Here is a 70,744-nt window from a genome sequence, read left to right on the forward strand (position 1 = left end):
AATGGCAGTATTTTTTACTGATCTGTTGTGTCCCAATCACAAGGATTCCTGTTTGAGTTTGAGTTGAGCTGAAGGAAATTCGTTGACATCCAGTTTTTCACAGTTTATCTGATGCTGATGTGAGTGATATTTTTGAGTTAATCTAGTCGAGTCTCGTTTGGAGTGTTTGGTTGCTGAGCTACTGTGGAGGGAGGGATGGTAACACAAAGAGATAATTATTTACCAAAACACAGCACTTGTGATAGATAAACCCATGATTTGTCCAGCGCAGACTGCTGAAACCTCATTTAAGATAAAAAATGTACCTTCCTCCACACACTCTACTAACAACTGCACCAGCCCCTCACCCGTCAGCACATACTTCAAATACACTGATGACACTGCCATTCTGGGATTACTCAATAACTCTGTTACAGCCTATCACAGCTCTATTGCTCACTTCACACAGTGGTGCATAAACAACTTCTTACAGCTGAACATTGACAAGACTAAGGAACTAATCATTAGCACACCAAACACACCTCTGTCAGACACATCATCTGCCTTCCCACACCCAAAATCCCAGACCTGAACAACACAGCCATTACACGCCGAGCACTCACCATTGCAGACGACACAGACCACCGCCTTAATCACAACTTCAAGTTACTGCCATCCGGACAGAGGCACAGAACACTTAAATGGAGAAGGGCCTGATTCAGTAGGAGCTTCATACCCCCTGCCATTGTAGCACTAAATAAACTGCCACCGTGAATGGGACTTGTTTTTAAATGTTTTATGTTGCACGTGATGTTTGGCAGGTTACATCTGTTCGGCGGGTGGCCTCTCCTGAAATGTGTCCTTTTGTGTTGATTGTACTGAAATGATGGTGAAAACAAACAAATTTCCCCCAGGGAAAATAAAGTCTAAGTCTGTCTGATTTTTTGATTGGTGTGGAAACGAATGTCTTAATGGCCAGCATGAACTATTATACTTACTATTGTTTTTCTGACAGACTTGAAAATTTGTAAACTTAAGCTTATAGAGCAGTTTTAGTCAAAAGAAGTTTGATGAATAGTTGTTATTCATACGTTTGTAACTAGGATTTCCAGGTTTATAAATACAGGCTTTAATTCCCCAAGTTTCTAATGCAGTCTCTCAGTTGTAAATTTACAGTCCTCATGCCCAAAATAAGAAAATCCTGATGCATCATAAAGAATTGACAAAGTTAAAAAGTTTATCTCACGATCACAATCTAAGATCACCCAACATATACAGTATGTGCAGTCATTCTCCTGGTCTAGGGGCACAGATGGAAAGAAAGAAAGCTCTCGTGTTTTCTGCTGCAGAACAGGTTGCAGAGGGAGATGGAGAGTAATGCTGCCGTAAACTCTATGAAATACGCTTTGTTTTTATCTCCTTTTTTCATCTTTCTTAACATTGACCGGTTGTTTTTTAGCCTTCTGTGGATATGCTTATTTCAACCTTCGTATATTTGTCTCCTGGTTTTTGGGATTGTTTCATATGTGTGAAACATGTGTCGTCCTGGCTAGGTCTCCCTTGAAAAATAAAAATACAATAAATAAATAAACAAATAAATAAAATGAACTCAGCTGTTTTCAACAGGATTGCTGATGCTTAATATAAACTTGTCTAAAATGGTCAGAGACCCGATGCTGGGCAGTAGAGGGCAGTGCGAATCCGTGTTTGTGTTTCTGATGCATCTGGGTCACTTAAATGAACCTGTAACATTCTCAGCGTGTTACTACGTGTATGGATCACTAATCATCTCATTTGACTTGTAAATGTTTAGGATTCCATGCCACACACACACTCTTTTGACGGCTTAATTTGCGTGTTAACTCTATGAAGTCTGGCAACCCGGTGGCCACTGGAGGCTAAGCAGTGACTGCAGCTGTGAAGCCAGATGATCCGAGTAAACAGCTCCTGACAGGCTGCTGCTGAGGGTGTTTGTCACTGCCATGCTCAAGCCTGGATGACCTGAGGGACCCGCTGAAAGCAGGTAACACTTCTTTATTCTCATCGCTACACTGGGCTGATGTTCACGTAGCGTGTTGATCATCCTAACACGTTCATAAGCTAAGCTAATATCATAATACGGGGCGCTGTTGCCAGCAGAGCTAATGCTAACTGCTAGTCTACGGCTCTGTATTCCTGGTATGGTAAAACGATGTTGAGTGAAGCTAGCAGGCTAATCTTTATGAACCACCCAGCCCTCAGTCCTGAGGCCGAGTCGTGTTAAAGCCCACAAAGTGTCTTAAACCTCATAGGCGAACCGACGGCTAACGTAAATTAGCACTTTAGCAAAAACAGCCTCTGTCACCTGTAATGTTCTCCTCCAGTAACATCGTATTTTAAAGCCATCTCTGACATAATCGCTACAACTCATCCCAAAACCAACCGAGCTAATCTAACCTATTTTAAATGAATACGAACAAATCCCCAACGCTATAAGGTATTAGGTATAAAAGAAGCAAATAATATAGACCACTGTTTCGCCTCTACTTTGGTTTAATGACAGTATATTGAGGGATCAAGCAGTGTCTCAAAGAAAAAACAAGTGAGATTTTATTCAATTCAAATCCAGTCGTTATGTCAATGTACTTTCCAAATACAGGTTAAGACCGAGAAAGGCTTCTGCATGGATCGCTTTGTATTTGTGTTGCTTTGCACTTATGTCAGTGAGCAAACAAACGTTTAAGTGGCACATTTTTGGTTTGAAATTTCTACACACTAAAGAAACCAGCTACCTTGGAGCCAAATAAGTATAAAGCAGTAGATTCCACCTTGAATACCAATGTCTTTTTATTCTATTTGTATGCAGCACTGTGGATGGTCTGTATTATTGTACCGGAATTAATATATCTATATAATATTGGAAGGTTTTGCACTTGTCTTATAGGTTGTAGCACTAGAACATGTTTCAAATGGTTTATCAGGGTTTTATTTTGAAAATGCTCCCAGAAGCCTCCTCTTTATCTCGGGCTCACTGGACACATCATTGTTTTGTGTTAAAGGTCAGTTGATTTTTTGCTTTGTGTTTGAAGTGCTGCTGGTAATGCCTCACACCTGACTGTCAGATTCTGAGAGCACATCTGATAAGGTCAGGTTATTTATAGGTCATAGTGGCTGTTAGACCTTTTTCTTGTTTTCTCTCAGCACTGTCTTACTCAGAAGACATCTGGAAAGTTTTGCTATGAATGTTCAGGCTGCATCATGTGTGCAGCCCTGAGGAGAAGTGTGTGATGGTCACTTATGAGCTGCGAATCCTCTCTCTGGTGGTTTTAAGATTCAGCTCCTGACAGAGTTTTATTGATCCGGTGAAACCAGAAGGCAGGAGAGCAGTGGTGTCTTCTTTCATTTTGCCCAGTCCATCTCATCCCCTCTCCCATCTTCTCGCTCTACTTTTTCACTCACATTTTGCTTTAATGTGAAAGGCTGAACATTTGTTCCCGTGGCAGTTTATATTTCTGCAGACACTTAAAGACGATTGTAGAAATAAAATCAATCATACTTCGCCCACACTCTCATAGTGGTCATTGGTCTATGTCACAGAGGGAGCATAATGATACACACATCAGTGATTTTCAGCTGAGTTCAAGTGGTTATTAATGTAATTACATTTGTGGTTTGGAATCTGTGTGCAAGCATAACTCTTTTCATTGGCATTATGCCTTATCATATGTAGTGTTGTTTGTGAAAGTGGTGTTAGGAGAAAAGAGTAAAAATGATTTGTTATTGGGAATAAAAACCTACCACGTTAGGTATACTTACTTTTGAATTTGTAAAGATTCCCATAATTTTGTATTAGCAGAATCAACTTTATCGGCGAAGTATCAAATCAAATCCAAATTTTATTTGTATAGTCCATATTCACAAATCACAATTAGTCTCACAGGGCTTAACAAGGTATGACATCCTCTGTCCTTAACCCTCAACAAGAGTAAGGAAAAATTACCAAAGAAACAACATTAATTAGGAGAAACAGTTTGTAAAGTATTTATACATAGGAAAATGTTCGATAGAGATGAAGGGAGCAGCAGCGAACTGAGGAGTCACTGTCAGTGTGTGAGCAGGCGTATTGTATAGTGTATGCAAATTATTTGACTCTGGATTACACTGGCTCTCAATGTACTTACACCTAGTGCACACTGATAACAACAGCTGAACATCACACTTTTTACTGTGGCAGTGTAGCATCAATATGATTTCTTTTTTAAGTGCTTTTTTCATTCTCTTAGTCCTCTTAGATGGAATTGCTTGGCTTCAGTAAAATCTACTTTACTACACCAAACAAAGGGCAAGCTTCATTTTTTCCACATAAGGTTCACGTAGTTTTATACAGCAAAATAGTTTGTTACATGTCTTGTATTCTCTGACCAATAGTCAGATTTTCAATTTACAATAATATCAAATCCCAGATCAGCAGCAAACCCTCACATCTAAGACACTGGAATCAGAAAATGTTTGCAGTTTTGTATGATGTTGTGTACTGATGACTTGTTTTAGTACTAAAGAGAAGTGCAGACTCCAACGGGAAGTTTTGATAAGTTATTTAAAAATTGAACTACGAATGATTTCAGCTCAGGTGTGATCAGAAAAATATCATTAAGGTGGCTGAGCTTTAATCTTCTTACCGCAGGGTGTTTGTTCTGCTGCTGCTGAGTCATTCCCCTCCTTTTCACACACATTATTAGCCCAAGGCTAAGACATCAGCTGAATTACTTTAATCTTCAGTGTGTAATGTAACGAACTGTGTGTGTTGGCCCTGAGGGGATGGACATTCCTCTGCACCACTGATCTGTACTGGTAGCTTCAAGCCTGAGAGGTCACAAGGACGTTGAGGGTCACGTGACTCATTCCTTGCAGTTTCATCCCAGCTGGGCCATCTGCTGAGGCTGCACCCTCAGTTAGGAGGTCAGTCTTCACTCTGTTGAACTGCTTCCTCGTATTGTCTGTACTGGAGCTGAGGGCGGATTAATCTTTTGTCTTAGCAGAGGGGTGAGGTGAGCATTTAACCTGTGGAGTGTTATGGATGGCCAGTGTGCTGTATGATTTCTCCTCTGATGATGAGTGAATGGAGGAGTGAATAGACAGAGGAGCAGACCCCTGGATTGATCCATTCATTCATTGGGTGTTTAGGTTGTTACATCACTGGTAGAATGTTGAGAGATCACAAATCAGTGATCACAACAGCAGATGGATGCCTTGTTCCATTCAGTTGTGCTGCATCAGTGACAGGTTGTTTGAAGTGATGGATTGTGTTGCAGTTAAAAAGTGAGCATGGAGACTGCAGCACACAAACATGATTGTTCACACACAGATGAGTGCTGTACAGTTTACTTACAACTGCTGGTAAACTTATTTAAAATATCCTAATAACAGCATTTTCACTCTATATAAGGAAAAAAGCCTCTTTAGTCCTTCTCCCTCCTCCTGACAGCAGCTCTCATAGCGGCTGAGAAACCTTGTGAGTAACATTTATCTCTCCCAAGATCTAGACCTAACAATGAGGGGAAATTCTTTAAAAAGTTCTCAGAATTTCATTACCAGAGGCAATTTTTTGTAGCAGGATGCTTTTATGAATAAGACCCATGATGTGTTTTGGATAATCGAAGCCCCAAAACCAATTCAATCAACTGTTTTATTCCAAATGTTGTAAGGCTTTTCAATAGTTAATAGTAAGTGTTGTAGTGTTGTTTACAGATTGACTTACTTCTCACTAATGGCATTTTGTTATTAAGTTTAAGGTTTTTTGGCTGATGGGTAAGACAGGGGAGTATTAGATGTTATTTATTAGTTTGTTGGCACACTGGTGGCACAGCTTTGGTGAAGGGAATGCTGGTCTGTATGTTGGTTTACCACTCTGGTCCAGACTGAAATATCTCAAGAACTGTTGAATGGATTGCCTTGAAATCTTACACAGATAATCATGGTCCCCAGAAGATGAATCCTTGTGACTTTGGTTACCTGGTGGCTGGCTGTAGTATAGGTCATAAACACTGCCCCCTCCTTGTTAGTAGATGGGACCAAATTAATAAAATCATGTCCAGCAAATTTTTCCAAAGATGGTTTCTGTCATTTTAAGTAGTTTTTATCACACTGATTCAACTGTTCATGTGTCTGATAATTAAGGTTTTAATTAGTTATTTGGTGCTAAAAAAACATTCAGAAGCCATGATTGACAGCTGAGACTGTTTGAAGGTACAGCGTCTGGCCAGGACAAGACGGCCGTTCCCGTATCTAGGGTATTTGGGCTATGTTTTTGTCCAGTGTGAGGAAATGGAGATGTTGTCCATCTTTATATACAGTCATTAAGTGTAACCTTATAAAATGCAAACTGGGTTTCACCTGGAAATTTTGATAATGCACTTATCAAGAGACAGTCATTGTGAGTTTTAAAAAGAAATGTACAGGAAAAAACAATTATTATGTTTGTAATTGTTTCTTCAGCAGTCTACCTGAGTGAAGCAGGCAGGGATGCAAATCAAGATTTGACAACTTGTGTGTTAAGTGTTAAACATTATTAATTTCAAGAGTGTGATGTCTCCGAGCCAGTCTCTTAGGAAACCTTGTTAAAGAAAGAAAAGAAAAGAAATAACTGTTGACTGCATGTGTCCACCCTAGAAGGTCTCTATATTTTAGGAGGGGATCTTAATTGTACTTTAGATCTAGCAATGGACCGGCTTACTGGAGTTGACGCCGCACACATACAGACTAGGAAAATACTGACTTAATTCATAAGAGATCTAAGATTGGTCGATGTGTGGAGGAAACAAAACCCAAACAAAAAATAATTGTCCTGTCATTCTTCTAATTATAAAATCTATTCACGCCTTGATTATTTTTAAATATCGGTTGAATTGCTGAGTAATGTCAAAAACTGCTCGTATGACAGCATAGTGATTAGTGATCATGCAGCTGTGTCAATGGAAATATGTCTAGGTCAATTTCCAAGATGGAGGTTTCAAGTATACTGATTACAAGATCCATCCTTTCTTAAATTTATAGAAGCTTCATAGATAACTATTTCCAACTAAACACAGATGAAACAACCACCAGTGTAAGATGGGAAGCATTCAAAGCTTATATAAGGGAAGAAATGATAAATATACAAGTTCCAAGACCAAACAATACAATGGGGAAAATAAAAAAACAAACAATTTAAAACACTAGAATTAGAACTTTATGAGAACAATGACATGGACAAGCAGCAAAAATGAACAGTAATGAGAGCTGAATACAATAAACTGACAACTGACAAAGTTACTAAAATCCTTTTATGGAACAAACAAACATACTACGATCAGGGAGAAAAGCCAGGCAAATTACTGGCCTGGCAGGTTAAGAAAATGCAAGCCCAAAGAACAATCAACAGTATAACGACAAAGTCAAGTAATTTAACTGTAGACCCAGTGGAAATTAATGCTCCCTTCAGAGATTTTTAGGAATTATTATACAAGTCAGAATATGCAGAAGTCAAACAACATCAAGATACATTTCTGGACAAACTGCATAACCCCTGTTAAACGTCATTATATCTCCCCTAACATTCCTGATGTCTGTGTTAAATGCCTAAATGCCTAAATGAGAAAGGAACTCTGATTCACTGCTCAATGGAATAATATTCCATTGAGACTTCTCCATGCAAGGAGAGTGATTGCTTTATGTTGGAAAAATGTAGAACCACCATCACTTGAAATGTGGAAAAGGGAGCTGATGACTTGTCTTGGGCTGTATTACTGACTGAAAAGGAAATGTTATAAAGGTAACATGGAATGATTGATCCCGCCTTTTTTTGTGCGTGTGTGAACCTGTGACTGTTATTTGTTCATTGATGTATATGTTTTGATATACACTTGAAAATTCTATAAAAATATTGTAAAAAAAAAAGAAGAAAGAAATCTATTTATCTGATTACTTTTAATTCATTAAAATTAAAGAATTTATTTACAAGTTTACACTTAATAAACTGATAATTTTTACAGTGTGAGGGAGCACTGTTTGATTATGGTATAAATTGTAGAACATATTTTCATTGTACAATACAGTACTGATTACTCAATGTGAAGCTTTACAGCTCGGCCTCAGTCCAGCAACATCTTTTCCAACAACGTTTCCTGTCCCATGGAGAGAAATCACACTGTAATTTATATCCTTCGGTTATTAACGTGTGGGAATGGGGGAACAATGCACATCACAGTTTTGTCTGAGCTCAAAGTGATGTTTTTGAATGTCTTAACTTGTTCCGATCAACAGTCCAAAACTTTTTTATCTTTATGTAAGGTAGTGAAAAACAGGACAAGCTATTTTTATAAATTTCTCTTGGAAAGGATTCATTGATTGTCAAAATAGTTGAAATAGACACAGATAGAGTTTGTGGATGGGAAGTCAGTGAGGGGGTGCCTGCATGGAGGGGGCAGTGGGTCCTTTTCACTCATTAAGGTTGGTAATCCTCGACCCTCTCGTCAAAGCTATGCCCCTAAAACACATGAACATTCACTGATTATTGCTAATGTGCAGGGAGGGCACGGTCAGTGTGCACGCAGGTCGGTTAGTGGCAGACAGGTACTCCAACAAATCATCTAATTCTGTCCTAATCAAATGATTGGTCACGTCAGGTCCTACACTTTAAGTGCAGCACAACAAAAAGCTCTAGTTGTGAGGACCTGAGAGGCCAATGGATCTATACAGTACTAATATACTTTATGGTAGCACTAAGTTGTTTAAAACTCAGGTTGGTAATCTTGGAAAAAAAATATTAGAACGTGAAGAGGATTTCAACAAATATGATAAGTGTTTCAGATACAGTTTCCCAACCTGAAGTTGAAAGAAGGGTCTGTATGTCTGCAGTAGATTAAGGCATAACTGCAGTTTTGAAAAAACAGTCTGAAAGGGACTTTTTCCTCTGTTCTCTAGAATAGAATTTAGCTTTGAGACATGTAAGAATCACAAGATCTTTTTTTGGAGCTTTGTTTTCCGTTTCTAAGACATCAGTAATCTGCTATAACTCAATTTTTGGCAAATGTGCAGCATTTCCACATGTTTTGATTGGAAACACAGCAGTCACTGTCTTCATTTAGTCATTCATTATTATCTATCAAATAATCTAGTTAAAGTGAAAGCCAGGGCCAACCTTTTTTCTATCAAGGTCCATTTGAGTTTTTGCACCGTCATTCACAGGCTATATTAAATTATTTATCACATATTATATTATGCACATATTATATTTGTTTATTTTAATATTGTTTTTATTGACAGTGATTTGAGATTTTGAATCTGTGAAAGGTGTTATACAAAAAATTTACTATATCACTAACTTTCTAGAGTGATGGCTAGAACTGCTTCTCTCTGGCGGGTCTGATGTCAGATTGTAATCAATCAATCAGTCATTCTGTCAAATGTTATTTGTAGAGCCCATATTCACAAATCACAATTTTTCTCACTGGGCTTAACAAGATGTGACATCCTCTGTCCTTAACCCTCAACAAGAGTAAGGAAAAACTACCCCCCAAAAAACCTCAGATACACTCACATGTGAGGGATCCCTTGCCCAGGATGGACAGAAGTGCAATAGATGCTTTATGTAACAGAGCACATCAACAAAATAACAATAATTAAAATGCTTTTGAGAAAAGACAATATTGATACAACCTAACCTAAACTAAGAGGTGTATCAATATTTAAATTATTTGCAGGGAGCAGTAATGACAATCGTAATGATATGGGTATAATAATACTAGTATATGTGAGTATAGGCATATTGTATAAAGTTTATAAGCAATCTTAGTTGTTATCGTGATGATGATGATGATGATTACTATAGTCTCAGTTGGTTTAACCAAAACACAAATCTTCATCTGACCATACATGACTTGCAGAGATAGTAATTCCTGCCTTCTCTCCTGCCAGAGAAGAAACACTGTACTTTCCTGTGTTGTCCGTTAGTTATTTTCACTATCTCGTACCAGATCGGCAATCTGGTCTGTGACAGTTCTTCATGAAAAACTGACACTTTGGAACCAATTGACTTTGTCTGGTTCCAGCAGATTCTCCTTCTGAACTAGATTTCAGTTTCTTATTTCTCAGCTATTAGCTCACTCACCACAGAACTTGTGTAACATTGTCTGTCAGACTGTGGTCTTCTGAAAGCTGCTTGTTAAGAGACGTTCGTCTCCGTTATGACACTGTCAGCAATGTTCATTTGCCTGATTGGTTCTTATCAGCCATGATTCTTTTAACATCCCTCTCTCCTCTCCATGATCTAGATCTCCAGCTCCTTATGGCTGTATATGATGAGAACATCCTGAAGAATCCTTTCTACTTGGCTTTGGAGAAGCAGAGACCGGACCTCTGCAGCCGAGTGGCAGAGATCCACGGCATTGTGAGTCACAAGCTTTCGCCATGTAGTTAGTTTGATTTTACAACCTGTTAGCGACCAGCTTGAATCTACGTCAGGATAGGTGATGTGCAATGGTTGGTGCGTCACTGCATGTTTGTGTTTTCTCTGAGAAATGTATGTGTGTATATATATATATATATATATATATATATGTGTATATATATATGTGTATATAACATATACAAATATACAAAAATGTCCCCACAGTCTGTTGAACAAGAGGATAGAAACCCGCCTAACACAACTGTTAACTGCCTACCTACATATCAGCTGGTGTGTTGACTCAGTTGTTCAGGACTTGTTCCCTTCTGCCTAATAAATTAGTTAATGTTGGTGTTAATAGTTGTTATGTGTGGAGTGTCCATTCTGAGTTTTCTTTACTCATCCTTCACGGTGGATAATTTTGTAATAAAAAATATAAACTGGCTAACTGATGGGCAGGCTCTGGTTTTTTATGGCAATACATACTTTGTACTGGCAGTTTGAGTAGTCCTTGGTTTCTGTCTAATAGGTACTATCAAATGTAGAAAATATGTCCTGCTAAGATTGAATCCCAGCACCAGTGTGGGTAACCAAGTTATTTTGCTGCAAATTAAAATCAAGCATACAACTGCAGCTTGTGAGATCATTGTTGCAACATGGTGGTGCGGTCTCCTCCCAGTAAGAAGGTTCCTTGTGGGCATGCAGCAGTTTGCATGTTCTCCCTGTGTCTGTGTGTGTTTCTCTGGGTACTTCAGCTTCCTCCCACAGTCCAGAGACATGCAGATTGGATTTAGGTTCATTGAAGACTCTTATTGGACTGTAGTTTGAATGTGAGTGTGAATAGTTGTTTGTCTCTGTATGTTGGCCCTGTGATATGCTGGCGACCTGTCCAGGGTGTACCCCGCCCTCCCACCCAATGTCAGCGGGGATTGGCTCCAGCTCCCCCTGCGACCTTCAAAGGATAAGTGCTCTGGATAATGGATGGATGGATGAATGGTCAATGTCCAAAATTAAGGAGTAATTAGTAAAGGTGCATGATTCACCAAATCAGTGGTTTGATTTATACCTTCAGGCTCTGTTTCAGAATCGTTACAGCCTTTTAAAATGCATATTACTGTTGTCATGGTGTCATGTTCTACCTTGTCTCAGCCTCTGTTTGCTTCTGTCCTACTCTGGCAAGTGCTGGCATATACAGCATTTTATTACAGCATGTGTAAATCAGCAACACTGCCTGTAAATACCCTCTGATGACGCAGTAGAATACTTCAGGTCAATCAAAAAAATGAAACAGTGCAATCTGGGGTGTGAGCAGATTCTGCCACCCTCCCTCAACAGCAGAACAAGACAGCAGCGTTCATGGATCACTTCCTCCTCTGTGGTTGAATTTGCAGTAAAGAACCACCTACTTTGACACATATCCCTGAATTTCTCACAGTCTGTTGTCACTCCACCAACCCTGGATCAGACTCATTATAAATGTTAAAATGTTTTAGAGTAAGAGACAGAAGACCTTGGACCTATTTTTAAAGTCAAGCTAAATGTTAAACTGTCAGACCACCTCCTGTAATAACAGTCCATTGTCCAACATACATTACCTGAAACGACCGGAACAACTATACAGAAGAAATGTTTACGACATGCTGCATCCTGTCAAGATGCTTAAAACGTTAGCAGATAAGAATCAGATGTCTGAAAGCAGGCCGTGCAGCTGTGACTCATCAGGACTCCTCTGGAAACTCATATGACCTGATGGCCGCAAAATACATCTAACTTGATTACAGTTTGTATTGCATAACAGACTGCTGACCAATAGATTAATCATACAACAACACGCAACATACAAAACAATTTGTGAACACTCCACATTTGACCACACATCAGGGTTTAACCTCATATTATGGCTCGTGATCAGATTTTTCAATCCTTAAATTCTCATGACCAAGTAAATAAAGAATTGTTATCTTGTCATGTGAACGTGAGAATTATTGACCTTTTGTGCTTTTATTTGTCTGAGTATGAAGGAAAATCTGGATCGAGTGAACAGAAATTGTTAAATTTTAGACCATGAAGGTCCCATATTGTAGAGTGAGATTGTTGTGGTTTTTTGTTTTTTTATTCTAATGCAGGTCTTTCTGTGACATAAAAGTCTGAGACCACTTTGCCTTTCACTTGAATTCACTTTGTATGTGTTGATGATAAAATATCTGACTGTGCTCTTCTAACCCACAAGGGTCTATTCTGAGTCTAGTCTTATGCTCCCTTGACATGCTGCCTTTAGGAAACATCATATTTGACTTTGGATGCATTTCCTAACACTGTTATGCTGATGATGTCCAGCTTTATGAATTTGTGAAACCTGAGGAACTTTCAGATCTGGCGAGATTGATTATTTTCCGCTCCAACAGCTAGAACCCATCATTCACCTTCTTCAATCCAAGGTGCTGTTGTATGGTTCAAATAAGTCCAAAACGCAGCTTCTCCCCTCACCCTGGCGCTAGTCTCACTACACCCCTGCCTGTTAAATTTAGGCTTGGATTCAAAATCCTGCGAATTACTTTAAAGTCCTTTATTGTAGGGTTGGTAAATTGTTTCTGAAACACTTTTAATGTTTGTTTAAATCCTCCTCAGGTTTCGGTAGCCATCAATATATGAAGTAATCTGAAATAAAAAAATCCTGTTTCTGTTGCCTTCACATGAATGTAATAAAGTCAACCAATCATTTAATTTGGTCCATTTGCTGGTGTACCTGTCTGTCACTAACCGACCTGCCTGCGTGCACCCTGCCCTTGTTGCACATGACCCCCCCCCCCGCAGAGACGTACACAGCTAAAGACGCAGAGACAAGAGCCAGATGTTAGTGAGCTAGCCAGGGAAAAGTTGGGTTCTAGCAGTTGTCAGTCAGTGCATGGCACACGCTCATGTGTTTTGGGGAGTAGCTTTGATGAAAGGGCAGATGGGAGATGCTGGTTGTAATGTTTGCATTTTTTCAAAGTGTAGCCTGCTCTTGTAACCTTTACAGGATTACCAACCCCAGCTTTAATGTGTGAAAATATACTGTCCCCTCCCCGCGCACCAACCAACCCTGGACATGATCCCTCACCGGCTTCCCACCCACAAACTCTGTCTTTGTCTATTTCTTTTCCGAGATTACCAACCTGAGTTTTAAAAAACTCGGTGCCACCATACTGTATATACAAGTATAGATCTACATGGCCTCTTAGGTGCTCATAATAAGAGCTTTTTGTTGTGCTGCACTTAAAGTTTAGGACCTGATGTGACTGTCCAGTCCCCCAGATTATGGATCAGTGAATGTCAAGTTAATGTTTTAATAGAGAATTAAAAACAACTTGGTAAAGATATCGCTGTTAAAGTAAAAATATTTTCTGCTTTTCTCCCATGGTACTAAACACCTGCAGGTCCTTATTCCCTGCTGTGGAAGTTTGACTGTTGGCAGCTACTCAGACTATCAGTTTGACAACTATGTCCTGCAGCCTGTGGAGGACAGATACCAGACGTTGGATGGAAAGGTTTGTCTCCCTTCTGCTCCAAGCATCTCCCCCAAGAGTTCAAAACAAAATTCTGTTGATAAATATAGAATGATGAATTATGAAACAGCAGAATATCCAATCATCTCCTTCAAGGTCTTGTTACAAACATTTTGACTCGTCACAGCCGGAAATAACTAACTATTGACTAATGTCACTGAGTCGAGGACACAACAACATGAAGGATCACAACAGCACATTAAGTGAATGTGTCATCATACATTATCGGCTAATACTTTCATTTCCATTATGAAGAGCGGGTAATTGGCCTCAGTACATAAGACAATACATACAATACATATACAGACAGTACATAGCAAAATTAAAGAAAGATGAAGTAGAGGGGAAGTCAGTACACAAACACTAGTGAAACCGGAAGTGATACAATATGCTCACCACAGAACAACAGGTGATCAGCAGTCTGAAGGAACCTTTTGGATTCTCTTAAAAGTAGTTCCTGAGACTCAAAATGTTTGGTATTTCCCTTTGTTTGAATGCGTTTTTTATAAACCTGTTCTTCTTTCTCTTTAGGTGGTTCTAATCCAGTTTTCTGTATCTCAGAAACATTTCTAACATTAGACTTTTGGGATTAAACCAAAGACGTGTAACGTGGTTATTCAGGCCATCGTAATCTTTTCACTGGACTACTGTAACTTCCTGCTCTCTGCATGGCAACTCTCAATTTACCGCTAACGCAACATTTGGCAGGAACAAAGTTTATTATTGTATAGAAGATAAATCTTGGCTATTTAAAGCCCATATTAAAGACAAGGGGTTCTTATTAGCTGCACCAAATTCAAGATTAAAAGAGGGAGAATCCAATTGACTATTGCAAAATCAAATTTTAGATCAAGACATTTGGAAAATCTGAATCAAACATCTGAATGAAAGTCATCAGAATCCAATTATATTCCGTTAGGATTGTCAGGACTGTAAAATAAAATTAAAAAAAAGAATGGGATAGCCGAAGAAGGGTGATATGAAAGGCATGGAAGTAAACAAATGTTAATATTTAAAATGATACAAGTTAATGTATAAATTAATCATACAGAGTTAAAAAATCAATTTATACACTCAAGGTTCTGTGTGACAGGTCATCTTGATAGTGTGTAAACTGTCTGCAAGTTAATGTAAAGGTCAAGATTTTCCCAGACACATTTTTTTAAGACAAATACAATTTAACTTGAATCATAGATTCTGATTTGATAAAGTAATACTCATATTCTTATAATTTGATAATAGTGCCACTTTACTTTTTTGAAATTATTTTTGAATGTTATTAAAACTTAAATATTTGTCTTCTTGACTGCAAAATCCAGAAAACCTGTGAAAATGGTAATCTGTTTATTTCAAAGGTTTTTTACACTGGACTCAAATATGATGATTTGCCCACCGTATGTTAATTTTGCTGTTATTGTGTCAGAATAAAACTGCACTGACCTGTTGCTGTTGTTGTGTTTTTCAGGAGGTCAGAATCCTGGACAGACAGGTCCTGCTTGGATCCGGCTTCCCGGCTCCGGCATCGGTGTCCATCCTGTTTGAGGAAACCTTTTACAATGACCAAGAGCAGAGCTACAGCATCCTGTGCATCTCCCGGCCTGTGGAGGTGGACACAAGCCCCAACGAGCTCAGCCCGCCGCCCCCCTACTGCCTGAAGAGTGTGGAGGACGTCAGGGAGTTCCTGGGCCGCCATGCCCAGAAACTGGACAAGTTCATCCACGGCTTCTGTCAGGCCTTCAAGGAGCAGGAGAGGAAGGGACTCCGACACCACATTGTATGATGAACTCTTTCATTTCCTTTCATTCCCATTGTCTTTCATTCCCATTGTCTTTCATTCCCATCATGTCTTCCTTCGTTCTGCCAACATTTTGTTCTCCCCTCACCACTCTTTATTTTTTTTTTCTCATTCTTTCCTTCCATTCCTTCTGACACTTCCTTTCTTCTTCCTCACCCCTTTATCCTCTTTCTAGTATGTCCCTCTGTCTGCATTCCATCATCCACCCATCTTTTTTTCCTTAATGTTGTTTATGGTCTTTTTTTAATCGAGGCAATTCTCTACATAAAGATTACAAATACACAAAACGTTTATGTATAAGTTGGTGGTAGGTATAAAGAGGTATGAAATACAATTTTAGAACCAGTCTAACTCTAAAGTATTGTTTCTATGGAGTAAAGAAGTAAACACATAAAAAGGATTTGTGGAGAAATTGTATTTTTACTTTTATTTCTTTTAAAATGAACCAAACAATTAAAGTTTTTTTACGTTTGGCTTTTTAATAGTAGTGATAATAATTTAGTTTTTAGAAGATGGACGGTTGTGATGACCTATCGAAGAGCTTTTCTGCTCTACTGACAAATCTCCCACCTTCTCTTCACTCAGGACTCAGTGAACGGTCTCTACACTAAATGTCTTCAGTGTCTACTGAGAGACTCTCGCCTGGTGAGTAAAAAACTTGTTGAATCAGCTGTTAGTCTGATACAGTGGAGGCTGATAGAGATAACGGAAGAGTGTTCAGTGAGAACTTGTAGACTGTGCCCAAGTTCAGGTGAATTTTGACCCTGGAAATGACATTGATCCACAAGGCAAATGCAGACTCTGCAAGGCTCACTATCTCATACCTACTTGCACTGGCCAGTTGTTTAAAGAATGGTTATCATTCACTACAACTTGGAAGATTGACAGTTCATTTTTTGCACTCAGTCGCTGTTCTGTTCTTCTTGGAGGGCTTAGTCAGCTCAGAAGGAAGAATCCTAACTTTTAAGCTGTGGTGAACAAGACATCCATAGAAACACTTGATAAATACAATGTGGCCGTTTACAGACTTAAAGGATAGTTCTGGTATTTTTAAAACTGCATTTTCCCATCTTTTTGGGTCTAAATGAATAATACAGCAAATAAAGTTTGTAGTTAGTCCATTATTCAGTCAAACCAGCAACTCTTAAAATTACTGTTTTTGTCAGTGGCTTTTAACATAGCAATATAACTGTTTATGGTCAAATAAAATGTTCTAAATGTTTATCTCTGTAGGAACTCTTTCCATAATAGTGTCACTAACAATTTAACCCTAAACTGTAACTTTTAGTGGACAAATGCCCCTTTAGATTACTCTGCAGCTGTTTGATGGTTGACAGTTACAGCTTTTATGCTCAATGGCCCATTTAAAAATATTCATACCTTTCTTTAAGTCTGTAAATGTCGTATAAACAACCATGTTGTATAAACCAGGTCTTCATAGAGCACTGGTTGATGTATCACAAAAAGTTGACTGATGAAAAGGCCATTGCAGGATGTAAACAATGGAAGCAGGACGAAAACTTTTCTGTCTGAACATGTCATCACAGGGCATTACAAAAAAATGCATTTGACATTGACTTATTTATCATTAACTAGTCACACACTTGGCCATTGCTCTATGATCATCTGCACTTTAAAGTTTTGAGTTTCACAACCTTAAATGTAAGCTTGGATGTTTTGACACTTTACGATGACATGTTACCATCGAATTTACACCTTTAACCTTCAAACATTAGTAAATCTAGAAGGTTGCGCTCATCATGTGCATGAGAGTTTAAAAGTGTTGTTTGTGAAGAATGCTCCGGTCTGACCTCAGGAGTCTCCTAAAGGAGTGTTCAGTACGACCCGTGTCCTCTGAATAATCCGTCTACTCAACCTAGACTTCTCAGCATCAGAATGCATGTTAATCAGTAATGACTCCACAGGACATCAGAATGTTTTGTTAGAGCCTAAGAAGTCTAACAAGATCATCTGTGACATAACTGTTTTGACCCGGCCCCACATTCTTCTCTGGCCAATTTTCTGCCTCATCACGCTAATACAAGGAGCTGCATCACATGCTGTGCATTTCTCTGCATTGACTGCTCTGATGGATGGTGTTTCTCTACAGAAACTTCTGACGAAGCAGGAGCTTCAGATGACTCTTCTCAAACAGGCTGTGGAGGTAACTTCACTTGTTGTGTTTAAGTCAACTTCAATCACTAGTTTCAGCTAAGAAGTATGTGTTTAAGGATTCAAGTTTGTTTCTAAAATCGCATTTGATGAGCAGATATCTAAGCTCATCTGCAGACAGTACAAAAAGGTTACATGTAGTGAAAGTCTTTAGTATGAGTCTACAAGGTAGTAGGCAGCCTCCATTTCATTGGAGTGTAAAAAGAGTATGTTATATTTGTGAAAGTTTTGAATTTTTTGGGTTGGTACCAACAAAGGAAACCAAATCCTTTTGTTGCTTTGCCCAAATCTGCAATGCCTGCTGGAGTCGCTTGATTCTCGTCAACAGGACTATGAGGCCTTGCTTTCACTGGGGCAACTGTTGCTGCCCACTAATCATCCACCTCACTATAATAAATGCGAGGACAGTCCATGTGTGTTGTTTTTGCCAGATACTAACGTCAAATTTCCACTTACCCCATACGTGACCGGTAAGAAGCAGCCAGTCGGACAGGAATAGAGCCAAAAGATCCAACTCCCTTCAAAGTGCTGTAATCCCCATCACTATAAAGGAGCGTGCACTGCTGCTGTAAAATCAAGGGATCTACGCAGCAGAGTTATTACGTCACTTCCTGCCTCTGGAAAATGGGCCTAGCTGCTCCACCTCTCGCCTGATAAATGCAGAGGATTTGATTCTGTCGTTAACGCATCTGTGCAGAGAACCTCCTGCTGTGTTGTGTATATGTGAAAATCAAACTCTGTATCCAATTGTCCAGACTTTACTGTCTTATAAACCAAAATGTTGTTTTCCTCCTCCTTTTCCTCAGATGTATGTTCATCATGGTATCCATGATTTAATGTTTAACTTTGTGGGAACTCTTGAAGCCAGCCAGGTAGGTCTGATCTCTCACTGCTTCACCACACCTCCAACATATTGTGATACAGATATTTGCTTTACAAATTAAAGGTCCAGTGTGTAAGATTTAGGTGAAAGGGATCTATTGGCATAAATTGAAAATAAAAATAATCCTTCATTTGTGTGAAATCATCTAAATTGATGTTTTCTTTACCCTAGAATGAGCCGGTAGCAGGTCCTCTCTATGGAGGGCATTTTAAAAAATGTATCAATGTCCGTTAAACAGATGATGTCAGTCCCTCAAAATCAAATGGTGGGTGGTGTCAGTGTATAGTGTTGTGTTCTATGTCACATCTCTGCTTCTAGAACACCAGAATGTGTCCTAAAGTGGCAATGTGGAAGCTTTGTTTGGTTCAGTGTAAAACAGGAATGGGGGCATAATGAGGGGTCTCCCTGACAGCAATATAACTAGATCTCAGTTTGAAAAGGGCTAATCAGACCATTGGTTACAGTTTCATTAGGTTATGTATGCTTCCTCTTTGACTCTCTTTTAATTTAATCTGATAGAAATGTCCTGTTGAGATGAATCAAAGATGATTCATGTTTTTCATGTCAATGTAATGGCAGCGTCAGTAATGTTAGAATTGTACCAAACCATTGTGAAAAAGGGAACTCAAGGCAAAGATTTGGGTTTACCAGTCGATTTTTGTTCCAACCCTCACCTATGGTTACAAGCTCTGGGTAGTGACCTAAAGAGTGAGGTTGTAGATACAAGCGGCTGAAATAAGCTATCTATGTAGGTAGGGTGAGGAGCTCGGACATCCGGAGGGAGCTCAGAGTTGAGACACTGCTCTTTTGTTTCGAAAAGGGCCAGTTGAGGTGGTTCAGGGATCATATCAGGATACCTCTTGGGCACCTTCTATTGGAGGTTTTCCAAGGACATCCAACTGGGAGGACAACCTGGGGTAGATCCTGAAGCCGTTTGAGGGACTGAATATTCCATCTGCCGAGGGAACACCTCAGGATCTCCTAGGAGGAGCTTGAAAGTGTAGCTGAGGAGAGAAACAGTGGATGGATAGATGGCATTGGTAACAGAACTGTTCTCATGTTTGTTCTGCTGCTCATCAACAGGATGCTGCCTTCAACAAAACCACCAGGAGTCTGCAAGAGCTGCAGCAGAAAGAGCTGGGAGTCAAACCTGAGTTCAGGTCAGTTCAACATGTTGCAGCAGCCGGAGCACTGCTAAGTGTGCAGCAGGAGCACAATAGATGCATCTTTCATTCATCTCCCAGGCACAAAAGATAGCATGTAGTCTCCTTGTTTTTGTTCATGTTTGATTGTGTGTGTGTGTGTGGTGCATTCGGGAAGACCCAGATATTTGTGCATCAGCCAAACAACAGTGCAGCTAGCAGCTGGGTCCTTCTGTGCCAAATCGTCACACTTTTGAGAAACCTAACACTTCTAGCCCTGTTTTAGTTTGGAAATTCAAGGGCAGCATTTTAGACTGAAAGGCCAGAAACGGAAATGTTTGGAAACAATGACCTAGACTCAAACAACTGCTTGCTGAAAACAACTGGCATTAGCCTTGGCTACCAGTGTAGAACACAACATGGATAATTAACAACAAGCGTTACTGACCCTGTTGTATTTACTAACAGCTGTAGAGCAGTTAAATTCTGCATTTAACAACCATACAACTGTTTACATGTGAAGGAGACAAGCATTTATTCGAGTAATCAACAACAATTCTGCAACTTGCATCCAAATGCTTCCTGTGCACATTGGCACGCTCATGTCTAGTGTACTTGAGTGGTCACTTGATATACGTTTTCAGGTGTGTTTGTATGGACAGGGAATAAAACTGATACAGAGCCAAAACACGCGTGGGGACAGAGATCGTTTAAGTTTGAAAGTGATGTTTTCGAACATAAATGTAGTATTACGGATGTAGCCTTAATGTGGTTTTCTTGAATCCCACAGTTTCTCTAACTGGTTAATTTACATTTTTTTCCTCTCTGTTTCAAGTGTTTTAAGCTCCTGTCTACCACTGCTGTAACCTGTGCTCCTCTTGTGTTCCTGTAGTATAAACCTGTCCCGGGCAAAGAGAGAGCTGAGTCAGCTCAACCAGCATACCTCTCCACTCCTCAAACTGCTGTGCCTGCGCAGAGTCACTGTGACCGCTACCCAGACACCCAAACACACAGGTACACAGTGTGGGTGTGTTTGTTTATGTGTGTCAATCAATCAAATTTACTTATTCATCAAATTTTAGATAAACTTTATTGATAGATATTTGACTTCCACAAAGAATTAAACTTGATCAGATGCAAAACGGATGCTTTTTTTCAGACTAATGCTCAAATCAAGAGCTCCCATGGATCATAGATGTAAGAATATGTAATCGCAGTTAAAGTTTGAGACACTGTGCAGTGCTAGGTTTAATTGACAGTCATGAACACATACATTTCTCTTCACACTCTCCCCCATTTCTTCCTGTTTTCTTTCCTCTTCACTGTTGCCAAGTGTTTGCTAATCTTAAAACCTTTGTCTTTTATATTGTAAGGTCTCACCCTCACTCTGTAAAGTGCTTTGATATAATGTGTTTTGCACTATACAAATTAAACTGAATTGAATTTCCTAAAAACAACTTGAGATCTTAAAATGTAATATAACTTTGAATTTGTTCCTTCAAACTAAATTACATTTATTTCTATTAGCCTGAAAGAGATACTCATCTGCTTCACCTTATCTCCATCATATATCTACTGTTATTAATACAGATTTAATTAGTTACGACTATCAACGTTTCCCTGCTGATTTACCTAATCAAAGATTAATATTTGGTAACATCAATATGTAAGCTGGTCTTCTCTCTGGACAGGCCTACAGAACTCCTGCCTGGTCTGTGAGTGCCCGCTCACTGTCTGTAATCAGATCAGCACATGGGACAGTGCATGCTCTGTCAGACTCTAATGTGTTTGTCCAGTTTGCTTTGGAAATCCAAGCTTATTGGCCAACAACAACCCCACTGTCGTTCTGTAGCATGGTACGATCCACTCCTAATTAATGTTTGTCAAGTGGCCAATTTAGTCATTTGGCCTGGACAGAGGGAGAGGCTCTTGGGCAGCGTGAGGACGACACAGCAGGATGAATGGAGGGAAAATGAGGTGTAAAATGACTGTTGCTTTGTTTTTAGCATTTCACTTGACAGAATGTGTGGTTTCCCCCTGCAGTCAGCATTGAGGCCGTAAGTGCAGATGACCTGCTCTCTGTCATCCTCTACCTGCTGGTGAAGACGGAAATCCCCAACTGGTGAGCTGTGGGGAGGAGTCACTGGCCTTGTGGCTGGTTGGGAAAAAAATACAAAGACTGGTTTGTGTGGACTTTCAGGAGGTTCAACTGAAATATAATATAAAATACGAAGATGGAAATGATTTTTCACCAGTGGTTCCATAGGGGTCAGGACCCCCTGGAGGGCTGTGAGACACCAAAGAGGGGTTGCAAGATGATTTCCAGAAGTGGAAATAGCCAATTTTAGCCATTATTGTAACATTAAATGTATATAATAGTTGTTAAATTTGAAATGAAGCCATTTAAGCCATTTTCTGTCCCAAATTCCTAATAGTCCCCCAAATGACCTCTGAAGGGATTATGACAGAGTAGTGACAGCACAAGTTGTAGCAGATCAATTTACCGCAGCACAGGAAACATGTTGTTTCATCAATATCATTGATGTGCTTCAACCACCTCCAGGGATGACTACTTAGTGAATGCACTGTCCATCTGATTAACAGATACAGGTGGAGCGAGTGTTTCCCAGTAGCTGTGTATGTTAACGTGTTTTTTGTTTGCAGGATGGCCAACCTGAGCTACATCAGGAACTTCTGCTTCAGCCACTCCAGTAAAGATGAGCTCAGCTACTGTCTGAGCACCTTTGAGGCTGCAGTGGAGTACATCAACCTGGGGAAGCTGCAGGACACACACTCTGTAAGACACACACACACCTCTCTCTTACACACACACACACACACACAGAGTTGTAATCGATCATCAGTGATGTATCTCAGCAGTATTTGATGTTAAAGATGCTTTGTTGGTTCTGTTCCCCCAGGGTTCAGGTGAACTGAACGACAAGGCGTTGTTCAAAGAGAGGATGAGGTCCTTGTCTCAAAGCACCACCACACCCATCCACTGTCTGTTTGAGGTAAGCTGCACCACCACTCTGTACTCAGCAGCTACAATGTCCCACCAGACACTCATTGGTTTACCACACAATGTTTTCAGGTTGTCTCAAGGTGCTAGAATTGTAGGTCATTAACAGTAAATCACCAATTTACAGTAACAAGGAAATGAGTATTAACTTATTGTGTGTGTGTGTGTGTGTGTGTGTGTGTGTGTGTGTGTGTGTGTGTGTGTGTGTGTGTGTGTGTGTGTGTGTGTGTGTGTGTGTGTGTGTGTGTGTGTGTGTGTGTGTGTGATGTAGCACATAGCGAGTGGAAATGAGGCTGAGGTTGAACGTCTGCTGAGTGAAGGAGAGAGCGACGAGGACGTTAGGATGTGTCACCCCCTCTGTTCCTGTGACCTCTGCGACCTCCAGCTGTCCGGGTCAGCATCCAGACACACTACTCATCCATCATGACTAAACGCTCTTACACTAACTTAAACCAAATTCTATTGAACACCACCCAAAATGTCATCACATGGTTTAAAAGTGAATGTGGCTTGTCAGCAGTAAAAGAAAAAAAACAAAGCTGTGTCCTGATTTCACTTCCCTCTTCAACCCCCCCACACACACACACACAGTCAGGGTATCTGGTTCATTTAGCTTCCATTCACAGGGTATTCACACCAGCGCCAGCATATTTCCTGTGGCCGTAAACTGTTGGAAATCATTTACAGATTAAGAGATGTGAGGAACATTTGAAAGTTTCTGTCATCAGAACCTTTACAAAGATAGCTTATTTGTTAAAGATCCGATCTTTATATAACACCCATGTCTTTAACTGAGATCAGTCAGTTTCTTGCCTCTTGACTTTTAGTGTGCTCTGTATTTTATTACTGCTGTAACTGACTCTGGCTTTTGGCATCCGGTTGCAGGCGACTGAATGATCCGTCCATCATCACACCGTTTTCCAGAGATGATCGAGGTTACACTCCTCTGCACGCTGCGGCTATCTGTGGTGAGCAGCTGCTAACATATAGAGGGATAAAACACGAGCTTTGATACCTTTAACAGAGGGAGAGCCCTAATGTACATGAAAACTGATTAACTAACTTCACTCTATCTGTGTATGCATGTGTACAACAGGTCAGGCTCAGCTAATCGACCTGCTGGTGTTTAAAGGAGCGACAGTCAATGCCACAGACTACCACGCCCTCACACCGCTGCACCTGGCCTGCCAACGGGGATACCAGGGAGTCACGGTGAATACACTCACACGCAAACCTACAGTACACTGGGTGTATGGGTGTGCTTGTACCTATATATTTGAGGGACCATTTTGAGCGTAGACCTTACGGATTGAGTACGTTTTTGTAAAGTGAGGCAATTTTGGCTGGTCCTCACGTATTCACAGGCTTGTTTGAGGGTTAAGACTTTTTAGGTTTTAGGCTTAGAATTAGTTGTAGGTTAGGGTTAGGGTAAGAGTTAGGGTTAGGCATTTAGTTGTGAAGGTTAAGGTAAGGGGCTGGCAAATGCAATTTGCCTACGGGTGTCCTCATTAAGATCGAGGTACAAGAATATGAGAATGTGAGACATTCAGAACTTTATGTTCATAAGATCCATCTGCTGATGTGAACCAGGCCTTACAAAAATATTACCACTCACAAATATTACCCAATTGTTGACACACTGACCAATCTGTCTCAATCAGACTGATCAATGACAGCACCAGGAGAAGCCCCGCCCACTGTCAGGCAGAATAGTTGACACTCAGTAGATACCGCTTTTGCTCTGCATGTTCACGCGACAAGCAGGCAGCTTTAAGCAGGCAGACAGACCTCAGCTTAACACCAGCCCTGCTCTGTAAGAGTGTGTCCTTCCCCTGAGACTGATCAGCTCCTAAAGTTAATCATCTGGAGGTACCCTTCACACTCAACAATCAGCTTGACTCTCTACATCATTAGCAAAAATGTTTTGTAGACCGATGAAACTAATTGTTTGCGAAGAACTTGCAGCACTATGCTGTAAAAAGGGGAACAGCATACAAACATGACGTCATCCCAACAGGGAAGACTTAGTGTCTCTTACAGGATAATGTCACAGTGTTTGTCTGCATCTAATCATCCGTAAAAGCTGCTGATAAAGCAGCACAACGGCTCTAAACATGAAAGTAAATCTGCTTCAGAATGACTTCAGAGAAAGCCTGATGGAACAATGATCCAAGCAGCTCTAGAGATTTTTTTGCTTTATATTATATTCCTTCCTTTATTCAAGAGTGTGATCTTTCAGGTTATTAACAGAACTTATTTCACGTTCAGATTTTGTAATGCTCGCACTCAAATATACCCTGCTTGTGCTTAGATTGCCTGTGCTCCAGCTTCAGCTCTTCTCCTTGCACTCAAGCTGCTTCTGTGCATGCGTGAAACATCTGCTCTCAGATCTCTCCACTGCTCTCGCATTTTTGTGCAACAAGTCTGTCAACATTCCCTAACCAATAGAAAGCCAGGTGTATTGTTGACAAGAGTAATTGTCCCGTCCGAAAGGTAATAGAGTGGAGTGGGGAATAGAATAATAACTATAGTAGAGTATACAGTAACAAATATTTGTATAAAATTTAATATAAGCACATTATAACAAATATGTATTACTCAAACAACACTAATAGTTATAAGAGTTGAACAGAGCACAGTACTGTGGGATTGTATAACTAAATAATAAGATAATTGAATATACAGTAATGAACTAGAATGTTATGGTTCAACATTGTACAGTAAAAATGATTACAATAATAATCATTTGAATAGTCCAAACTTAATTTTAATCAAAGTATATTGCAACTGTACTGCTACATAAACCGTATGTATTGAGAGGGAGCTGTGATGAGTCAGCGTCAGTTTGGTCTGAAAAAATCTGGTGGTGAGGGTTTATAAAGAAGTGAGGCATCAGGAATGTGTTTAATGAAACAACAATCAATAAAAATTTTACCTTTTTGGAGCTGTCCATCAACCTGCAGTGCTAAATCAGTGTGTTAGGAAAGATGAATAAAGAGGCGCTGGGATTATTGATAGAAAACAAAATAATACTATAATATAGATATGATCCATGAATGATGTACTCTCTGTCCTGTAGCTGCTGCTGCTGCACTACAAGGCCAATCCAGACGCTCAGGACAACAACGGCAACACACCGCTGCACCTCGCCTGCATGTATGGACACGAGGACGTAAGTCGAACACTGAGGATCTGTTCATCACAGCCACTCGTTCTGCACACTACTATAATTTGAATTATCCATCAGTCCAGTGGTTCCCAACCTTTAATATGACCCCTAAATGCAAAGCAGTAAGTGCAAGCTATCTCTCAATATAAACTGTTAGCAGTTCATTATTTGATATGCCTAAAGAGGTAAAACTGTAAAGTATTTAACGAACAAAGATTTAAGATATTTTATTAGTATTCTATCTCGCTAATAGACAGATAATTCACAGAGACACAAAATTAGTCCGCAGAAATTTTTTTAAATCAACAATTTATTCAACACACTTATTTAAATAGCCTAATATTTGCTATTAGCTGCTTGTCTCCTACAAATTTTGACCAGTTGTCACAAATTTTGACCAGTTGTTAAAGAATAACTGATTAGATTTCAGTGGTCAAAGGTTTAAAGTCAGTTATCTCATGTTAATCTGGAAAAACAATTATGTAGACTGAAGCTGCACTGGTTGGCGAAGGTATAGAACCACAATGCTTTATTTTCAGCAATTCATCAAAATCACTGATCAACTTAATACCTGGTAGTGAAAATGATTGTGATGGTCGTTTGTGCTCTGTGTTGTGTGTGTAAAGTGTGTGAAGGCCTTGGTGTACTACGACCTCCAAACGTGCCGCCTGGACCTGCAGAACGAAAAAGGTGACACAGCGCTGCACATGGCGGCTCGATGGGGCTACGAGGGAATCATCCAGGTGCTGCTGGAGAACGGAGCGAGTACCAACGTCCCTAACAAGAGCAAGGATTCGCCACTGCAGTGTGCACTCAACACCAAGGTCAGCAACACACATGGAGAAGAGACGAACCAGATTAACACATTAAGAAATGTTCTGTACGTCTGTTGAATATACAAAACTTTCCAAAGTGTTCAGTGTTGAGCCAAGTGAAAACTTGCGTCTTGCATCTCCCTGAGGCTTCAGTTTAAGCCATTGTCCTCTTACATTTCAGAAGTATTGGTTCTCTGGGCTCAGGTTTGTCAAACTTTGACAAAAGTTTCTTTCATTATTTTAAGCTTTTCCATGTTCCCAATCCCATTTCACCCCTTGGCCCTACCCCTTAGCCCTTCCCCTTCGTTTTGCGCATTCCCGTGTAGGGGTAGGCTGTCCTTATACCTGTTGGGACGAAGGGGTAGGGCTAAGGGTTAGGGCTTTATAGCCCTCCAAACGGAGATTTTTCCGAACCTCACTTCAAACCTAGGGGTATGGAGAGAGACCCACAAATGTAGCAATTTCTCCAATTGATAAGGATTATAAAATTACGATAATGATTGTAATATCTTAGTTTAATATAATTTCAATGAATTATGGTAATTTATTTCACAACAACCTTAAAAAATAAAGATTGCGAGCGTGCTAGCATTACCATGCTAGCGATCTTTATTTTGCATGATAATCCCCTATTTTCACATAATTTCATGTCACCATGATTACATTTACACCTAGTATTTATCAGTGACTCCAGTGTCCACATTGAGATCTTATTGAGAACTGATCACTCTGTCCAGCTCATGTTACATCCTCCTCGATCTTCATGTAAATCGGGATTTCGTGCTTTTCAATTGGTCTTGTCTACTCTCCATTGACATGTGTATAGAAGAACACAAGGACTGCTTACTGGCTAATGGCTGCTAGCTGTGTTAGCCTGCGTAGCTGCTGCTACCTCAAATTTGAATATTAGTTCTGCTTACGTAGTTGTTATATGGGGATGAACAACACAACTGCACTACACTTGTGTTCAATTTGGTCATTATGTGTCCCTGACCACAGCCAAATAGATCACAATCTGTCTTAATGTGGTCAAGCTATCTGATTGCTATCAGATCACCCTAACACATTTTATTGCGGGTGTATACTGGGTGTAAGAATCACAGGAATCTGACCTCAGCTAATCTTATTATTGCTTAAACACCTTACTGTCACTAATGTGTGTGTGTGTGTTCGTGTTCATTCTTATTTTCCTGTAGATCCTCGCTTTGTTGCAGTTAAGTCAGAACGGCCATCATCGCAGACGCAGCCGAATTGATGTGAGTCTGAACTACTCACGTGTCTTCATCAAGCAACATGTAAACGTGAGAGGTCGGGGGGGGGTCACAGAATCCAAACCTGATAAGCAACAAATATTAATTAGACTGAAAAAAAAGCACTCTAAGTGCCAGAGAGAAAAAAATTACAATCTATTTTTGATTCAGTCTAGAATGAGATTAGAAATTCACAACCATTTTTTAACTCCATTTGCTTTCTGCAAAACAAATTTCTTCCATGAGTCATGAAGTTTTCCCCTGCGACATCTTCTACTTGAAGGGTGTTTTCAGTTCCACCACACGTTTCAGAAACAAAGCTCAATGAAGCAAGCAGCAGCAGTCTGCTTTCAGAGGGCTAAAATACTTCAGGTATTTTCATGCCAACATGAGGGAGGTGCAGCATTGTTGTTTTCTCACAACAACGATGACCCGTTGAAATATTGGTTGCTGTAATCAGTGGTAGAATAAAGTCTTTTACTTGTTTTCTGCACTAGTATTTTTTATACGTCAAGTGACATTTTTCTTACTTCTAGGGCCGCAATGCCCCTTCATTTTTTGTCTTAGTTTAAAATACACATAATATATAACATGATTCTTGGGTTGATTTACACATAGAAGTAGTTTAAATATATATTAAATATATAAATATTTATGTTTGTAGGAAATAACTTTTTTAGGATTGAAATACATCAACAGTAAAATGCTGCTAATACTGTACACGAATATATCAGTAATAATTCCATATGACAACAGTGATCAGGGCCATTGTACTGATGAAACTGTAGTACCTGTGATATTAATTTGTCAAATTTTACACAAAGTAGTAAAATATAATTCACTGGTTGTAATTTATGACTTGAAAAGGGGCAGGATCAGATACAGCAAAGTAACATACAAACTGGAACACTCTGTGTTTATGTGACCAAGGTACAAGTTAAAATGTACAAATGCACCAGTCAGCATTACTCTACACAAAACACAAGCTTAATTCAGATCCTTACTCTTCAAGAAGGTTTTTTAATTTGAACATCTACCTTGATAAGTTTTAATATTTCCCTTTGTCCATCCTCCTCTACCTCCTCTTTATCACAGTCTCCCAGTCGCTCCCCTCTGGCCTCAGATTGCAGCAGCCGTCGCTCCTCAGTCTCCAGCACCTCCTCTCTTGGGTCCGAGGCCAAACCGGAGGGAGAACGGGTCCGACACAGAGAGGTAACGGGGGAAAATGCTGATAGTACAGGAGACACTCCTAACACACCCATCTCACCTCAACATCATCCACTGATCAGACACCACAAACTAAAGATCAACAACTAGGAAGCGACACAATTAAAAAAACTAGACAATAATGATGATGATGCTCTTTGGCAGGTGGAGAAGCTGCTGCGTGCTGTGGCAGATGGTGATGTGGAGATGGTGAGGGCAAAGTTAAACAGCAGCGGTCAACATCCCATTACTACCTGAACACCATGTTCTGTTGACGTCATCTGAGTGTGTGTGTGTGTCTGTTTCAGGTGCGTTACCTGTTGGAGTGGATGGATGAGGAAGAGGAAGATGAAGAAGAGCTCCGGTCTGAGGCGCTGCTCTGCCATCCGCTTTGTCAGTGTCCAAACTGTGCCCCCACTCAGAAGGTGTGACAGCTCATCAGGCAGTAACATAATATTCCCATATACTCACAGTTGTAAGAAGTACACAAGGGTTTAATAAACTCCATTATGCAGTTGTAAGCAGATCAAAGTGTTAATTAATGTATTTGTCAGTATCAGTTATTTGAACCGTACAATTCATCATAAAATGCAACAAAATACTTGACATGAAAGCAAAGAATTATAAAATATACAGTACAACAAAGAATTAAAGATAAATGTAATAAAATATAATGAATATAGTAAGATAAAACATTGATTATATTTTGTTATTCCTTTTTTTGTTTTTTTATCATGTATATTGGACTATTATTTTATTTTGATATATAATGTGCTTATTCTGTATTTGGCTGCTGTAACAGTAGAGGTTGTTATAAACCCCTTATTAAACCTTTACATACTAGTTATAAATGCTTCATGTGAGAGCTAAAGTAAAGCAATAACAAACTGGTCTGTTTGCAACCAAAAGGACACAAAACATGACTTCAGTCCTTATGATGTGTCCTGCTTCTTTGCATTGGCTGAACAAATCTGACCCTCTGTCCTCCTTGTGTCTTGCAGCTGTCTGTTCTGCAGGCTGGAGCGCTCGGTGTTAACAGCTGTAATGCTGAAGGCTTCACGCCACTCCATGTTGCCGCCCTGCACGGCCATTCGGCACTGGCTGCCCAACTGATCCGCCACGGGGCCAACGTCAACACCCGCACGAACCAGAACGCCACGCCGCTTCACCTGGCCACCCAAAACAGCCACGTCCAGGTAGGGGTGGGAAGTGGTTGACTAAAGGAGCGATGCTGTTTCACAGTGTCCAAACTGTTTCTGATGTTTCTATTATTTATTTTGTGCCATCAGGTTTATTTTTTTGTAAAAGTAGTGTATGCACTGCAGAGATTTTACAATTCAAACTGCCACATTAAAATGCTTGTGTAACAATATAGCATGTTAGATAGCTCAGGGAGTTTGATGTGTTCTGTGAAGTAAGGTCTGTTGATCTCAAAAACTATTTGGATGCAAGAGAAGATGTGTATGGAAATGTCAATGTCATTTTATATCACAGGGATACTTCCTTTAAATCACTTCTGTAAAGTTTGGGTAACTAGTCCCATGCTTTTGTTTGGTATTTTGTTCTTATATCAGTGTGAACTCTCTGGTTTTAATAAGTGCTATGTGATATATATATATATATATATATATATATATATAACAATAGTTACAATAATAATAATAATAATTATTATATAATAATTATAACCACAAATGTGTGTTTTGACTCATGCAGCACATTTTTATCACATTGATGCAAAAGTATATTCTAAAGTATATACTATACAATATATTTGCATGAAGAATTTCACTTCATAGTGGCCTCCTACAAGCACTGATGTTAAAGTTAATGCTATTGTAGCTCTAAATATAAATAATCTCTGGCAGTAGATGAATTTATCTTCTGTATCAACATTCACTGTCCTGTTGGTTAACTTTTAAAGATAGAAATCCAGAAATCAGTTACATGTTACTCATTACCCTGCTAAAATCAGTCAACAGTTCTATAATCAATGTGTTCTTATTTTGGTTTTTAACTTAATCTCATTGTTATATGAAATCTTGAAGAAAATCTGTGGAAATGTGGATGCAGGCTCAACCTCAGTGTTTTGTATGGCAGCAGGTTTCCTGCAGCAGCTCACAGTGCTGTGTTACTCTGTTGTTTCACCCGAGTGATAAAAAGTGTTGGTATGTAGAAGTAGGTCAGCCACCACTCTGATCATTTCTCTGGAATAAGGAAGTCTGGTTCATTGGTTTTGTCAGGTTCTGTGGCACCACCGTCTGGTGAACAGTTGGCATTGCGCACACACACACACACACACACACTGCCCCTGTTCAGGTCTGGTATTAGCACCTGTTTCAGGTGTTCAGATCACAAGTGGACAGCTGTCACAGTCTGACTGTTCACACCCAGGATTAGAACATGTCTCCACACAATTTCTGTTCACAAAGTCCAAACTATGTTGTTTTTAGTCAGTCTGACTATACAGATGTGTCTCAATGTGTCTTACGTGAGTTCACACCTTTATGTAGCGCTGTCCACTTGTTCATAACAGGTCTGAATGGGGTCATACACACACAGAAGTTTATTTACCACACATAATATCTGTCCACCCTGAATACTCACTAGAGCATCCAAATTTGGACTATTCACTGTAAATCCACTGTATTTATACAGCTGTTCTAGTCTGATCAACCACTCAAAGAGCTTTACAGAACAAGTCGGGCTCACCCATTCACACACATTCACACTGCACTTCTATGCGCATCATCTTTGCTATCACACCACTTTTGCAAAGTCAGTTAATTGAGCTCAGTTTGTTATATAATATCTTAAAGACAATATTTGATGCCTCATCAATGTCAATTTGCTTCAGGGCTTCTGTTCCCCTGCAGTGAAGGATTTTGTATCAACATGACGAAGTGACTGAGTGTGTTTTGTGTCCTTCATGTGTGTAGGTGGTGAGGTTCCTGCTTGAGTGCAATGCCAAACTGAATAAAAAGGATCACTATGGCAACACACCTCTGATACTTGCCTGTCTCTGTGGAAACCTGGAGACAGTCACTACCCTCTTACAGGTAAACACACTGTGGCTGCAGTTCAACACATATGAATTAAAACCATTTTCACTTTGACTTAAACACCATGACTGCAACTGTATTGGGTTGGAGCCATCAACATTGTTGTAGCACTTTCAACAAGTCAAGTCTGAATTAAATGCTGCCAGAATGACGTAAAAGCTGTGAGAGAGGTCAGAAAGAGAAAGATGCTACAGAGCTTCTTCATCTCCTATGCAGAAGGAAAACCATTAAGATGAGCAGAATGTTCTTAGAGCAGATCCGTCAATAAAAAGTATTGTTCCCTGGCAGCATGACGGAGACAAAAGGAAAAAAATCTGTGTACAACTGCAGGAATAATCCGACCAATAGGCTCCTTTTTTTTTATATGTTTCAATGAATAATGCCACGAGGAACATTAATGTTTAAAATCACCATTGTCTGAATGACGCAGCAAACAAACTGATGAAACCAGCAATCTTACATATTCCACACAGTGACTGTAAATAAAGATGAACAACATACCTCCTCTTCCTCCCACTGTACAAAGTTGAAACCAAAATGTCTCTGATAGAGGTGCCAGGCCATCTTATGTTGGTGACATCGTTTGGGGAACAGAGTCTTTTCAGTAGTGATCGTGGTGTGGAGCCTAAGTATCAAGGTCCCACCCATGCATTCGCTCGTCCAATTGCGAGTCAATCTCAAGTGTCAATCATGAAATTTCACCCTGTTCTTATAGCATCAAACAACTTATTACAACCAAACTTATCAGACAATGAACACTCAAACAAACATCAGTGTAGGAACTTCTAGAAGATGCCTTTTCTAAGAGATGTAAAATGTATCTGTGCAGAGTAACGCCCTGGTGAACGTAGCAAACCTTCAGGGGAACACGGCTCTCCATGAGGCGGTGCGGGCCGGAAACCAGGCACTGGTGGAGCTGCTGCTGAGGAGTGGAGCCTCACCCGGCCTCAGAAACAAGAGGCAGAGGACGCCACTGGACTGCGCCTACGAACTGGGTGGAAAGGTGGTCCTGCAAACACTGTGTATATATATATATATATATTAGGGATGCACCGATATGGAATTTCTTGACCGATACCGATATTTAAAACAACAATCTAGCCGATAGCCGATACCGATACCGATATTTGTTTATTACTTGAATAATATGAAAAACAGAAAAAGTGACAAGTGTAACTTTAGATGCCATGTTGAAATCCTTGGTGGTATTACCCCCTCTTGAAATGTCGGCTGAACATGTCTTGCAAATTGCTAAACGGTGATCTTTCTCTGAGACTGAAGAAATCCCACACAGCCGACGCTGCCGACATTGTCTCTGCTGTTTGTTATACACTAATGTATATCTGCCAATAGATCCTCCCTAGATTGTACACACTGGACCCACTAGACTATTTTAAATTAAGACACAGTGTTATTGTACTGTGGTAGCACACATCCACGTTCCACTGTGCTGTCAGTTTAAATTATACACCAACCGGCTAAACTCAATCGATGTTTACACCGGCTGTAGTGATGATACCATAACTTACTGTATGTAAGGTGTCTTTAAAATAATATTCCTGTATATGTCACATCAGAATGTTATTGTCAGTTGTGATTTGATTTTCTACCGGTCAACAGGATTAAAGCTCAACTGTCAATTAAAGTGGTTGGTGGAGCAATGTACAAATAACCTGAAGCAGGATTAGAAAGATTGACAGCAGTAACACTGATTCCTCTTCTCCTCTGCAGAACACTGAGATCCTGAGAGCTCTGCAGAAGGCGTCTGGACTTTCCCCTGATGATGAACCCATCAAACTCCTCTCTGTGCCCAAAGGAGCTCTTGGTAATAGTAGCAGCATTGATCATTTCTAAACTGCCACGAATCCTCTTTGATGAGAAGACACCTTTTACTTAAAGCTTTTAGAACAAGGCTATCAATCTGTACTTGAGATGTTCTTCTCATTTCAGGTGTTTTTGTCAGTTACTGTGTCAGTAGTTAATCAGGATATGATCTCTCTCTGTTGTCACCACTACAGCTCATTCATTTGTGCAGCGTCTCAGGCTGCAGGATCACTCCAATGGCAGGAGACAGAAACTGGCTCAGTCCATCAGCAGGTAGACGGCCTTGTTTATCTAGAGTTCTATAGACTTTGCTTGTTTAAAAGTCATTTTTAAACTTTGTTTTAATGTCCTTTAACTCAGGATGCAGCAGATGAAGAAAGGTTCCTCTGGTTCTCCCCCCAGGTGTTCACCAACCCTGAACCAGGTATTATACTGTGCACATTCTCACTGTTGCACTCCTTATGTGAGCATGTATTAGCCACAACAAGGCAAGGAGGCCAAGTCCACCTATTTAGTCCATAGTGAAATACCTCAACAACAAATGGATAGATTTCCATTTAATGTTTACAGACATTCATGGTCTCCAGAGGATGGAAACTAGTGACTGACCACTTAAGTTTTCATTCACCAGTTTCTGCTTCACTTAATTATACCAAAGCTCTCAGAATACTGACATGTCATCCTCAGCTGTACACTTGAAATGAATGCTCTTATAGATTCTTAAAATAGTATAGTAACATGGCTAGTATTTTAAATAGCTTTCTTTCAAATTGGTGAGATTTCCCTTAATTCACTTTCTGTCTTTACAAAAAGAAAATGTAGTGAGAGTCTGTTAAAATTTGACTTTTATACTAATTGAAACAATAAATGAGACTTTCTCGTCTGTGTGGCGGTGAAACATCACACATGTTTCTGGGCAATAGATCCACCATTCTGAGATATTTATCATATTTATAGTATTTTGAATACATCTCAGAAATCATGAAAAATTATACAGATTTTATGTCAAATACATGCATATATATTCAGAATAAAATTAAATATATGATTATCAACAATGGAGAATGTTCATGTGTACATTTTTTTCACAAAAAAAGCAAACATGGTTGAGCATGTTCTTAGACAGTACCTTACAGTTGAGAGTTGGAGTGGCATCTGTCCATCCAATACCTATACCACTTATATGCATATTCTTTTGAGGGTCATGGGGGGACTGGAGCCGATCCCAGCTGACATTGGGCAAGAGGTGGGGTACATCGGTAATCTGTTTAGTATTGATTATTTATTCTGCCAATGTATGTGAACACAATTTGCTGTGTTTACATACGGCTGTGCACACAGCAACTTAATCACCTGCACTCAAATAACACACACCTTCTTATTCTGCTCTCTTTTTATGATGTATGTTATTTTGCACTGTTTTCTGCCCTTTGGTCAGTGAGGAATGACATTTAGCTCAGCTGTATTCTAGGTATGAGGATGAATGACAGTAACAGTAAAACAGTTGAACCTTATTTCTTCACAGAAGAATCCAGACAGGAGAAGGTTGAGGCGAGGGGAGACAGTGGAGGGCAGCAGTCCATCAGGAAGCTGCGACCCCGGGCCCCGGCGGGGAGAGCGGCCCCTGGGACGCTGTCACACCCTGGACTCTGGAGAAACCACAATAAAGCGGCTGGTGTCTTTTCCAACTTGCAATGCATCTGACTGTTCCCAGAAAGAGAGCAGTCAGACTGACGACACACACACCCCCAGAACCACTGAGGACACTCTGTCAGCAGGTGTTCACACGTCCAGAGACACAGATGAAGCTCACTCCACTGATGTCTCGAGCTGTAGCACCGGTAGCGAGACCTCCCCATCCCCGCCATCCAACACGTCATCACATGCCGATTATTTGTTTGAAGCCCCTCCCACACACATCCTCACTAACCTCTCTGCTTCACATGAGTCAGAGGAGCCGTCTCACGCCAACAGCCAAAGCCTCCAGCCTATAAACGGAACATTAGTGGAGCCATGTGACGACCAAACTCGGCCTTGTATCGACACAGAGCCCTTGACTTCAGAAGGCAAAGATGGAAACTCTAATCCCACCCACCACGCTGACCACCACCCCCCCATCCAACAGTCAAATGGATTCAACTAAAAGCTTTCTACAGCTTTTACTTCACAGGAACAACACGGGATAAAGAGTTCACTCATATTAGAAAGAACCTATGTGATCACTTACTGTAGTTGTATTGCAGGTTCAAATTTCTGCCTCCACTCCAGTACAATAGAGATGAATGGAGTTAACTTGTATGACTACAATTGTTCTCTTCTTTTCATTTATTCAGTCAAAAAACAGCAGTGTAATAAAATAATAACACAGTGCCGCGTTGATGTGGGCGTGAGACAATGATCCATGAAGTCAGTTAATCAGACACAACACTGCACACAGGTTCAGAACTTTATGGTCAGGTTATTCAATGCTATCACAGCAGCAATAACTTTATCCCTGTCTCCACTGCAGCGCTGTCAACTGCAAAGTTACAACATCATACATCAGGGTTTAGCACTTGCACCTTCTCAATTGTGTTGTATTAAAATAAAAAAACAGCCTTCACAGTAAGATCTGGGGCTTCTCCAGTGAAGAAACCACAACACTGTTTGCAGAAAGAGATGTTGTTTCTATCCACTTCCACTGTGCAGAGGTGGAGGCAGAAATTTCAGAGACTGACTCAAAAAGTGGATGAACCAAATACCTGTTTCTGCATGGAAGGTAAAGTGAAACTATTTTTTGTAATTTGGGATAACTGCTCCTTTAAAGTCACAATGAAGTGTAAAAGGTGTGTAGTGGTTTCCGTTCCACATTTCTGACAGCACACACAAATCCACCGATTCCCTCCCTGTCGTTTTTAAACTTGAGAAATTCTTGGATTTGAAGGAGCTGTCATGACGAACACATTTCAGGAGTTAATTTTTATATGTATGAGTAGATGCACTAAAATGCACTAATCTTTTCCATCCTAACAAACATCCTGTTGACTTACTTTTCTTAATTGAAAAACATCCACAACACAACCGAATACAGATAAAACATGTTTAGGACCTGACGTTTTTCACATTGTTGTGTCCTGATTGTCTTTAACAATGCAAACACTGTTCTAAATTAACTGGGCTGAATGATTCCCTTCATTGAATCCAGCCTCAACATGATTTTTCCATAGCTAATATGGATTTAAAAGATTCTGCTCAAGTATCATTTCATTGTGACTTGAGCAGTGATACTAACAGAGCTGAGGATCCCCCTCCTCCCTTGTCTACCCTGAAGCAGCTTCTCTATCTCCCCCTCCTCTCCTGAGTGTGAAGCACTTTCTTCTACTTCTAGGCTAAACAAAAAGAAAAAGGGATGCAAACTGATGTTGTTTTAGTTTGATACTGTTTGAATGTTGTTGCTTTTGCTTTATGTAAAGCCATTAGAGTGCAGCTCTAATCTGAACTTTGTTTTACTTGAACGTTAGACATTGGATTGATTACAGGGTTGAATTTGATTTACAGTTTGAGTGGTTCTCTCTTTTTTTCCCTCCCATTTAACATCGTACTTCTCCATGTACTGTTTCATTGTTTGGATACATTTACATTTTATTTATGACTGTGTTGTCGGGAGGGTGTTGTGTGTTCAGAGAGGTTCGACTTCTCCTGAACGTGAGAATGTGTTTTCTTCCCAGACATGGATAAAGTTGAAGGATCACACCTCTGGCTCTGCATGTTTTTCATCCATTCACTACAAATCCATCACTGTTGATGATTTTCCAAATCGTATCGTCAGATTTTCAGTTAATTTCAGCCACTTCAGTTTGATTCTTGAAACTTGCTGCCAATAGTCAGACGCACGTTTATTTGTTTTTAACTGTCACTGCATTGCAATGTGTAGTAATTTTACAGATACAGTATATTCAGTATACTATATGTGTATATGCATATGTCTTTTCACATTGAACCTATTATATATTATGTCAATACATATATGTGGTACAGTTTAGGTAGAATATGAAAAGAATGCTCAACAATAATAATAATAGATATAGTTATATATCACTTTTAAAACATATGTTTAAGTTGCTGTACCCAGCGACCCAAAAGTCATTTAAATTCAGTGAAGCTGCACCACAAACTCTAAATATGCCTGATTTGTTTCATCAACATTCAGGCATTATTCTCTGGGTAACTGGTGAGAATGTTAAAAAAATCCATCCCTTTGTCTGGATCCACTCTAAAAGATCCTTGGCCCATGTCCCATCCCTCCACCAAGTTTTGTGGAAATCAGTTGTGTAGCTGTTGTGTAATCCTGCTGATTAACAAACAAACAAACCAACAAACAAGTTGGCAGGTAACCATCACCACTGCCTGCTCCTGACAACAAACAGGGTACACAAAGCACCTTTAACCACAGAAATGTGTTGATATAATCCTCATTCAACTTGATGAATAGAATCTGAGCCCCCTACTACTCTATATTGTCGGTTCATGCAGGAAAATGTCATCCACAGGTAAAAACGATTTTCATCTACGATTGTGAATTTTTCCTATCCGACTATCAGATAAACAAGACTGCAGAGGTTGTGATGGGAAAACATAAGTGTTTGGGAAAACTAACTAAAATCAGAACTTAGTAAATTGGCAGCTATGATGTGTATGTACAGCAGCTTTATCCACTTAATAACTGCTCATTAGACTTCATCAAGACTGTGTGGGTGTATTTAAAAGGTCTGATTGAAGTTTTTATGCACTTTTAATTCAATGAGAAATAAAGTGACTGATCTATTATGTTGTCAAAAATCAGCTAATTTTTGTAAATAACTAGGAAAAGTTCAAGTTTACATTTGTGAATTGTTCAGTAATGTATGCAAGTGTAACATTTTATATTTCACTAGAGGTTTTCACATCATGATATAATACTGTTAAAAACAAACTCTTCTCTGTATTTATTCAGTATTGATGTTTTTACCCATCTCAAGTCCGTTTCAAGTCACTGCAGCTCGGTTGTACAATACACTGGAATGAAATTAAACCAATGACTGCCCGCGAAGAGACGGAACTAACAACAGATGGTATGAGTTTGAAAAGTAACCAGCGGTGATGTGAAACATAGAGGAACCAAATAAAACATGCACAACCAGCAGGTTGCTCCTATAACATAAGTATTCATATACATAACCATTTCAAGACAACTGTATTACAGTATAATGAAGTCACAGGGCAGTGCTGTATAACTGTCCCCTTCAGTGTGACTGGTCACATTAATGTCCTCTTCACACACCTCACTTATCTGACTGGATGTATTTGATTGCAAACAGTTTGAGTGAGGGTGATGCTCACTGCCTCCGTTCCCTCTGTGACTGTTCACCAGGTTTACACGGTGCTCTCCCTCTGTCTGTGTTTAGCCTGTCACACACACGCAGCATCTTTTTGTTTCAAATTTCAAACCCAGCGATGAGTCTTAATCATTTTTGTATGTGTTTTTATTTTCAGGTTTGGATGTTTAAAGATGATGTGAATGTGCCTTATTTAATTCACTCCCAAATAACCAATAATAAACCTGTAATTTGAACTATGATTTAGACTAATTCTGCATTTTTTCTGAGCGGTTTAATTTTTTACTGAAACTTACAAGTACATTCTATTATTGTTTTGGAACCATATCTGTTATGGTTAAATACTTGGAAGCACTGATATTAGTTCTTTTTTTCATTTTCTCTGTATTTTGGAGAGATTTAACAAGTACAAGAATTAAATATCTTGCAAAAGTTCACATCAGTTCAAGTCGCATCATGTTTTCCTGTGACACATTAGACTGCACTACTAAACACTGACTTCACAATGAGCTGTGTGGGTGCAGCATAGTTTTACACACAAACGTATACAATTTTACTCATTTAATATGGAAGGTCCCTTTTGGAAGCGTTTGTGTAGCTTTTGAACATATGATCACATGAACTGTTGAAAACTGCATTTTCTTCTCAGCACATCAAGGAACACAAACTCTCCCATGTGGCTCCTTCTGAAGTTTCGACAGTTATTTTTCCCATCAAATTGTTTTGGGGTAGATTTCCCTCACTCTTAACTGTTGAGGGTTAAGGGCAGAGGTTGTTGAACCTTGTTAAGCATAATGAGACAAATACAAAAATATGATTGATTGATTCCATCTGTGTTGGCTCAATGTTCAGTCTTGACTTTGGAGACAGTTGAGAACATAGTTTAATCACAAGGCTCATTCAGTTAAAGGACACAGTGAAGGGCTGTACAAATAAAGAGTGAGCTCTTATTAACTCAAAGGTTTTTTCGAAGCTGCAGAATCAAGAGTAGCCTGACTGGTCTTTAGCATATAGCATCAAACCTTTGACGTTATTAACAGAACAGTCATTTAATTCATAAAAAGTCAAATCAATACTGAAGGAAAGAGTCATTTCTAGATTAAGTCTGCCAGTAGCTGATATAATAAAGTACATTCTTTTCTCCTGACTAACTACATTTTCATATTTAGTGGATTCTAGCATTTATTAGTCATTATATAATGTAAGTATTTAAGTTTTATGTCACAGGGTTAATAGAAACGAGTGTCAAATTACCACAGGGATTGAAAATCAAGTCCTACTGACACAGAGATAATACTTCACAAAAATAGAGGAGGGACATGTCTGAGAATTCCATACAAAACAATGTACATTTAGCATGGGAAGTACTGGTGTACCTAGTGTGAAGTACCTGCAACAGTACAATACTGCTGAAACACCAATAACTCAATGTAGGAAAGGTCCTTTGTCAGACCTTTTTTTAAAATACTGTCGCTTGTGTAGGATTTTGAATCCAGGGCTTTTAGATGTGATGGAATATTTAGTAAATGTGGTATTGGTACTTTTACTCCAGTAACTGATCTGGGTTTTTATTTGAACAGTGTTTATACTAAATGAAGATAATTCTCTCTGGGTTCGTGCAGAGGTCTGGTTGTTGATGTATTTAACTCAGACAGAAAGGGGCCTGGTTATTAAAGGCTGAGAAGCTTTCATTAGAAGTGCTGGCTATCTGAAACCTGGAGGGAAACACTTCCTCCAAACACAAACGGGACGGAATGGAAGGAAGGGCAGAAAATACATGACTAAATATGAGATGAGTCCGAGCAGAAAAATAATTTCAAAAATGTTAAATATCTCTCTAAAGTGCGTCAAACACAGGTCTTAGTGAAATAAAAGAAGAACCCGTTATTTCTCCCCACCCTTGGCGGAAGAAGAACGGGAGCTACCCTGCCTCTTATTGGCTCACCCTGATTCTATTCTTCCTTAAGCGTAGCCAATCATCGTGCTTCTTTATTGAACCTAAGCCAATCATCGTCAGGGCAGGGGCGGTTGTTCCTGGGAACAAGGAGCTTGTAGAATAGTGATCCTTATTTATTTGTCAACCTTTTAAAAACGCCGAAAAGTTCATATGTTGCTGCTTGTGTCCACAACGTGAGGGTTTCCCACCGCCAGCTGGACAATGAAAGGACCTGCAGCGTCCGTCGCGGCTGTTGTGTGTGTTTCCATTGCCAGGTGAGGACCCTGGAAACCATCCACAGCCTCACAAGCTAACGACATGACAGCTGGACGTGTTAGCAGTGAGGGCAGGTTAGCTACTTGGCTGCCTCGCGTGCACTGCTGTGTCTTTCTGCTGCCTCTGGTGTCGTAGTGTAATACCTGCTTTATTCAAAGATGCACTTTGTCTCCTATAATGTGTCTCATGCATTCACGCGCTGTCTGGCGTGTTATGCTAACGTTACTTATTACTGAGCTAAGTAACTTGTACTTTCCTGCAGTATTTCTATTTCAGAATCAGCATTGTGTGTCATGTGTGTGTTAACTGCGCTCAGTGTCCTTAACAAACAGTCAACAGTAAAAAGAGGCTACAAAATAAACACAACGACTATGTGCAAATAGAGTGAAAGTGTAGAAGACAGTAGTGCAACAGGACAACAAGCTAAGAAAGGGTGGACATCAACATGTAACATCTGCAGATGGACTTGTGAGCAGAGGACAGTGCAGATGCACGAACAAATATGGATTGTAATGTAAGATGAATTCTATTTGTAGGCAACTCAATAGCTTCTTCTGTTTCACATTTGTAATTCAATCACAAGCCCATAATCCAAGAAAGACTGCCGCCCATATTGATTATTGCACATTTACACAACTTTTACCTTTTATATTGCACATTTAGATAACCAGCCGTGTGGACATTTCAATTTTTTATTGCATATAGTACTTCTATTCTATCAATTTCTTTCTAGATTCTTGTTTCTATATTTATTTTTTATTTCTTCCTACATTTTTCCTCTTTTCCCTGTTTCGCTGCTACTTCCTTGTGCTGCTAGTATGTTTATCTTATCTTATCTTATCTTATCTTATCTTATCTTATGTTATCTTATCGCGTAGCTACAGTTACTAGTTACTCTCCAGTGGTGCTGAAGCAAGTAGTCAAATTATGTTTGATTTATGTTTACGCATGTTTAATGATTTTACAGTGCTTTGCATTGTATAAGTTTATTGTGAGTTTGTTTGTGTTTGTCAAGTCTTAGTTAGGGTATAACGTTTTCCCTCTGAATTGTGGTAGAGTAGAAGTATTAAATAGCATCAAATGAAAATTATACCTATGTACAAAGCTATAGTAAATGCACTGTCTACCATTGCTTCTTTGGGCTTAGTTGGTAGGTTAAATCTCTACAAGTGTATTTTGTTGATCTGTAGCCTACCAGAGTGTACAAGGGGAAAAAAGGTTTGTCACCTTTGTGCACAGTGAAAGGTAAAGCTAACTTCTCTGTTTCAATCATCGACAAACCGAAAAGGTTTAAATCTTATTCAGCAACAGTACAACTTTTATTCTGCTCTCTACAGCAATGTGACCCAGAGTGAAAGTAGCCTGTGACTCCATGGAGCGAAAGGAAGACGAGATAATGTCATAAAGTAGAGTCACTTTGAAGTAAGTTTGTATCATCCTGAGTCTGCACTCAAGCTGTTTTTCTCTTTCACAGCAAACTACATCTGCAGCAATCTACAATAGATCTGCAATAATTCTCTCTGTCAAGGAGGATAGGTTTTCTGATTGTTTTGAAACTAGGTGGAAGGATGGGTTATGGACCAAGGAAGAAGTCCAGACAAATGGACGCATTCAGAAATATTTTATCTCTGATAGGGCATTTTCACTGCATTCTCAGGAATTCATTCATGGAGCTTGATTAAATAAGTCACGCATATTTAGGGAAATGATACCTGTGAGTGTGTACACATCTGGTGTGGTTTGATTGAATTGAGGACTTTTAGGCCTTGGCAGAGGTGTGCGCTCTATTGAGTACTTAGCTGATTGATTGATTGTTGAGTCAATCAACAGAAACATTTTTTCTTGAAGAAAAGACTCATGTTCCAGCTTCACACATATGTGTGTGTTTCAGATTGTTGGTCAGATAAAATAAGATAGTTCTGGCAGCATGTTGGAAGCAAAACAATGAATTTATCTATTGAAGAAAATAAATGGGTGAAAACAGTTGTCAGTGGCAGCTCTAACCTACAACAAACATGCATCCATGCTCTTGATAGTGCAGAGCTCGTGTCCTTTGCTGCTGTTTAAATTTCTCTTGCGTCATGGCAAGGTAAACTCTGTCAAAGTAACTGTGAGTAAATTTGAAAGGCATTATTCATTATTATAAATTATTTACTGTATGTTAAACCTCTGACAAGCAATATCATTGTCAATTGCACTGCAGTTGATATACTTTACTTTTAGCAACCGATGAATAAAACCAACGACAGGGTAGTAAATTAAAAAAGTTTGGGTTTGGCAAAAATGTTGATTAATAGCAGCTGAAATCCACATTTGTCTTCTGTTACTTCCAGCAGGGCACAATGTCCTCAAGCCACCGTATGAGGGACATGGAGCAACAGCACCCCCTGCTGGACGGGGAGGAGGAGGCGGTTGAGAGGAGTTTCCACAGCGAGGTTAAGCAGCTCTGGTTCATCCAGGACTGCTGCGGCATGGTGTGTGCCTTTATCACCTGGTTCCTGGTCTTCTTCGCTGACTTTGTGGTCACCTTCGTTATGCTGCTTCCCTCCAGGAGCTTCTGGTACGCTGTGATCAATGGGGTGGTCTTCAACAGCCTGGCGGTGCTGGCGTTGGCCTCCCACCTGCGCACCATGCTGACTGACCCAGTGAGGAGGCTGAGGTTTTTTTTGATAGAGAAATTAGAGGAACTTTGTTGCAATTCAAGTGTGATATGTTTACCATCTCCTCTGTTAATCCTCTCTTTCCACCCTCCTCTTCTCAGGGAGCTGTTCCAAAAGGAAACGCCAACAAGAAATACTTGGAGAGTCTGCAGCTGAAGCCAGGAAAGGTCATCTACAAATGTCCAAAATGCTGCAGCATCAAACCTGAGAGGGCTCATCACTGCAGGTAGTGACCCCAAGTCCCCCTGCCATGCTTAAATGTTTTTCGTTGGTTTTAAAACCTAATTATTCAGTTAATTAAGAAATATAGTTTCTTTTACAGAGAGGTCTTGGAATGTTTTTTCTTACCTGCTGAAGACAGTAACTTTGGGCTGTCTGAGACAGCTGGTGAGCTCATTGACATATGCCAATTTAACAAAAACGTAAATAAACAATTTGCTATGCCGGGGCAGATTATTCGACCATGTGTGCCATCTTTGGGGTTGAATTTTGTCTGCTTGTGGTTATTTTGTGTCACTTTGAGCGCAGAAAGTAAGTGATGCTGCCATGCTCTTCTTCTATAGTATCTGTGAGCGCTGCATCCGAAAGATGGACCATCACTGTCCCTGGGTCAACAACTGTGTCGGAGAGAAGAACCAGCGCTTCTTCGTCCTCTTCACTGTTAAGTTCATTTTCAAGTCCAGGTTATTTGACCTTCTTCTGCAGACACTTCTAGAAAGGAAAACCAGGAAAGTGTATGTTATGAAAAAGCACTGAAAGTTTGGTAACGTAAAATGGCAGATTTCCAGAGGATTGAAGGCACCTATTTGCCTCAGATATTCATGTTTTCAGTGAGGTCAGCCGTTTGAAAGTAACTAAGACAGCAGCTCTTTGACCAAAAATTGATCAGTGGAAGATAATTAGCAGAGAGTGTACATTTTAGAGGGAGTAGATGCTGGTGATGATTTTAAAATGAAAATGAAAACATGGCTGGATAATTTTTTTTCAGTCTGAATGGTTTTATCTTTTTCTGTCTATGTTCAGTCTCCTGAATTGCCGACCTAAACTCTCTGAGACCAGTGACTCCTCTCTGATGGATTAAAGAAGTGATGTTGGTGACAGATTTGTGTGTAGACAAAGAGTAGACTGTGTTTTTAGTGCTGTTGTAGCATTTGTATGAATAGTTAGAAAGATATTCAGAGCTTCGATGTTGAGTAAGATTCTGACTAGTTTAAAATGCTGCTGAGGATGATGCTGTGAGGCTATCTGGAAATTATGTTGAGCGAGCAGTTGATTAATTGATTATTCAACAGACAGAAATATAAATTTCACATGAAAAAACTGCTGCTTTTAGTCTTGCGTGTTAGTAAATTCAATATTGTTTGGATAAATCGTTGAAAAAAACAGTACATTTGATTTCATGCTTTTCACAGTTTTCACTTGTATCTGGCATTTTTATCGACCAAATAATTAATTCATTTATTGAGAAATTGTCAGAAGATCAATTTGAATAATTTGTTGCTGTTGTAAATGCAGCCATCTCTGGCTTCCAGATAACCACATGAGCTTGCTCCACGTTAATACGCTGTTAGGCTCAGAGGTCAACACCATGAGACAGTTAGCTGGTGAAATGCACAAATTTGGGTTTACAGTTAAAAGTGTTAACCCAAGGCAAACACCACATTCATTTATTTTGCTGCTGTGAGCAGATTTACTGATGGTGGTGATCATACTGAAAAGGATGAATGTGGTGCAAAACGTTCAGGTGATAGATGCAGCTTTGCAGCGTCCCCCCCACAGATTTGGCAGACCTCCATGATCCATGAAAAAACCCATTTCAGAATAGTTCTCATGTATTTGTGCATCATCTATATTGTAAGATGTCTTACTTTTCTGCATTGAGCAGGTAACCTCTATTTTTTCTTTACATCTAAACCTTCTGTCATTTATTTTGCCATATGTAATCCATGTGGCAACACAGCAGACTGAAAGTGATGAAAAATACTTTGAGGGGTCTATCACATGCGAGATGAAGGAAGACGTCTGATACATTTTCTTCTTACCGCAGATGTACATTGCTGTAATCTCTGGTCACGCTCTGGCTCTCTGTGGATACCACTTCATCACGTGCATCAGAGTCCAGTGGAGAGGTTACCATCCTTATTTCTTCCTCAGTGTGGTTTTCTCTAATGAAAACAGAGAGTGTCATAATGCTGTTTACACACATGTGTGGTTTGTGAATACAATGTGATGTGGAGTCTGTTAAGAGAACTGTTCCAGCAGCCTGCTTTTGTTTTGTCTTTGCACAGAGTGCAGCGATTTCTCTCCTCCAGCGACGATGATGCTGATGATCTTCCTCTGCATGGAAGGCCTCCTCTTCCTCACCTTCACAGCCATCATGTTCTGCACTCAGCTCCACTCCATCTGCAACGATGAGACGGTGAGGACTTATGTCTTACATTGTGTTTGTTATGGTGAGGTTTTAGTTCTCTGTGTGTAATGAGCAGCTATTAATGTATAATGTTGCTTTTATGTGTATGTTTACAACTCAATCACACTGAAATTTCTAGAAATAATGCTTCAGCAGATATTCATACACAAAACATTGTTTTTTGTACTGAAATTTAGTCGTTAAAGAATTATGACCAGGTTATGTGCTGACTGAGTGGGACATTTTACACTGTTAAAAACCAACTGCACCACTGCTGTCTGTGCCCACTGGTATGAGTTTACTGTGATGAAGTGTGATACCAACATTGGAAAGTAAAGAATATTGTAGAATATCTTCAATGTGCTTTTCACACTCTAAACCTTGTTCAGATGTGGTATTAACATGTGCCGACAGCTCTGAGTCTTAAATAAAAGCTGCCTTTGTCCATTATGTGTGAGAACTTGTTAAAACTCAAAGAGAGATATTATTATAGCGCCAACCATCTTGGCCAATTTGGATGAACTGGAAGACCCAATTTCTTCTTTTAATACCAGGCCCTACAGTTTATGGGCTAGGCACAGGATGCATTGTTGCCTTTAAAACAGAATTACAATCGTTTTTTGCAAACAGAAAAGACGTGTGTATTTGCAAATAGTGCTAGGAAGTGAGATCTAATCACAGATGGTCACAGAAGACAGACTCCAGATGTAAATAGGTCCTCAGATTGACTTTAAATTATATTTTTATGAATATACGTGAAGGTGATTGAATCATATTTTGTTCATAATTGAACTCTTTTTCTTTCATTCATGGTATTTTTCATGTGTTACTCAGAATCATAGTTTGGCTTCATTAAAACTTGATTAACAAGTGTAACTCTTTGCTATGAAGATTCTCACTCAAAGGGCAGTGGGTATATTCCTTTTTTCTCTGATTATCTTCTCACAGCACATGTCCATAAACCAGCCAGGCTCCCAAACAGTAACCCACTGATGTGTAGTCTGTCTGCTCTGCAGATCATAGTGATCCTCCAGATTCCTATTCTTTATGTAATTAGTTTGTGTGTCTTTATCTGTTAGGAGATTGAGCGTTTGAGGAACGAGAAGCCAACATGGGAGCGTCGGACTCGCTGGGCAGGCCTGAGGTCGGTGTTTGGAGGTCAGCCCTCCCTGCTCTGGATGAGCCCCTTCGCTGGACTCAGACTATCAAGCTTTCTACCTAAACGCACCTGGAGGGGTGGGGCAGAGTTCTCAGTCTGACGCAACGTTATTCAAACACCCCACAGAGGTTGTACCTCCTTGTGGTGGTGGTGGTGAATCGAAACCAGCCCCTGCAGTCAAGGCCCTGCAGAAAGTCCAGCTGGGCATGTGGAGCACTCCACTCCTCTGTGTTGTCCCTCGATCTGGAGGCTGTTTCTGAGCCAGAGGAAACTGGTTCAGTGTCTCTAAGCAAGAGCTGAGTCTCCATATCTATCGCTTGTTTTCTGACCCTGTGAAAAGAAAGGTGGGGGAACATCATCCCAGCTAGGGGCAAAAAATATCTCTCCACCTACTCACAGGCCAATGATGCAGGATATGTGGAGAATCTTTGTTGCTTCCACATGAATCATTCAAGCTTATGTGAGTGATTCAAATTTGGACACTAAATGTTTTTAAATCATAGATTAGTTTTGTCAAACTGTTGGGAACCACTCCTCTAAAGCATGTTTTTGTGTGTATGTAATAGTTGATCTGCACTATAATGAAATGTAAAAAGCATGACAAATCTAATGAAAACACCATTTGAATAGTTGCTGGAAATAAATCATAAATCATTTTATTTCTCATCTTAATGAATATTGTTGTTAAAAAAATAAAGTTGTTGTTACTGTGGGATTTTTAATGGGACATTTTTATTTCTCTTCAGATTCATCAAACCTTCAAGGCTGTGTGAAATGAGAAATACCTGCTCCCAGTGCTTATCCCGTGTCTCTGTTTAGATCCTTGCAGATGATTCGATCAGATTGTACCCTTTGTTATTACTTGTTGTTACTTGTTTCTTGGTAGAATCCCTTTCCAGTATTCTGACTTGTAGAAATCACCCGTTCTGATTGGCTCTTACTTCAGCCCTTCATAGTGTTATTTCTCTCTATCAGTGCTGACTCCACCTGTGAAGGCAGCCCAGTTTTCCCACTGATGGAGGCAACATTTTTGTCCCAGTTAATCATTTCTAAACTCTCCATGCTGCCACACACACTCACTCTATCTCCACATTTCAATGAGAGAAGTCTCCTGTTTTTCAGACATGTTGTGGAGGATTCCCTTTATGTTTTTTATTCTGGTGTTGTGGGCTCCAGTTCACAGTGGGCCCATGACAAACCTACACCCCAACATAACAGACCAGGAGCTGTTCTGGGGCGCCGACCAGTACGACTTCTCTGTGGTGCTCCGTGCTTCTGGGTTGGAGTGTTTCTGGCACTTTGCTCACCGTGGAGAACGATTCTACCTCAGCTACATGGTGAGATGAAAGGCAGAGGCCTCCACACAGTTTTCTCTGCAACATGAGCAGATTTATTTCAAAGATGATTTAGAAAATCTTTAGTTCAGTTCAACTTCCTTCAAATGTGAATATAGTTTTTATATACCATATAATATCAGTGTTTTTTTTTTAATATAGAACCTGAAATATGTTCAAATGTTTATTTTTACATATAGTCATGTCGTATTCATATTTAACATGTCATTTTTTATACATAATGTATTTGTGTGTAAAGAATAGCAGTGTGTGATGTTTATGTAGTATTAGTAGTAAGTAGTAGTAATTCATTTTTTGCATATAATACAGACTTGTTTATAGTATTCTGTATGTATATTCACATGTATTGAGTATTTTTCCACACATAGTCGAGTAGTATATCTGATATGTAGAATTAGATGTTAAGCTCTTATAATACTCAACCTACATAACTGAATTTTATTTTTTTAACATATGTCATACATAAAATTAATTTTCATGTGGGAAAGTCTGCAGATAAAATTCAATTCTCTACCACAAGATGGTGCAAGTGCTGTGAAGGTCTGTTTATGTCTCGACACATTGTAATGTAGTAAAATACTACTGTCTGTGTTCTATATTCTTGAATTACAACGATTACCAAAAAAATGCCCAAGCATTCTAACACTTGCATTTCAGACATAATAATGTGGTGTAAACATTAAACACCAAACGGAGAGCTCATGGGGTCAGGGAAAGGAAAAGCGTGTATCATGCACACATGCTCACCACATTTACATTTGGCCTAATGGCAGCATCAGCATCAGAACGATCAGGAGTTCACTATCCTCAGAAACCTGCAAAATAAAATAAGATTAAAGTTTCCGTCCTCTCCTGTTGTGTGAATATGAGTTGATTGTTGATGGAGATAACAACGTTTCTTTCATCCAGTGATGTGAGGAATATTCCCTTCTCTTCTTGTTGCTCCTCACAGATCTGATGTTTTCATTCATTTCATTAGGTTTTTGTTGTGATGCCATCATTCCAGCTCAGCAAAGTGTAAAAACTCAGGATTCAACCTATGAGATGAATATTTCAGTAATGGAGCTTATATATCAGATACTGTGTCTTGCTCTGGAACATCAAACTGGAGCCCCTTACTGTGAGAGACACAATTGCACTATTTCGTCAGCAAACCTTGTCTGGTCAACAGTACATGAAAGGTTATGCAACTGTCCCTCTGCTCCTGCTGTCTGTTTGATTTTCTACTTGTCTTCTTTCTGTTTTGTGTGTGTAGGTGCAGTGGGTGACGGGAGTCGGCCATGACAGACACCTGTCCGTCACAGTCAACGCCCCCGGTGGTCTGTTAGTGTCAAATGTCGATGATGCGAAGGGTCAGATTAACTTCAAGGCTGAGGAAACAGGTCTGTCTGTCTGTCCATCGGTGCATCAGTATGTCCCTCTGTCCCTCCGTTCATACATCTGTCACAACAACAAAATATTGCTAAAATCTCACCGAAAGACTACATCAAAATAAGAAATGGTTGACTTTAAAACAAAGGAGCTCAATAAGGTAAATCAAAGAAAAAGAAGACCTAACAATGTGACTGTTTGGAAACAAAAATTGCGTAAAAAACCTCCACACTCAAAAACTTCCTGGCTTCAGATAACGTTTTTAAAATTGTACCCACCCCTCCATAGGCATAGTGGTGAGAAGATAGTGAATTTTCATTTCTGGGTAAACTGTCCCTTTAGGTTGCACTGCATTTTGCCACACTCGTTAGTCACACACACACACAGCAATACTTTATACTGTGTGCACTTACAGTATATTGTCACTTCTGCGTCCCTCCAGGTTTCTATCAAATGTGTTTCAGCAACTTCCACAACCGCTTCGGCAGCATGCAGGTCTTCCTCAGCTTTGGTGTTTACTACGACGGCCACCAGGACCCTGCCAGGAGCAAAGAAGAGGAAAAGAAGAAGACAGAAGAAGTCAGCCAAGAACTGAACAACACACTGAGCATCATAGAGGTAACACAGAGCTGTTATAGTTGTAATGGTTTTAGGGCCTCCCAGGGGTGTCATAATCAGGAGAATACTAATAGACCAGTAGAAGTGAATGGGGTAATAAAGGCAGCAGTAACATTAGTATTTTCAAGAAGTTTCTGGTACTTTTATTCAGACCTGTGTGTTGCTGCTGTTGCAGGATGCGACTCACAAAGTGGAGAACCACATCTTCCACGTGTTCCGCTACTACAGCTTTGGTCGCATGGGGAAGAGCGCCGACTACTTCCTGCTGCTGTCCAACTCACAGTACATCACCTGGTGGTCGATAGCCCTCAGCCTCCTCATCGTCACCTCCGGGTATCTGCAGCTCCTCTTCCTCAAAAGACTCTTTGTCAGCAAGACCGAGGAGGAGAAGCCGCGCTGCTGACACAATCTGTGTCACAGTTCACAGTCAGAAATACCAACAGATCTGAATTCCAAACACACGGTGGACCTGGATCCACTAATTAAACTAAAAGGCTGTGGAAGCCATTTTTCTTTCTGGTGTTGTATTTTTGTCCCTGAACTTCTATACACAATATAATGAAACATTTAGATAATAACATGAACAGTTTGAGATGTTTTCCTCAGGCCACTAAAACCACCAGCAGGTGTAGTCTAATCAAAGCAGCTCCCTTCAGGGAACCACTAGAATCAGTTCATTAATATGATGCAATAAAGGATTTGAACCAAAACATGGCTGAATGAAGTGCTGTTACTACTATTTGTAATTCTTGATTTTTGCAGCTGTCCATATGATTTTGGGCCTGTTCCCTTTCCTTTGGTGTGTCATTGTTTTTCTGTGCATGTAAAAGGTCTCATAATTCACTAAGAGCAAAGTCCTTGGAAAAGGGACAAATCTCTGTTCCTGTGGAGCCTTGAAATGCCTTATTCTGCATTCCTGACATGTGACCCGGAAGCGAAAGTAAATATTTCAAACCCGAAGCCAAGAGAATACAACGGTAACGTGAGGTAGAAAGACAATAAATACCTAAATTAGTGATTGTATCAATAAATCTTTACTTATGCAACATAAATAAATGGCTTATTTGTTCTTTTATTTTCATTTACACATAGAATACCCGGCGCAGCACGTATTAGTAGCCAAATTAATATATATTGAAATAGTTTGTGTCCTTCCTTAAGTGACGAAAGGGTCGAAAGTGACCACCAGAGGCCCCCACACAAATTCATAACACTTTCAGTTTTACTTTGACACCCACAGTAAACAAGTACAGTAAAAAACATATAAACTCACTTGGCCTGTTTCTGTGGAATGTGAACGCTGCACTCTGCCAGTCACTTTCGGTCAGCCAGGGAGTTTATGAGAAAACCCCGCCCATTGTGTTCCTCCGGGAGGGAGCTCTGTGTCACTCTGTGATGTCCTTATTGGCAGCAGATCATACTTTCAATATCAGAAAGAGACAAGACAGACTGCAGTCACGGTGCCACACATATAAGCAGTACACACTACAGTATATTCACAGTATAAAACCACATTAGATACAGACAAACACATTTCGTCAAAACTCAATCTAATATACTTGGTATCTTTGAAAAAAAATTTGAAAATGAAAATGTGTCTATAGATCTGTAAATGTTTACAGAGTGTTTTAGCTCTTTCCCATTTAAACAGTTCGTTCGTACTGATTGATTTGAATAATCTTTTCATTTTATTTCTTTTGCCTCTCAGATTTTTTTTTCAGCTTTACATGGAGCATATTGAAAAAATCTTGGGCTTATGCAGGGGCATCTCCTGGATGGCTGCTGATGCGAAATCCAAAAAGATTTCTGTCGACACCTCGCAGAAAGAGTCAAGGATTTAGAACAGTTGGTTGAGGCCATCAAGCAAAGGGGGCCAGGCCAGATCGCCCCAAATGTGAACAGAGCCCTTTGGAAACTCTCCATGACTCTGACTGCAGGCCACGAGTTGGTCAAGAAATGTGCCAAGACCAAATTTGTGAACCTGGTGAAGTGTCGAAGTGAGTTCAACAGTGTGAACGAAGACCTGAGAGCCACCTATCACATCCTCGCTGGTGCTGCACAGGTTGATCCATGGAGCACGAAGAGCGGGATGCTCCAAGATGTCGACTGGGATGATGGGTTGGGGCAGCTTGGTGCCATGGCCCCTGCACGTTATTCTCCTGCCGCAGCTCCCTCTCTGTATCATGATGCAGCAGCCCCCAGGCCTCAACCCACCACGGCTGCTTATGCTGCTGTTGTGGAGGTGGACAGTAACGGTGTGTGTTATACAGAGGCCTACTTTCTTGCTCAGTGATTTGAGGAAGTTCTGTATGTTGGAGTTGCATCATCTCATTTATTATTTACATCAGAATTAATGCTGGTTGTGTTTTACATCCTCACACATTCTTGTCTTAAAGGGACATAGCATGCAAATTCCACTTTGTTAGTGCTTCTACAGGTTAATGTGGGTATCTGGCATGTCTACCAACCCAAAAACTCTGGGAAAAAACACTCGCGTTTTGTTATAGTTCCTCTAAGTCAGAAACGTCATGCTTGAGCGACTCGATTGCCCTTCCTGGGTATTGTGTCGTAACAAGAAACTGGAAGTCTCCTACATGGTCTTGCCCCCCGTCCCCGTCCCCCACACTCGTTACTTCGGGTTTACGGAGGCTGCAGGCAGCGCAGCGCCGTTCCCAAGCGCGCAGCCGGGCTGTTCACGGCGAGCATTTCTCCGCTGGTCAGCCCGCGATTCACTCACATGTGGCATTTGTCTGGATCGTTGGGACTGGGAGGCTGCAGCAGCTGCTCGGGAGCGACCGCTCGCTCTCCGTGCGTGAGCTGGAATTTGTGTCAGCGCCACACAGCCAAAGTGTGGAAGACTTCCGCAGTGTTCAGCGCTACTGTAACCCCGACCCGACATTCCAGGGTACAACAACAAGCGGAGAAAGCAGAATCGCGGGCTGACCTTATATATACAGTCTATGGGGCTGACCAGCGAGAAATGCTCGTCCGTGTGAACAGCCAAGTGGCTGCGCGCTGGAGAACGGCGCTGCGCTGCCTGCAGCGGTCTTCCACACTGCCAGCTGTGTGGAAGACTTCCGATGTTCAGCTCTACTGTATGCCGGGTTACAGTAGTTCCGCCGGGTTACAGTAGTTCCGCCGGGTTACAGTAGTTCCGCGGGTTACAGTAGTTACGCGGGGTACACGGACCGGAAGTGCCGCTGCGAGCAGCGCAGCGCCGTTCTCAGCCGCGCCGCCTGGCTGTTCCAGGGCGAGCATTTCTCCGCTGGTCAGCCCCATAGACTGTATATAAGGTCAGCCGCGATTCTGCTTTCTCCGCTTGTTGTTGTACCCGTTGAATGTCGGGGTTCGGGTAAATGATGGTCTTCATAGCCCCCACCTCTCTTTCTCTCTCTGTCTGTCTGCTTGTGTGCTTGTAGTGGATGGGCAGAGGGGACATTTAATTATGTGATTGGGAAAATTAAAACTCCAGGACAACAAGGGAATACAAAGTATGGGATGCATATTTGATAATTTATATCATATAAAATATGTAATTTATATCGTTTAAAATCATGGGGAGAGGGAGGGGAGCTGGCTCATTAGCATTTAAAGGAACAGGCAGTCAAAACAGGTCGCTCTGTGGAGGGCTGTTTTATACAGAGTAAAAAGGGTGCTGTTTTAAATGATCCTTGTGGTATTTTGACCAAAGTATGTTCCAGACATTTCATTAAGACCCCAAGGAACCATATCAACTTGTGGTAAAATGGGCATGCTATGTCCCCTTTAAAGCTCATTTGATCTCAACATTATTTAACACTCTTAAAGTGTCAAAAGTGTATGAACTATATACCCTCTTAAATGTAGTCATGGAGATTCTGGTGGTAGAGAACAAGAACAAGAACCATGAACTCCTCCAAGGTTTAGCAAACTACGTTGTTTGTTCTCCATAGACTTTGGTGCTTCACAATAGTGTTACATGACCTCCTCTAGTCATAATTCTTAAGGTGATTAGAAGTCTTGAATGTAAACAGATCTTGTTTTAGGACACTTGCAGATATAATCTATTCTGTGGTTTCTTTTGGGAGAACATTGGTGATTAAACAAATGATTGAGTACTGAATAGGAGGACTGTTTTTTTGCTTTCTACATGAGAAAGAAGTTATGAAGAAAGTGACATGGGTGTAAACAGTCGATAGGTGTAACATTATGTTATTTCCCTTGTTACTAAATCCAAATAAATGACTCTCTCTGTCTGTAAACACTTTGTGACTTCATATATGGCTCTGAGCTGAACTGAAGATTTGAATCTTTAAAAACAACTTACAAATATATAGTTTCTTTTTAAAAAATGTTCACTAAGTAAGCACTGAGTGAGCCTCATGAACCATGGTAAAGTGTTACTGATTAATTCTGTCCAAATACAAGTGATGATTTTGTTAAATTTAAACTGATATGTTATCAAACATTCATTGTTGGGACTGAGAGTTTGTAATCGTGGTTAATAATTTCCCTTCACTCTAGAAAGGAGAACGCAGCGTCCTTCTCCTCCTCAGACTGCAGCCATGCTGCTGAACACTCTGCTTATGGTAATACTGAGCTCTCAGTGCATCTGGGCCAGAAAGTCTGAACCCTCCCTCAGCGAGGGGGACACCGTCGGATTGTTCAGGGGATCAGACAAATATGACTTTGCCATCGAGGTTTCTGCTGCAGGGATGGAGTGTTTCTGGCACTTTGCCCACCAGAGTGGAAGCTTCTACTTCACATATATGGTGAGGATTTTCACAGTAAACTGGATTTCATCTTGTCTGCAGAGATACATACGTCTTTAATCGTATGTGCTGTCATAAAATAAATGCACAACAGGAGATGTGCCTGTGCATTTGTGCATTTTAGGCTTATCTCATTGACTCTCAAGGTGACTAAGGTGACTTCTAAACATGTGATTGTTACAGAATGAGAGAGAGAGAAAAAAAGTTTCTGATAAAAATGTGATAAAAATTCATGGCAGCCCAGGTGGAGATTTTTGATGAAACTAAAAGGTTTCTAAGCTGTTATGTGAATAATTTGTGGTGACCCGCAAAGTGAAAGGCAACCATTTGCATGAACTCATATATCCATTTCAGGTTCTGCTTCTGAGCCTCACTGTTGTGTCTGTGGTAAGACACATAGACAAAATTATATAATGTGTCCAATGTTGAGTAAATACCAGAAAACTGTAGCAGTGATTAAACTGTGTCTAGTTTGATCACATTAAAGGTGCAGTATGTAAGTTTTGTCTGCTGCCTGGTTATTTGTTGGAAGCAGGTGGTCGTGATGGTCCCTTGTCGAGTGCTTCAGCCATTGTTGCATTTACAAGACAAGATGTTTGACATTACTGCAACTCGTGACATGACAAGATGGCCAGGCTAACTTGGTTAGCCTGCTAACTTCAATAGTTACAATCCAAGAGTTGGGATTGGTGTTGTTTTCCACCTCCGGAGAAAAGGTCTTTGAGAACAAAGGTTTGATGTTTATTAATATTGAACGTCTCACAAATTCCACACTGCACTTCCTTGGGCCCTAAACAATACACATGACCAGTGTGACATGAATAGATCTCGAGATACGGAGCCACAGACAGACAGAGAGATAGATCGGGATTTTCACAATTAGTAGATATATAGTAAGAAACATTTAGTTCATCACCAACCTTCTTGTCAATCCCAGACAAGTGAGTTTCTCTCTGCAGGTGTTCATTTTGTCTAATGAGAGTTTTACTGTGTATCTCTGAACTCACAGGTACAGTGGGTAACAGGGATGGCCAACAATCACCGGCTGTTTGTGACGGTCAACTCACCACAGGGCGTTCTGGTGGCTTCACACAACGAAGCCGTTGGTCGATTGAATTTCCAGACTGAGTTGACAGGTAGGATCAATCTCCACCATCCATTATATACTCTACTGTATATTTCCTCTAAAGTTACTGTAGTCTCCTCCTGACAGGTTTTTACCGAATGTGTCTTGGGAACCACAACAACCAATTTGGAGGAATCAGGGTCTTTCTGAGCTTTGGTGTCATCTACGAAGGATCAGAGGAATCAAAGAGAGATCTGGAGGAAGGGCACAAAGTCCTCAACAGCACTTTGACTAGTATTGAGGTATGAGTCTCAATTCAAGTCTATATGGGTATTTTCGGCTTAATTGTGGCTTGCTTTATACAATGACATTCTGAGATTTACAGTACCTAGTGACAGTCAACACAAAAGTGAAAAAGCAAAACCAATAGTTTCTCAGCAGAGGGCAACATTTAACTGCATCATATGCTTTAGAGAGATCCTGAGATTTCCTGGCAACATGAATCCTGCTCTGATGGGAGCTTTTTAGTTCAGACAACAGAAAGTAAATGTTATGCAGGGTTGCAATGAATGAGGCAAGGCTCTGAAGGGCTGAAGCTGCTGGGCCCAGGAGTGCTCTGATGCAGCAGACGTCACCTACAGCTCAGAGGAATACGCCTAGTGTCCAGGTGAGGGTGGAGGGGGTCGTCACAATGACTCATTGGGAGAGAAGAAAAAACTGCTGCACCAATCTGGTTTCATTTTGTAGGATTTTCTTTATTTGTGAAATAAGAGGTAAATAAATGAAACCGTCTTTGAGCATTTTGTAGAGGAAATCTCTGCTGACAGCTCAAAGATATCTGACCAGGTGGGCTACTGCTTTTTTGTAAGAGACAAGACAAATTATGAATATTTTTAGTAATCCAATAGTTAAGTTATCCAAAGGAATTCTGTTTCTGCTTTGATAAACCTTAAAGTTTTCAGTTTTATACATGTCGCACTAAATATCACAGTTATATGTGATATTTAACTAATAAATATACTATCTGTTTCAGGAGAGTGTACAGAGGCTCCAGAATCAGATCTTTCACATGTGGCATCATTACAATTTTGCTCGGATGAGGAAAGGGAAAGATCACTACCTCCTCCTGTCCAACCTCAGCTACGTCAACTGGTGGTCGGCGACCCAAAGTCTCATCATCCTCCTTACTGGATACCTGCAGCTCCTTGTCCTCAAGAGACTCTTCCACACTGACACCAGCAGGCCGAGATGCTGAGAGCAGAACATGCACATGCCGGAATAGCTGCTTAAAACCCCTGTAATGATTTTCTCTTATCAAATATTTAAAGAATTCCTGCAACATTTGAATGGTAAATGGTGTGTATAAATATCTCTCTCTCTCTCTCTCTCTCTCTCTCTCTCTCTCTCTCTCTCTCTCTTTTCTATATATATATATATATATATATATATAGAAGTGGAAATATTTGGGTTCAGGATCTAGCCTAGCCTATCTAGGAAAAATATGTTAATACCGACACAAAAAGTCGAACTAATTAAAATACCTACCTAATACACTTTTAATCTGAGCCAGACAGGTAGGGGGTTTCCTGATTGCTGCCGGGAGACTTGGGCACTGACACACACACACACACACACACACACCGTCACCTGAACATACAGACACCACTCACTCACATCACATTAACCTCAAAACTCAGACAGCACAATATCTGGCAACCCAAATCTGGCTCCAATGTTACTTGCAGAAACTTCAGGTCGAACTTAACATTGCTGGTAGGGTAAAACAATGTTATACATAACAGGCAACATATACAGCACACACACAAAATGAATGAGTAAATTACCAAGTTACTTTTACCTTGTAGATATCAAGTCCCTCAGTCGTCCCTGTGGTGAACTTCAGCACAACAGCCACATACATACATATAAAATGTGTTAAAATGTTAACAACACATAAGTATTATCTAGAATTTAGCCCCTAATTGTACCTTCAAACCGATACCGTCTCCAGGGCCTGCATGGGCAATGGGTTACTTAAAGTGACTTTAGTGAAAAAAGATTAAAAGGTTGTTAATCAGGGTTGGACAAAGAAAATGTAATACACATCTTCCTTCACAACCTTCCCCATGCAACCCTGAACCAAATTCTTCAAGACTAAACTTCTGAATGCTACCTGCATACAGCAGCTCTAAAGGAGACAAGAGTCTTTGTGTGTGTCTGCAGTAAGTGAAGCAAAAAGGATGGGGCTCCCATTAAACAGGAAAGGTGGGATGATGGCCCAAAGCCTCATCATCACACATGCAGTAGATACAATATATAAACCACAGACTGCTTAGTGTCATCTTAGACTTAATGTGTCTGAAGGCTTCTTTTAAAAAAGTCCCTCAGACTGTTCCAAAGACAAGAGCCACAGTTGCAAAAGGAACTGAACCCCAAGTTACAAGTGAGGCAACTTGGGGTTCAGTGCTTTGCCTGAGGACACTTGGCACATGATGAGGAGGAGACAGGGAGCGAACTACCAACTCTGAGACCAGTGGACAACCTGCTCAATCTCAGGAGATACAGCCGGCCAGCCACTCCCTATGTGTTTTTGTGGAAATCTTTGGCACAACTCGGAGATCAGTTGCAGAGTAGCTTAGGGATCTAATGGGTAAGATTATAGTTATTAACCAAAACTGACAAAATAATATAAACTAGATATGAATAAACATTTTGTCAGCTGCTGCAAATAAATCAATACTTTATAAAAAACGATAACTGTTGTATTCAATTCAGTTTTATTTGCATAGCACCAAATCACAACATGCATTATCTCAATGCATTGTGTGTTCACTAAAGTTTATCTTCAGGTTTTCAAATACACCAGAGAGAAAACATAACCCCCTCTGCAACGAGAATAAAAACAATTATCTTCTCTTTTTAAATGTCTGGTGTTTCAAAGGTTTAAATGGAACAAGATCCCACATTGTCACAGTTGTGCAGTTTAAGAATGAAACATGCAGGGAATAAAGCAGAGCACACTCTCAGCACAGAGGTGAAAATGACACATTACAAACTACGGTTCACAACAGTGTAACCACATCAGGCTTTATAGGGTTACATTTTTGCTGGGTGGAATTCTTGCTGGAGAGCCAATAGGAAGCTTAAATTTATGCCCCTTTCCCGCCTCCTCATTAGCATGTTATGCAACTAGGCGTGCCACTAGTAGGCATTTTCTCTTTCACTAGTTCAACTAGTAAACACTTTTAGCCTTACTAGTTCAACTAGTAAAGTCAAAAAACACTTCAACTAGTAAACTAGTGCACATTTTGACCCCACTAGTTGAGCCTTACTAGTTTACTAGTAAGGCTATAAACCAGCTAAAGTTTCTGTTGCAATCAGTTGAACAAAAGTGCCACTAGTTGCTGAAAAATAGTGACTAGTTAGATTTTTTGTTCAACTAGTACAGTAAGATGCTGAACTAGTACGACCAAATGTCCAACTAGTGCTGACAAAGACCAAACTAGTGGAGGGGACTGGTTTTTATAGTGTGTGTAATAGCTTGATTTAACTTGTTAGTTTCATCCTTATAGACATTCAGGAACTTTAAAAAAAATGACTCTGTTATGTTCAGAAGTGGTCATAAAGGTTGAAACAAATTGGAAAGAGGGTGGATCCTCATTTTGTTTATTTGTTTCTGGCCTACGTCTCACATTATTCTTAACATGAAAAGCAGGTTTAGCAAACACGGCATCATAGATGCCACACTTGAGCCCAGACAGACTGCTTGACAACATCCACTCACAGGTAAATCTATTTATTCATGTATCATCTCTGAACAAACTGCTCTGCTCTGATATGAGATATTGTAATAACTGTCAAACTTTGCATGGGCTTACAAAAAAATGGTTTATTTTGCTTAAGAGGAAACACCATTTTCTCAAATCAAGAATGAAGTTTCAGACAGCTGTTATAAGCAAATGTCACGTTGACTGTGCCAACATATGTATGGTAGTAAGATTTTTGTATGTTCATCTTTATCACAGCAGGCCAGCGTAGCTTTATCATGTTCAGAGTTGACAGACTCAATGAAAACAGAACATTGTCATTAAACAACATTTCAGTGCTTTGACTGTTAGTATCGAGTATGTCAGTTGTCGAGAACATGGTAGGAAGTTTATGCACTGTTTGCGTCTGTGTATTACTGTAGTGGAATAAGTATCCCCCCCAAAAAATTGCAATGTAACTTGAGTACACTCGGTACACTTGTATTTTAATTTTCCTCCAGCAATAGCTTAATCACTAAACTTAACCAAGTTATTTTGTTGCTTAAAAAGAACCAAACCTCATTGAAGAGAAAATAATATAAAGTAACATTTTTAAATTCATTACTAATAAGTGTTCGCCCCCTTTGGCAATTTACTCACAATAAGTTGTTGGAAAAGAGTCAGAAATATAACTGCAAATCAGTTATTATATTCATTAATCAGGCTCTTGTTTATTTGTTTAGTTTAGCTCTCCTTAAATTGAACACTGCAACCAACCAGCTCACAACCCAAAACTTTTACTTTGAAGGCGAGATGTCTCTGGTTCCATCTCTGGATTTCCTTCAATTTTCATTGTACAAATTGGATAAAGAAACAAGTTGAGTCTGAGGTTCACTGAATTGGATTGTATGTCTTCATTTGATGCCAACATTTCGAACAGTGCAGGCAAACATTAACAGTGTTTAGTCAATCACCCACCCATCAACATTCATTTGTATTTGTACATGAAAGACAATGAAATTAGGAAATACCCCCTTTTTCTATATGCAATCTTAACAACTGCAGAGGATTTATACTTCATACACTGACCAAACGTGGCTGTGGCCAAAGTGCACCACTGAACAAGCTCCATTCTTACCACATGAACTCCACTCTTGTTCTCATGGTCTCAACAATCCTCTGCTGTTTCCAACTTTTTCATATCAAACATTAGGGTTAGGGGTTATGGTTGTGAATGACAAGGACCAGTGTTCGTATGAACCTTTTCTATATCAAACACTGATCTCTGACCTCAACCAAGAATAAGAATAAGAAAAAATATATCAAGTATATAAAAGTATAAAAATATATCAAGTTTACATTTCAACTCAGTATCAACACATTTTCTGTAGAGTTCATCAGTTCACCAGATTCCGATCATTTGTTTCAAAGCTTAGGTCAGTTAAATTTGTTTAATGCATGTTCTTTTGTGAAATTTAGTGAAGTCTTACTAAATTCAGTTCATTGTGGTAAAGTTCTCTTCACTGAGGTATTCTTATATATCATTTCAAGCTAGCTGCCTCTCTGTCTCTACAGCTGATCATGGACAATTTAGAACTTCTATCTTCTATCTTCTCTTTATGCAAAACCATTTATGGAATGGTTGGAAATATGAAGACCAACAAGGAGCGCTGTCAACGAGTCACCCAAAGAGTCAAAGCCCTGGAAGATGTGGTTCTGTTAATCAAACAAAGGGGCCCGGGCCAAATGTCTTCCGCTGTGGTCAAGGCTCTGAATGAGCTCTGGATCACTCTGATTTCCACCAATGAGCTGATAAAGAAATACTCCCAAACTAAGGCTTTCTTGAACTTCGTGAAATCCAAAAGCCATGAAGAACAGTTCTACAAGATGAACGAAAGTCTCACTGATAACTTCCAGGTCCTGTCCGGAGTTCTGCAGGTCGAAAATGGGAACATGCTGTGCAAAGTCTATGACTGTGTTTCCGGAATGCAACACAATGAAGAGCTACCTCTGACTAGCCCCACAGCCCTGATGCCTCGCCCCATGCATACAGCCCCCATGCCTACAGCCCTGATGCCTACAGCACTGATGCCTCGCCCCATGCCTATAGCCCCCATGCCTACAGCCCCATGCTACAGCCCTGGCCTACAGCACTGATGCCTCGCCCACGCCCATGCCTACAGCCCCCATGCATACAGCCCCCATGCCTATAGCCCCATGCCTATAGCCCCCATGCCTACAGCCCCCATGCCTACAGCCCCCATGCCACCCCATGTATAGCATGACAGCCCTGATGCCTACAGCACTGATGCCTCGCCCCATGCCTATAGCCCCCATGCCTACAGCCCCCATGCATACAGCCCCCATGCCTACAGCCCTGATGCCTACAGCACTGATGCCTCGCCCCATGCCTATAGCCCCCATGCCTATACAGCCCCCATGCCTACAGCCCCCATGCATACAGCCCCCATGCCTACAGCCCTGATGCCCATGCCTCGCCCCCATGCCTACAGCCCCCATGCCTCTTACCTTGCCTCCAGCTAACCCAACACCATTTATGCATCTCCCAAGGCCAGTGCTTCACCCCACAACTCCAACACATAGCTTTGCGGGCCCCAGGCCAGTGTTCATTACCGCAGCTACCATGCCTAAGCAATGCATCATGCCCTACATGCAAGTATCTAGCCCCATGAACCCCATGTCTTTTAGTAGAACCATGGCCCCTATCACTCTCTCCACCACTTTTGTCCCCCAGTGTGTCCCTGCTACAATGTCCTCCTTCAATTTCTCCCCGGCCACAGCCACCATGGCCCAAATGCCTCTCATCAGACCTGTTACCATCATGACAGTTTCACCCCAAAATACATACAAATATATATAGTAAGAAACATTTAGTTCATCACCAACCTTCTTGTCAATCCCAGACAAGTGAGTTTCTCTCTGCAGGTGTTCATTTTGTCTAATGAGAGTTTTACTGTGTATCTCTGAACTCACAGGTACAGTGGGTAACAGGGATGGCCAACAATCACCGGCTGTTTGTGACTGCAACATGTTTAGTCAAATCTTTTTTGCGTTAAAACAAGAGAAGCATGTTCTGTGACGTATGGGTAAAAAGAGGGAAAGAACGCAGGAAAATTAGACAAATTCATGAAATGTGACATAGGTAGTTGTGCAAAGAGTGGAATAGATGAAAACCTAAATGCTGCGTGTATGGCCACTGTTTTAGAAAAATGATCTGACAAGCACATGGGGTTGGGGTTATGTTTGAAAATAACAATTTCAAACTACTTGGTAAAGCTTTTTGTACAAAAACCAGCAGTGTAGCGTTCCTTCCAAAAATGCTGCAGATAAATACTGAAAATGTATTCTATAGAATATCTGTCAAAACCAATGTTGCACTAGATTCAGTCATGGTGAGTCATTGATTAATCAACTAATATACATGTACATTGAGAAAGGTTTGAAGGTTGTTGTTTTTTTAAACCCAAGAGTCCTGATAACTCATAATCACAATAATAAAGAATTTCTTTCTGAACTCATGGGTATATTTTGTTTTAATTTAATACATTCACTCTTTTTATGATTAAATGAGAATTATTTTATTGCATTCTGTGCTATATAGTAATTATTATGCAATTAGGAAGTAATTAATAAAAAATACAGTGACTAATTATTATTTCACATATAAATCACTTTGAATGGTCATGTGTATACAAAATGTAAATTATTATTGTCCTTTTGATGAGACTGAGAGGTGATGACATGTGAACTGTCCAAAGATCTGATGTATGTCTCCCAACTATATCCCAAGACTACACATGTATTTACTCTGAATGACTTCTTGTTCTTTTCACATAACTGTTAAATAGAAAATTGTCTGCTGGGCTTAGGGCTGCTGATCTTAGCGGGCGTGTACAGGTCCCGGGGCGAGGCCGCCGCCAGCCTGTGGGGCGCCGAGAGCGGCCGGGTGATATTTCGTGCCACGATGCCCCTAAAACTCTTCCACACGTACTCCAGACTGCTGCGCTTCGACGACCGATGCATGAGACGAGCCACGGACAAATTGGCGGCCGTGCGAGAGGTCTGGGATGCGTGGGTGTCGCGGCTACCGCACCTGGACGAGCAACTGGTTCCGTTCAGAGTTTTTTTAAATTTTTTTTATATTATAATTATGTTATGTTATGTTAGTTATGTTATGTTATGTTATGTTATGTAGATAGCGGCTGCTAGTCCTCGTCCTCATCTCTTCTCCTCCTGTTTTTCTCCCTAGGCCGGTGTCCATTCCGTCAGTACATGCCCAGCAAGCCGGCGAAATACAGGATCAAGTCGTGGGTGGCCTGCGATGTGAAATCAAGCTACGCTTGGAAGATGCAAGTGTACACCGGAAAGCCGAGCGGCGGACGCCCAGAACGGAACCAGGGGTTGCGGGTAGTGCTCGATGTAACGGAGGGACTGCATGGTCGTAACGTCACGTGCGACAATTACTTCACCTCCTACGAACTCGCGCGGCAGCTCCTGGAGAGGAAGCTCACCGTGGTCGGCACTGTTCGGAAGAACAAGCCCGAGCTCCCGACCGGGCTGCTCGCGGTCAAGGGAAGAGAGGTGCTCTCATCCAAGTTCGCATTCACGCCCACTGCCACTCTTGTGTCCTACATCCCAAAGAAAAACAGGAATGTGGTGCTCCTGAGCACACGGCACCCTGAGGCCGACATCAGCGACCGCGAGGATGGGAAACCGGTCATCGTCCTGGACTACACCTGCAACAGGTGGCGTGGACAACCTAGACAAGGTGATCGGAACGTACAGCTGCAGGAGGATGACCGCGCGCTGGCCCCTCGTCGTCTTTCACAACATTCTCGACGTCTCTTCCTACAACACCTTCGTGATATGGAGAGATCAACCCGACTGGATGCCGGGCAAGTGGAACAAGCGGAGGTGTTCCTAGAGCAGCTGGGAAAGGCTCTCGTGACTCCGTTCATCGCCCGAAGGAGCGCATCCCGCGCGGACGCGTCCGCCGCGGTTGTGAAGCCTGTAAAAGCCGCCGCCACCGCGCACAGAGCTGTTGACTACGGCGCTCGACCCGAGTGTCGGCCTCCTCCATAGCCCTAGCAGCAGCCCCGCTCGCGAGTAAGAGGAAGAGGTGTCAGATATGCCCCAGGAAAAAGGACTGTAAAACTCACACCATGTGCCGCGGGTGTAACAAATACATCTGCAAGGGCTGCTCACTTGTCTATTGCACTACGTGTGCGTCCTAATATGGGGTGGCTATGTGAGGGGGCCAACAGCCGGGGGAAGCAGGGACAACACAAGGGTTAAGGAATAGCTGGACTCAACGTGCTGAGACCCAGCAAAAGTAAAAATATTATTTATTTTCAATAATCACAAATGTGCTGACAGAATACAGGAGCGGGCCTGGCTATCAACAGCAGTGAGTGCTGTAAGGTTAGGACTTCTCAGAGGCTGAGATGCTGAGACAGTTCCACCTGCAGGTACAGAGTCCAGGGCAGAGTATGACTTGGTGGTTGTACAACCTTAGAGATGCAGGTATCCTGAAGCCCCGCCCAGCCAAGCACAGACACAGACAGGATGAGCATTTGAAGAGAGAACACACATGCAGGCCTAACAAACAAATCCAGATTAAACAGAAAAGTCCATAAAGTTAACTAACATAACAATTTGCACTTTTTGGTACTAAAAGTGAGTTTTTGAGACAAAAAAGGAGTATCTTAAATTTTCAACTCACTTTGTATTGTTACAATATCGATAGTATATGAAGATGAGCAATGTTTCATTTCCCACAGAGTTTCTTGGACTGAGATATACTCAATCATCTGCTGCCAAAAGTCTGCCAGATGACGTCACTGCTGGACTTTTAACAGCTCCCTGGCTGTGTGCAAGAACTACAACATGCACTTCCACATTTTTGCAGTTGGGTTGAGGTGCGGTGATCCTGAAAATGGAGACGACAAACTTGTTAGCTCACTCATTTCCTCTACAGCTTCTTGCCCACAGGAACAATGTATGTTAAAACAACTGCAACTAAAACATTGGTTTAGCCGAATATGAACCCACTGCTAGTATTTGTAAGCATAGAGCTGAGGTCGGCCATCCAATAGGAGAGAGGCCTGGCAGACTGGTGCATTCTGGGTGTTGTGGAGAAAGGAAAAATAATTTTTCTGTTTTCTTCAGTAAAGTTGCACCAATTTAGATTTTTTAATATCTTTCTGCAGCATACATCCTCATTAGAAGGACATCCCACCAGCAGTGAATTTAAGGACCATTATCAAAACAGCTAAAAGACATTATTAGCACAAAAAAACCCACAACCCTGTACTATAGCAGAGGCCAGATACATCCCACTAATTTGAATTACATTTCACCATGGTAATTATCAGAGTTGGGACTCGTGGCTCCTTTCTGAGAGCTATTTAAAAACACACTCTTATTGTTTTATCTATACATTTTTTTATTTATAAGAGGATGGGGGTTACTCAGTTTATCTGCAAAATAACCACCAGGATAATGATGATTATAATACATTTGGATCAGATTCAAACTAGATATCCCACCAATATATTCTTGCATGTGTGGTTTAGCAGCACTAAGTTACTAGTATTGCCAGAGCTAATCTGCATTGAAAACATTACACAAGGTAACGTTATATTTCTCTGCATTGTCAGTGAATTTAATATACTTTGAATTTACCCTCCTTATGAAATGTGTCTGATTTTTTAATAGAAAACCTTGTTTTTTAAATAACAGCACACTTGTAATAACAGTAACAGTCTATAATACCTTCTAAATAAAAAGGGAGTTCATATTTGTCTGACTGATTTTAGTAACTGATATGAATTGATGAAAAAGCAGCCATGTGTGGTTATATAGGAAATTGTGGATGTGATGAAATGCATCGAGATGCATCGTTGTGCATTCGAATCGTTGACTGCTGAATCGTGATCGAAACGTGAGGATAGTGAAGGTGCACACCTCTAGTGACACACAGTCATCACAGTCACGTCAGACAGGCAGCACCTCCCAGCGCTTGTCCCAGTTGTGGTGGTTTTTCTTCTCCTGTGTGGAGGTGAGTGGTGATAAACTAAGGACTAAGCTACCAGTGCCTCCAGTTTACATCTAATTAGCCAAAAGACAAAAACAATTAAAGCCCTCGAAAAGCCAATTCATTTGCCTGAAAAAATAAAATAATAATAATAATCCTTACAATTTCAATAGGGCCTCCCATTGTCTCCCACTGTTCGGTGCTCGGGCCCTAAATATAGTTCACTTGTGCCTTGCTAATGTAATGTAATGTAATACGTAATGGCATAGAAGCTAATTTACTGTACTTAAGGAGAGACACTACAGGTGAAGACAGTCAAATTTGTTTCTAATAATGACATCACAATCGGCACATTGATATGCAAATTAGGCATTAACTGATCAAAATGTGCCAATTTTCATACATTGACAATTGGCACTGCAGGTGAACAGGATTGTTAAAAATGAACTAAAACATTTCACCACAGAACTTCTCCAGTTAATGACTCTGAAATGAAATGAAATTGTATTAATTTAGGGCAGGCAGTGGATTAAATATGGACACTGATAAAAAGAATGGCTCTCAGAGAAGTACAACTCGGCTTCCTTCGTTCATATCAGAGAGCTGTTGAATCAGATCGTTCGCAAACGTCACAACACTGTTACCCACAATGTCCACAGTGAGTCACCGATACCATCCGCATATGATTAAAAAAAATCATAAATTCACATATAGCATAATCTTTCTTGCCAATACAGTATCATAGTCATGAAATCATTTAAGATTGTTTCAGAATGTATTCATCTATTCCATATCAATATTTATTAATCTATCATGAACAGTGACAAGAGGATTATAGCATTTATGAAGCACTCGTACCTCATGATTAAGAACCGGAACACAATAAACCTAAAAATGAGCCAGATATAACATCATTTTGTACATTTACAAGGTTGTAAACACATAGCTTTTATAACAGTCCATGGTGAAGAGTGAAATTAGAAAACGTTGTGTCCTACATGGTTTACAAAATGTACACTTCACTGGGCTATCAACAATACACATGTGAAGTGTGAAGTCAGTAATCACAAGATTACACAGACAGACAGATGTTGGTGACATTAGTAGATAATGTGCAGTACTTTCAGAGGAAGTAAAGAACATAAAGGAAATATTTAAAGGACCCATCGTATGCCCATTTTACCACAAGTTGATATGGTTCCTTGGGGTCTTAATGAAATGTCTGTAACATACTTTGGTCAAAATACCACAAGGATCATATAAAACAGCACCCTTTTTACCCTGTATAAAACAGCCCTCCACAGAGTGACCTGTTTTGAGTGCCTGTTCCTTGCTAATGAGCCAGCTCCCCCCTCCCCCCTCTCCCCCCATGATTTTAAACAATATAAATGACATATTTTATATGATATAAATTATCAAATATGCATCCCATACTTTGTATTCCCCTTCTGTTGTCCTGGAGTTTTAATTTTCCCAATTTTCCCAATCACATAATTAAATGTCCCCCTCTGCCCATCCACTACAAGCACACAAGCAGATAGACAGAGAGAGAAAGAGAGGTGGGGGGCTATGAAGACCATCATTTACCCCCGAACCCCGACATTCAACGGGTACAACAACAAGCGGAGAAAGCAGAATCGCGGGCTGACCTTATATATACAGTCTATGGGGCTGACCAGCGGAGAAATCGCGCGTCCGGTGTGAACAGCCGGCTGGCGGCTTGAGAATGGCGCTGCACGGCGCTTCGCGTCCGGTGTAAGCCAACCCTGCTGAGTAGTGGGGGGGGGGGGATGAGGTGGGGGGTGGGCCAAGGCCATGTAGGGAGACTTCCAGTGTATTGTGACGACACAAAACCCAGGAAGCTCATTCCAGTCACTCAAGCATGACGTTTCTGACTTAGAGGAACCATAACAAAACGCGCGCGAGTGGTTTTTTTCCAGCGTTTTGGGGTTGGTAGACATGCCAGATACCCAAATGAATGTGTAGAAGCACTAAAAAAGTGGAATTTTCATAATATGTCCCCTTTAATATATTAATTTTTTTAACAGTATGTAAAAAAAAATACAAATGATATGCCTGAATAACACAAAGCAACTTAAATATACCTAGATAGCTGCTATATTAGGATATGAGCTGCCCAATACAGCTATTAAACATGTTTCCATTATATGGAAAAATTGCAAAAATAATTTTGCCACATGAATAGTAACAATCTCAAAATTGCAAATTTGTTCCTCAATCTTTCATCCATTGATGAAATCCATCTCTCCAGTGGATCAGTGATTAAATATGTATTCACTGGTGCAGAGGCACTAGAGCTTGACCAATTATAGTGAGAGTAGCTTAGTGCAGATATACTGGTATCTGAATGTTGGCTGATACTTACAGTATAGTACTGTGTGAGATCATTTAGAAACATTCTTCATTCTTAGTTTCTCTAAGAGAATAGACACTATAAAACTATCAACCTATATGTATCTTGATCACAATTTGTCTTTATAGATAGATAGACAGATAGACACAAACATAACCAAAAACACAAAGGGAACTTTAAAAATTATATGTAACATCAACATTGCTTGACTTTTAAACAATGCAGAAAACAGCATTCTTCTAAACATGTTCCAAAAGGACCCTATGGTAAAAAATATCAATATAAAAATTAAGATAGAACTAAGAGGAATGATTTACTCACTGTAAAAGGGGATGTAGACAC

General features: G+C 40.4%; 5 protein-coding genes and 1 long non-coding RNA gene across 14 annotated transcripts; 5 read left to right on the top strand and 1 right to left on the bottom strand.

The window, feature by feature from the left end:
• The first annotated feature begins 1,707 nt into the window (after nt 1–1,707).
• Nucleotides 1,708–39,865, top strand: ankrd27 (ankyrin repeat domain 27 (VPS9 domain)). 2 transcript variants are annotated; one of them, XM_035156293.2, is made up of 28 exons: nt 1,708–2,002; nt 10,269–10,384; nt 13,801–13,911; nt 15,395–15,703; nt 16,310–16,369; nt 17,835–17,888; nt 18,703–18,768; nt 19,863–19,939; nt 20,814–20,935; nt 21,965–22,043; nt 22,586–22,718; nt 22,843–22,935; nt 23,215–23,336; nt 23,829–23,911; nt 24,040–24,155; nt 26,023–26,115; nt 26,739–26,936; nt 28,124–28,183; nt 29,273–29,389; nt 29,549–29,593; nt 29,692–29,808; nt 30,385–30,579; nt 32,323–32,442; nt 33,275–33,448; nt 34,177–34,270; nt 34,464–34,542; nt 34,630–34,693; nt 35,798–39,865. In XM_035156293.2, the coding sequence occupies exons 2-28, from the start codon at nt 10,283–10,285 to the stop codon at nt 36,410–36,412; spliced, it is 3,498 nt and encodes a 1,165-aa protein (XP_035012184.2). In that variant the 5' UTR covers nt 1,708–2,002; nt 10,269–10,282; the 3' UTR covers nt 36,413–39,865. The 2 variants fall into 2 exon arrangements, with proteins under 2 accessions (XP_035012184.2, XP_035012183.2); XM_035156292.2 differs by having other exon boundaries at nt 1,709–2,002; nt 35,795–39,865.
• Nucleotides 39,866–41,612: 1,747 nt separating this feature from the next.
• On the top strand, nt 41,613–48,786 carry LOC118109887 (palmitoyltransferase ZDHHC7-like). Of its 7 annotated transcripts, none has more exons than XM_035157335.1 (8): nt 41,613–41,909; nt 43,173–43,257; nt 44,169–44,480; nt 44,597–44,721; nt 45,059–45,155; nt 46,543–46,624; nt 46,784–46,914; nt 47,985–48,786. In XM_035157335.1, the coding sequence occupies exons 3-8, from the start codon at nt 44,178–44,180 to the stop codon at nt 48,162–48,164; spliced, it is 918 nt and encodes a 305-aa protein (XP_035013226.1). In that variant the 5' UTR covers nt 41,613–41,909; nt 43,173–43,257; nt 44,169–44,177; the 3' UTR covers nt 48,165–48,786. The 7 variants fall into 7 exon arrangements, with proteins under 7 accessions (XP_035013226.1, XP_035013228.1, XP_035013223.1 ...); XM_035157337.1 differs by having other exon boundaries at nt 44,172–44,480; XM_035157332.1 differs by having other exon boundaries at nt 41,613–41,834.
• Nucleotides 48,787–48,912: 126 nt separating this feature from the next.
• Nucleotides 48,913–52,390, top strand: tmed6 (transmembrane p24 trafficking protein 6). Its single transcript, XM_035157339.2, has 4 exons — nt 48,913–49,401; nt 50,675–50,801; nt 51,233–51,408; nt 51,584–52,390. Exons 1-4 carry the CDS (start codon nt 49,162–49,164, stop codon nt 51,809–51,811), a joined length of 771 nt encoding a protein of 256 aa, XP_035013230.1. The 5' UTR covers nt 48,913–49,161; the 3' UTR covers nt 51,812–52,390.
• Nucleotides 49,516–52,736, bottom strand: LOC118109890. 2 transcript variants are annotated; one of them, XR_007032721.1, is made up of 4 exons: nt 52,682–52,736; nt 51,562–51,817; nt 51,204–51,328; nt 49,516–50,234 (listed from the first exon to the last, which is right to left on the bottom strand). It is a non-coding gene; the product is annotated as an uncharacterized LOC118109890 (long non-coding RNA). The 2 variants fall into 2 exon arrangements; XR_004696867.2 differs by lacking the exon at nt 49,516–50,234 and adding an exon at nt 50,314–50,859.
• Nucleotides 52,737–53,329: 593 nt separating this feature from the next.
• Nucleotides 53,330–58,480, top strand: LOC118110027 (transmembrane emp24 domain-containing protein 6-like). The gene is made up of 5 exons (XM_035157569.2): nt 53,330–53,657; nt 55,912–56,159; nt 57,169–57,295; nt 57,373–57,527; nt 58,259–58,480. Exons 1-5 carry the CDS (start codon nt 53,330–53,332, stop codon nt 58,478–58,480), a joined length of 1,080 nt encoding a protein of 359 aa, XP_035013460.2.
• A 2,456-nt stretch (nt 58,481–60,936) lies between these two features.
• LOC118109988 lies at nt 60,937–63,515 on the top strand. Its single transcript, XM_047339771.1, has 3 exons — nt 60,937–61,011; nt 62,547–63,095; nt 63,252–63,515. The coding sequence occupies exons 1-3, from the start codon at nt 60,964–60,966 to the stop codon at nt 63,513–63,515; spliced, it is 861 nt and encodes a 286-aa protein (XP_047195727.1). The 5' UTR covers nt 60,937–60,963.
• The last annotated feature ends 7,229 nt before the right edge of the window (nt 63,516–70,744 follow it).

Source organism: Hippoglossus stenolepis, chromosome 5 (genome assembly GCF_022539355.2).
Source record: "Hippoglossus stenolepis isolate QCI-W04-F060 chromosome 5, HSTE1.2, whole genome shotgun sequence".
Taxonomy (NCBI): Eukaryota; Metazoa; Chordata; class Actinopteri; order Pleuronectiformes; family Pleuronectidae; genus Hippoglossus; species Hippoglossus stenolepis.

Bases quoted from the DNA above. Each gene is read 5' to 3' on its own strand.
- ankrd27 (XM_035156292.2), top strand. From the start codon at position 10,283: ATGGCTGTATATGATGAGAACATCCTGAAGAATCCTTTCTACTTGGCT. The intron at 17,889-18,702 runs GTAACTTCACTT...CCTTTTCCTCAG, and splicing joins TTCTCAAACAGGCTGTGGAG to ATGTATGTTCATCATGGTAT. The intron at 34,271-34,463 runs GTAATAGTAGCA...TCACCACTACAG, and splicing joins TGTGCCCAAAGGAGCTCTTG to CTCATTCATTTGTGCAGCGT.
- LOC118109887 (XM_035157335.1), top strand. From the start codon at position 44,178: ATGTCCTCAAGCCACCGTATGAGGGACATGGAGCAACAGCACCCCCTG. The intron at 44,722-45,058 runs GTAGTGACCCCA...CTTCTTCTATAG, and splicing joins GAGAGGGCTCATCACTGCAG to TATCTGTGAGCGCTGCATCC. The intron at 46,915-47,984 runs GTGAGGACTTAT...TTTATCTGTTAG, and splicing joins CCATCTGCAACGATGAGACG to GAGATTGAGCGTTTGAGGAA.
- tmed6 (XM_035157339.2), top strand. From the start codon at position 49,162: ATGAGAGAAGTCTCCTGTTTTTCAGACATGTTGTGGAGGATTCCCTTT. The intron at 50,802-51,232 runs GTCTGTCTGTCT...GCGTCCCTCCAG, and splicing joins CTTCAAGGCTGAGGAAACAG to GTTTCTATCAAATGTGTTTC. The intron at 51,409-51,583 runs GTAACACAGAGC...CTGCTGTTGCAG, and splicing joins ACACACTGAGCATCATAGAG to GATGCGACTCACAAAGTGGA.
- LOC118110027 (XM_035157569.2), top strand. From the start codon at position 53,330: ATGACTCTGACTGCAGGCCACGAGTTGGTCAAGAAATGTGCCAAGACC. The intron at 53,658-55,911 runs GTAACGGTGTGT...CCTTCACTCTAG, and splicing joins TGCTGTTGTGGAGGTGGACA to AAAGGAGAACGCAGCGTCCT. The intron at 57,296-57,372 runs GTAGGATCAATC...TCCTCCTGACAG, and splicing joins TTTCCAGACTGAGTTGACAG to GTTTTTACCGAATGTGTCTT.
- LOC118109988 (XM_047339771.1), top strand. From the start codon at position 60,964: ATGCCACACTTGAGCCCAGACAGACTGCTTGACAACATCCACTCACAG. The intron at 61,012-62,546 runs GTAAATCTATTT...CTGTCTCTACAG, and splicing joins TTGACAACATCCACTCACAG to CTGATCATGGACAATTTAGA. The intron at 63,096-63,251 runs GCCCCATGCTAC...CCCCATGTATAG, and splicing joins CTATAGCCCCCATGCCTACA to CATGACAGCCCTGATGCCTA.